This window comes from Acomys russatus, chromosome 28 (genome assembly GCF_903995435.1).
Source record: "Acomys russatus chromosome 28, mAcoRus1.1, whole genome shotgun sequence".
NCBI lineage: Eukaryota > Metazoa > Chordata > Mammalia > Rodentia > Muridae > Acomys > Acomys russatus.
In genome coordinates this window covers 7,346,888-7,418,976 of record NC_067164.1, presented here as the reverse complement: position 1 = coordinate 7,418,976, position 72,089 = coordinate 7,346,888, and the positions used below count along the sequence as shown (strand labels likewise).

At 35.7% G+C, this 72,089-nt stretch overlaps 2 pseudogenes; one reads left to right on the top strand and one right to left on the bottom strand.

Annotated features, from left to right (window-relative positions):
- Positions 1 to 28,103: 28,103 nt before the first annotated feature.
- Positions 28,104 to 34,656, bottom strand: LOC127210478 (uncharacterized; annotated as a pseudogene).
- A 3,518-nt stretch (positions 34,657 to 38,174) lies between these two features.
- On the top strand, positions 38,175 to 39,157 carry LOC127211051 (60S ribosomal protein L18a-like; annotated as a pseudogene).
- The last annotated feature ends 32,932 nt before the right edge of the window (positions 39,158 to 72,089 follow it).

Sequence of the window (72,089 nt, the reverse complement as noted above, 5' to 3'; positions counted from 1 at the left end):
TAAGCCTATGATTCTTATTATTTTAGGTTTGGTGCTATTTATTTGAAAATAGGGCCACATTCTAAGGTTAAGATATCAAGCGTAAAATTTTTCAAAGGACACAATCTAAAATAGGTATAAATAATTGATTAATGGTTAGAAATAAACATTTCCTAAATAATCAAATATACCCTAATGTTAGTTCAAAAAGGATATTATTGCATAAGAATCATTACATTGACATTATGTGTATTAAAATGTTCTCTGCGAACTCTCAACAGAGGAGTATCAAATGGCTGAGAAACACTTAAAGAAATGCTCAACCTCCTTAGTCATCAGGGAAATGCAAATCACAACAACTCTGAGATTCCATCTTACACCCATCAGAATGGCTAAGATCAAAAATTCAAGTGACACCACATGCTGCCGAGTATGTGGGGAGAGAGGAACACTCCTTCATTGCTGGTGGGAATGCAAACTAGTACAGCCACTTTGGAAATCTATCTGGTGCTATCTCAGAAAACTTGGAATAGGGCTTCCTCAAGACCCAGCTATTCCACTCCTTGGAATATACCCAGAAGATGCTCCAGCACACAACAAGAAAATTTGCTCAACCATGTTCATAGCAGCCTTATTCATAATAGCCAGAACATGGAAACAACCTAAGTGTCCCTCAGTAGAAGAATGGATAAAGAAACTGTGGTATATATACACTATGGAATACTACTCAGCTATTAAAAACAAGGAATTCCCGAAATTTGTGGACAAATGGATTGAGCTAGAAATGATCATAATGAGTGAGCTAACCCAGAAGCAGAAAGACTCAAATGTTATATACTCACTTATATCTGCATACTAGCCCAAGGGGCATGTCCCATGAAAGCCTTCACTTACCAGGAAACTGGGAGAGAGGGGAGGACATCCTATTGGGACTTTAGATGAGAGAAGCATGGGAGAATAGAAAAATAGAAGGATCCAGAAGGTCCTAGAAACCTACAAGTAGAACATTATGATAGGCAGATTTGGGCCCAGGGATCCCGCTCAAACTAAGGCACCAGCCAAGGACAATACAGGCGGTAAACTTTAAACCCCTACCCAGATCTAGCCAATTGACAGAACATTCTCCACAGTTGAGTGGAGAGTGGGGTATGACTTTCACACAAACTCTGGTGCCTCATATTTGACCATGTCCCCTGGAGGGGGAGACCTGGTGGCACTCAGAGGAAGGACAGCAGGTTACCAAGAAGAGACTTGGTACCCTATGAGCATATACAGGGGGAGGAAATCCCCCTCAGGAACAATCATAGGGGACGGGAATAAGGGGAAAAAGGGAGGGAGGGAAGAATGGGAGGATACATGGGATGGGATAACCATTGAGATATAACAAGAATAAATTAATAAAAAATTTAAAAAAATGTTCTCTGCTTGGATTTCTTTTTCTACTGCAGTTAAAGGGCCCTTACTGCATGATATAACTTTCTTATACTACAGTTTTAAGAAAATGGTTGCACACCACACAATAAGGACATATGCTCAACCATGTTCATGACAGCTTTATTCATAAAAGCCAGAACCTGAAAACACCCTAAATGTCATTCAGATGAAGAAAAGATAAAGAAGTTGTGCTACATTTACACTATGGAATACTACTCAGTTATTAAAAACAAGGAAATCCCAAAATTTGTGGAAAATGAATGGAACTAGAAATGTTCGTACTGAGTGAGTTAACCCAGAAACAGAAAGACCCACATGGTATATACTCAGTTATAATTGGGCACTAGCCCAAAAGGCATGTCCCACAAAAGGCTTCACTTACCAGGAGATTGGGATAGATGTGAGTACATTCTACTGGGACTCTAGGTAAGAGAAATATAGGAGATGGGGAAATGGAAAGATCCAGAGGGTTAGAAACCTACAAGAAAAACATCGTGATGGGTGGATCGGGGCTTAAACTATTGCACTAACCAAGGACAATACAAGTCATAAACATTGAACCACTACTCTGATCTACCCAATGGACAGGACCTTTTCCATAGTTATGTGGAAAGCAGGTACTGACTCTGACATGAACTCTGGTGCCTCTATTTGACCAACTCCCTTTGGTGGGAAGGCCTGATGGCACTCAAAGAAAAAATAAGCAGGCTACCGAGATGAGACGTGATAGCCTCTGACCATTTAGTGGGGAAGGAGGTCCCCCTTGGTCTTAGACCTAGGGGAGGGGAATAGGGTGAAAGTTGGAGGGAAGGAGGAACAAGTAGTGGGATAACAATAAATTTATTAAATAAAAAAGAGTTAATGAAAAAAGAAAAAACTCATTTTAATCTTGAATGAAGAGGAGTGAGAGGGAGAAAGAGAGAGGAGAGAGAGAGAGGAGAAAGAGAGAGAAAGGAAGATAGCTATATTATTGAAAATCTTTGGATACAACCAACTATTTCCTCTATTTTGCAGTTTTAGACAAGTTGTTGTTTAGTATTGGACATGACTCTATTTCTTTTCTCAGACATCCACTAACAACTGTAAACAGAACTGTCAACTTTCTTTACAGTAAAGACATTTTACCCTCATGGGTGCCCATTAGGTACACTTTCCCCTTATCAATTGTAATCCTGTCAGGATTTTCTCAGACCGCCATGTGTTCTTACATAGACTTCTCTTTGTTATCAATTTCTAATTTTTTAGTAAACATTTTTATTTTAATATAAATTTACATTATTATACACATATATAATAAACTACCTATAGCAAGAAGAACCATGACACAATCAAATATTAAGACAGTTTCAGTATGCCATATGCTAAAGGAAATGAAATATCATGTTGTTGGGTGAACATACTATTAAAATTCTTGAAAAATAAGAAAACTTTATTAAGTATTTTTCCTTATTTTATCTCTACTGTAACAGCACAAAGTATTCACAGAATAAACTTTAAATAAGTGGCTTAAGTCGAGAAAGCTACTGAGTAATTTACTCAAAATTATAAAAATATCTTAATATGGAAACTAGAAATCCTTTAATTCCAAAGGCAATCTCATTTTCATTAGGATTCTATCCATTGTTTTTCTCATTTCAAGTGTGCTCTCCAACTATGATTCAGAGGAGAAATCTGAGAGCCTTCCTTAGCTCTTCTGTACTTTGGTTCCCCATACATATAAAAAGTGCTCACTCTTTGAAATACAAATTTTTACTTATCACCCCTCCTTTACAATTTTCAGTCTTTGACAATTTTCCTAAGAAGAGCTTTCTAAACCATGAAGTATATTGTACTTTCAGACCTTTCTCTCTTCAAGCATATTCTGAAACTCAGTGGTACCTGAGTTATCTTCATCATACTGATTCAAAAATACAGAAATTATTCCGGAATTTGTTATATTCAATAAGATATCCAAATTAAATATACAAAAATTAAATATATTTATATAACATATTATACTATCTTTCATTTTTCTTATTGCCTTTTATTCTATTATCTTGAGTTGTCTGCTAGCTAAAACCAAGCTCTGGATGTTGCAAGTGTTTACAATTTTGAAAATATATACATGATGTAATGATAATCCTATATTGATGTTTACTATGCCCCAAGTACCATTTGTGGCATTTTAATGTGGCAATGAATTTTATTCTGTTAATTGTGTCTTTCAACTAGTTAATACTATTTTTAATTTTTGAAACCTAACATCTATAATTTGCAATTTATAGATACGTAACTCCCAACGACACAGCAAGTCTGAGACCAAAAGCTTATAAATTTTGTGGCTTCCAGAACCTAATCCACCATGCTATAATTCAATATGCTCATAATGTTTAAGTGGCTTTTTAATTCAATTAATTTTTTAACATTCTCTCATTCCCACATAGCTCCCTGGAAACATCCCTTGCAAGTCTTTGAAAACATGAACAAATACATTCAAGACTGTAGTCCAAATTGTTGACATAGGAAAAAATGACCTCTTTGAGCTCTTAAGTTTGTGAAAAAATGTAATGCATAATCGAACTATATTTGAAGGATATTTCAGGTCAGCCACACAGCCACCACAAATATAGAACTATGTAATAACTCTCATCTATTTGTCTACATTGCTATCTACTCATATGCTAATAAGATTGCTGGAAATTAATATTTACATTTTTTACCACACTATTACGAAACTAACACAAGGTAAGTTTTCCAAATTTAGTCTCTTAACAGAGATGAATTTGGATCTCTATTCTATTCTGTTCTATTCTATATGCTATGCTATGCTATTCTGTGTGCTTATGGTGTTTGGGTGTATATGTCCTTTGTCTGTGTGTCTGTGTGAGTATGTACACATAATTGCAAGTGTTTACATGGAATTGAAGAAGCAATCATATCCTTTGTAGCTTGGGTTATGGGAAATCTATTGTCATTCATAATGAGAAGCAAGAAAATGGAGAGTCAATTTATGTGAATGTGGTAAAAAAGTATTCTGCTCATGAGGGCATGCTAGAAATATTCCCAAGTATATTGACATGATGTAGATAATAATGTATTGCATTTTAAAATATTTGACAGAATAAAATGCATTGCCATATTAAAATGGTAATAATGGTACTTGGGGCATAGTAAGCTAATATTTAATTTAGATATATAGTGTACTACTTCTTGATCTATAATATTATAAATTGTCTGATGATTTCTATTCATTGGCCAACTTCTTTAATAATAACAACTACAGTGTTTCCTATTGACCTAACTCCAAACATGGCCGACAGAATGTGTCTGCACTCATTATGAAGACACAGCATGACCTTTTAGGACACATTATGCCAGTCGAAACTAAAATTACTCAGTTGTTCTGGGATTTGAGGGTTTTCCATCTTTGACCTTTGAATTGAAAGTAAAACGAATTCATTTTTCTGCATGTCAACTGTTAACTCCAGATAAAGACAATGCAGCATTGATTTGAGAATTTCTAATCACTTGAAAGATATAAAGTATGTCTCCTATAATAAGCTGGGGTGGACTGTTTCAAAGAAAGCTACCAAACACTGAGTATATAGTCTTTCAAGTTTTTACTATTTACCTAAATAGGTTAATGAGTAAGTACCATGTTTTCTCATTATTTGATTCTCTATTATAAGCTTTGAAGTAATGAAATGTTTATTGGATTCCAATCACTTTATTTTTGTAACCATATTTCAGATATAGAAATGCTATAAATATCCTATTCTGCACTTTTCTCAATACTTAATACTTAAAAGAAGGATGGTTGGAAATAATGGAAGAGCATGTATTAGAAAGAAATTATATCTGCCATCTATCTCTGAAAACATACCATGTGTTTAATAAATTGTTAGCTGTTTATCAAAGTGCACACTATCTTCATATATTTTCTACATATCTATCAGTTGCACATAATTTCCAGCAATAAACTGAGAAAAATATAATGTGTATCAATTGTCAAACTCATCCATGTAAACTGTCTAAGTTTCTTCTTGCTCCCTCTCTCCCCACTGCTTGATTCAAAGGACTCGCTGAAAATTACCTGCCAATGAGCTTAAGAAACCTTGGAACACTCAGTCCTAAATGGGAAGTCTCCACTAAATTCCACCTATTAGGGCTTTAAAAACCCAGAAGAAGAGGAAGTGGAAAGAGTGTAAAGGCCAGAAGAGATGGGCAACATCATGAAAATATGACCCTCTGAATCAAAATGATCAAAGCATTTAAGAATTTAGAAAGGACTGTGATGGCATGCAGGGAACCTGCGTGGGTCTGCACTAGATGGGGTACTGGAGATAAAAGGAAAAGTAGATATATGCCTTCATCCCCAAACAAGAAGCAATCTGTAATTGATAATCACTCTAAGTCAAAATATAGTTTTCTCCAAATGAGTCTTGCTGAGAAAACAAACTATTCTTTAGGGTAGGCTGTGTGGCTTGTAGTATGTGCCCATTAGAAAATGAACTCAATAGCACATTTTTGGATGTTCCTTGATTCATAATGTGCCATGGTGTTTTCCTAATTTTAAGTTTCATACTACTATTATTTTTTAAAATTTTTATTATTAATTTATTCTTGTTACATCTCAATGGTTATCCCATCCCTTGTGTCCTCCCATTCTTCCCTCCCTCCCCTTTTCCCCTTATTCCCCTCCCCTATGACTGTTCCTGAGGGGGATTACCTCCTCCTGTATATGCTCATAGGGTATCAAGTCTCTTCTCCTCGGTAACCTGCTGTCTTTCCTCTAAGTGGCACCAGGTCTTCCCCTCCAGGGGACATGGTCAAATGTGAGTCACCAGAGTACGTGAGAAAGTCATATCCCACTCTCCACTCAACTGTGGAGACTGTTCTGACCATTGGCTAGATCTGGGTAGGGGTTTAAAGTTTACCGCCTGTATTGTCCTTGGCTGGTGCTTTAGTTTGAGCAGTACCCCTGGGCCCAAATCTGCCTATCATAATGTTCTACTTGTAGGTTTCTAGGACCTTCTGGATCCTTCTACATTGCCATTCTCCCATGCTTCTCTCATCTAGAGTCCCAATAGGATGTCCTCCCCTCTGTCCCAGTTTCCTGGTAAGTGAAGGCTTTTGTGGGACATGCCCCTTGGGCTAGTATGCAGCTAAGATAAAAAACTCAAGTGACACCACATGCTGGTGAGAATGTGGGGAGAGAGCAACACTCCTTCATTGCTGGTGGGAATGCAAACTAGTACAGCCACTTTGGAAATCTATCTGGTGCTATCTCAGAAAACTGGGAATAGGGTTTCCTCGAGACACAGCTATTCCACTTCTTGGAATATACCCAGAAGATGCTCCAGCACACAACAAGAAAATTTGCTCAACCATGTTCATAGCAGCCTTATTCATAATAGCCAGATCATGGAAACAGCCTACTATTATTTTTATTTTTATTTTATTTATATAGCTTTTCATGGTTTCCAATTCAGTTTTTTACTGGATTATTGAGTGTGCAAATCAGTGGCTCTGTTTCTTATGCCTACTTTTGTGACATTATCCTTGTTCCTTAATTTTTCCAATTCCAATGTGTGAGTTTTTGCCTTATTTTATTGTATATTGTGTTGAATTTATTATAGTATTAATCTCTTATGTTGTTAATTACTTTCTGATGAGCTACAGAAAGGTGTGGATTAGGATGTCAAGGGAAGAGACAGCAGCCGGGATGAGCAGAGGAAGGGGAAACCATATCAAAATACACTATTTAAGAAAAATAATATATTTTCAGTGAAAGGAAAAAAAGAAAAATATTGATAACAGTTGAGAATTCCAATTGTGATAAATTTCTTAAAGCAGGGGAGATAATATGCATTTGTAAAAACCTGCCTTATTCTAGATATTTCTTCTTCCATATAGAGTACTTTTTATGCTTTCTGAATTTTATCCTGACATTGTAAAAAAAATAAAGTCCAAATAATTTGCTAAATATGTAAAAGAAACATAGTGAGTGCTCATGGGATCTTTATTATTTTAAAATCCCACATATGGAGTTAACCCAGCTCTTCATATTTTACAGTTCATGATTTCGTTGTTCCTTCGATATGGACAACAGCATATCCAACTACACTTGTCTTTCAATTTTAAGGAACTCATATTGGAATTCATCTATTTTCTTATGTAAATGATGTTAACATCTGTTCTTAAGAGTGGAAAACAGCAATCTCATAGAATTACTATATAACCATAATCTGAGCTGGGAAACCACGCAAGATATTCTAAGTCAATTCCATTTTGTAGAAAGGATAATCCTGAATCTCCCTTATTTTGCTGCCTAGATTTTCTGTCTCATTTTACTTAACTCCACAAGTGGTAATATCCACAAAAGTGCAATTCCCGATTTTCATGTTAAGATGGTGAGGTTTCTTATAACTGGATTCTAATATTGCTCCCAAGGACAACTTGGATTTTATCAAATAGAGTTTTATAACTCTATCATTTTAACCAACACTTATCTTATATAGGTATTGTAGATACAGTCTTAATATTGAATAGATATGACTTCATTCTGCTACTAAGTAATAAAATAAATAATAACTTATAGATTTTCATATCCGTATAAGTATTCTACACTTACCTAAGATATAAATTAAACATATTGATTCATTTCAAAGGACCAGTTTTATTCAGAAAATTAACATAGATTATATATATATAAAGCTCCAAAGCATTCTATAAGTTGTATAATATAATTACCTTAACTTTATAAGAGAGAAAACAAGATACTGATGTGCAATAATTTTCTAACTCAAACTGGCAGCAACTATACAAAGCTGTGATATGTGCCAAGAAAGTATTATTGCGCACAAACTTTTCAACTTTCTTCTATCTCAGCCATTTATTAAGTTGTTTTTAGCAACAAGTGTTCATAATATTCTTCAGAGCTAAACACAGAGTCTAATACAACAAGCACAAATGGAGAACAAGCAATAAAAATTTTCATTCTTAAAAATATACAATTTATATGGATAAGAAACATTTGCATACCTGTTGAACATTACTTACTTTTTTATAAAAGTATTTACTTGATAACCACAGTTGTTTTGAATGTTAATTGTATTATAGAAATTGAGCAGATAGACATGATTCTATAGAAAGCTGACGTACGATAGTTAGACAAGGTCTTTAAAAACCTCAGCCACATGCAGAATATGGAATTTAAAAATGTTTTTATTATTTTAAAGGTTCACTGACAATGAGACAGGTTAAATTCTGGCAACACTCAGCCTACCTCAAAGATGATGATTAGCATCAAAAAAACCTCCTTATGGAGGTGGCTTCAAATGTGCCAACAAGCCACTGGGCAAAATGTCCTCACTTCTTCCACAGACAGAATTCTGCCTGAAAAAAAGGGTAGGATTGGATGCATGCAAAGTTGACAATCAAAGTCTGCCAAGACAGAGTAAACAAGTTCTCAATAGTTCCCGTCTCACAAATACGTCTGTCAGATATATTGGGCCAGAAGGCTGAAGAAGATGCTCCAATGTTATACAGAGTGTTGGGTGACTATTCAGGGAGCAAACTGTCTCTGTCATCTTCTCATTTGGAAAACTACTAACCTGCACTCCTGGCAACTCTGGTAATCAAGTTTATTCCTTCTCAAGTCTCTGACGGAGTTGAAGAACAAATAGCTTAGTTTTACAATAAAACTTAATTATTTAGGGGTTAAGACTTTTTTAGGTCTAAATAGATGTTTTAAGTTGATAATCACAAGACATGATGGAGACTAATTTATGTTCAGAAATTTACAGGCACCAAGATAGGAAAGATATTTTCTTCAAAGCTGTCAAATAAATATAGCCAAAACACTAAGAGAAACATTTATATAATTCTTGATTGTGTTATGATTCTTTTTGCTACAGGTAGTCTATTGTATATATGTGTAATAATATAAATGTATATGTAAAAAATAAAAATGTTTAATTAATAAAAATGAAAAAAGAAATTAAGCATTTTAACATCAAATGTTCAAGAATATATGAATTGACTTAATTGTCATAATTTTCTTGAAATTGATTTTGATTTTGAACAATTTTTTCAAAAATACAATTTAAATATTTTAAACCCACAGTCAGGAAATACATGTGAAATATCTTTATATATAGACTGAATGATTTTTTTACATTGTTTAAATATCCCAAGTTATAGATTCAAGAGAAATATTGACAACTCATGTCTTCACATTATTTGAGTTCTTTAACATATTATCTATATTTTAATTATATATCTACTTAATATCCCGTAGAGAATACTTAAAATGTAATGTTAACACACACATATACACACACACACAAAAAAAATTATAATGAATCCTCAAACATTCCAAATTAAAACTTTTTCCATGCAAGTTTCAACAAGTTTTTACAGAGTGAAGTTCCCTTACCAGACTATTTGTGTTTTAAAATGAAACTCGAATTTGTATATTGGTTGTATTAGATTGTATTAAATGTACTTATCAAAGAGATATTAATTTTTAAAAATGTGAACACTTAAGGATCATAACGTTCTGTTAAAAAAAAAAGATATGTTTCCATTGTTGGGTATCTTTTGCAATTCCTTTGTTCAGTGTTTTAAATTTTTTAATGTATAATTTTTTCACTTTGATTTGGCTAGGCTTATTCCAGTATGTATATCTTATAGTTCTTTGAGTAGGATTTTCCCTGACTTCTTTCTCAATACATTTGTGATTCTTATATAAGAAAATTACCAGGTTTATGCATTAGTATTGTATTCTGCTACTTTACTGAATACATTAGCTGTAGCTATTGCTTATATATTAGTGGAATTAATATTGTGAAGATGGCCATTGTACTAAGAACAAATACATCTTAACATATGTAGTGGGAAAAAGAAACTGACTAAATACACGCCTACACGCTTTGCTCAAGGTCTGGAATCAACCGCTAGCTTTTAAAAAATATATGTGTAATTCTACGTCTTCATGAAAACCATGTGGAGCTATAAAAACAATTGATTATTTTAAAGATATATTAAGTAAAATGTAATAAAATATTTTCTATCAAGAATCTAATATATAAATTTTTACATTGCCAATTTTGGTTTCTTTGTTTGTTTTACTGAATATAGATTTACCCTCACACAACAATACACCCCAACCACAGTTTCCCTTTCATCCACCCATCCCAACTTGACCCTACCTCTCCTCTCCCCAAGATCCACTCCCCCTACTATTAATAAAGGAACAAGCTTCCAAGAGAGGAAAGTCAAAGAGGACAAAACAAGAGCCAAGACAAAAGCCCAAATGTATTCAAACATTCCTTGTCTTCATACTGGACAAGATTGAAGGGGTGTAATCTTTATTATAATTTCAAAACTCCGAGACGAGACTCAACATAATAAGCATACACTTGTAACAGGAAAAATCTTGAAAGACATTTTTATTGTAAAGTAAAAGAATACAGCTTGTTCTCATCTAAGAACCTATAACACCTTAGCAGGAGGTTTGGGTCAACAGTTTGGTTTATTTTTGTAGGAAAAGACCAGAAATTTCCTTAAGAAAATTATATCAATATTCGCAAAAACTCTGAAGCATTTTATTGTGGAATTGAAATAGATCAGTCACTCTTTCAAGGATGGAATAATAGGAAATCCAAAAGTAAATATCAAATCAAGAGCTGCAAATACATTGTCACTAGCAAACCACAGGCAAGACAGTCAGCTTTATTTTCTTATGTCAATCAAGCTCATTAGACACCAATTGTAGAGTGCTATTTATTTTCTATTGTAATCAGCAGGTACAGTTCTGAGGACAGACTGGACATCAGGACACAAGGCATTAAATAGTCTTATCTAACACAAATGATATCACCCTATTAACTAATGGTGTATTTCTATGCGTAAATTTAATGTTACAGGTCCAATGTTCACACCACAGTAGCAGTGCAATTAACATAACACTACTGGTAGAAATACAAAAAATACAAATATTCTAGAAGTTAATTCAAACCTTTATGATAGCGATGAAAAAGGATGATTTACACATATTGCTTAATTAACAGAGTAAGGAGTAAATACCCAGCAATTTTGAATAGCTTAATTTATAGTTATATGAATTTATAATTATATATGTGAATCTTATTCTATACATAAAACTATAAGTATAAATGTAACAATATGTAGTCTATATATTCACATGTATCTACACATATATAGGCACATATAATTATATATATATAAGTACAAATATATGTAGTTTGGTTCTCTATATCTGTTTTTCAACATTCACATGCTCCTTTAATTATAGATTTAATAGGCTGTCTGGCAACTTAAATTTGCACTAAGATTATAGAAAAATCATTATAACTTCTAATATAATACATATGATATCTATACTGTACAGTGTAATAAATATTGTTTATTGGAAACAAGTTGTATAAGTAAAATTTAATAGTTCAGTTATTAAAATACATTACAGGTCATTTTATATGGGAACTGACATCAATGCCAAATGTAAGTCTTTTTTTGATTGTATTTGTTTGTTTTATTTTTTAAATTTTTATTTTATTAATTTATTCAGATTACAACTAAATTGTTATCCCATCATTTATATCCTCCCATTCCTCCCTCCCTCCCCACTTTCACCCTATTCTCTTCCCCTAGGTCTATGACTGATGGGGACCTCTTTCCCCACTATATGGTTATAGGCTATCAAGTCTCATCTTGGTAGCTTGCTTATTCTTTCTTTCAGTGCTACCAGGCCTCCCCACCAAGGGGAGGTGGTCAGATATGGGGCACCACCCTTACTCTGATCTAGCCAATGGAAAATACATTCTCCACAGTTATATGGCAAGCGCAGACTGACTTAGACAAATGTAACTCTTATGTAATAGTTTTCATTGGTGTTTTAGCCAGGTTAAGAAATAAACAAAAAGAAACAAATGACTTCAACACATCAGTGTGATTTGCTATCCACCGGTTACGCTCAGGAAAGTTATAGTAATCAAACCTGGTTTCAGATTTCTTCTACTCTAAAAGTGGATATTTTACAGAAGTTTTAAACATAGATTTAAATTGCATAGACATTGTAAATGACAGATCTAATATGCTTTGCCTTAATATAATTTTTGTCTTATTTAAAACTAATTTTTTTCATATAACTTTTTCGGAATATGGATTTCCTTCCCCAGACTCCTAGATGCTATACATTCCATTCACCCATCCAATTGTTCCTTCGTTCTCTGAAAACCACCAAATCGTCGAGCATTCAAATACCAATTAACAACTAGAGCATGGAAAAGAAAAACAAAACTAGGAACATGTTAAGTTTCAGTACTACTTTAAACTAAAAATATGTACATTCTTCAATAAGAAAAAAATAGCATTTTAGTTTCGGTCTCACTCCGAGATATACCCATGATTATATTAGAAAAAATAACATTTATATTTTAGGATTCACAAACATAAATACCCATGATTATTAACTTAAAAGATTTATTTGATAAATATTGATTTACATTCAGACTTTAGATTCAGCAAGATAGGAATGATGTCTTCTTCAAGGCTGCCAAATACAAATAGCCAAAACACTAAGAACGTAACATTTATATAATTCTTGATTGCTTCATGGTTCTTCTTACTACAGGTAGTTTATTGTACATATGTGTAATAATATAAACAGTGTATGTAAAAAAGTGGAAAAGTAGTAGCAAAAAGGTATCACAAATCAACTAGGAAAGTTGTAAATTGTGGCATTATTTTTATAATTTGCATGAATTTTGTTAAATTTTCTTTTGAAGTGAAAAGTGATGGTTTTGGGGCATAGAATAATAGTTCACTGGATTAAAAAATTTCCATGTTTATATTTGCAGTGCATTAAAAGTATCATAATTATAAAAATATGCTATTAAGATTTTGTAAATTTTTGTTGCAATAGAATTAATAGTTCATGGGTATTTAACCAAAAAACTTGCCAGTGTTTGTAGTTCTTGTTAGTACTTCATTTTATGAAATCTATAATAAAGTATAATAAAAATACTTTTCTTCTTCCTCCTTTCCTCCTCCTCCTCCTCCTCCTCCTCCTCCTCCTCCTCCTCCTCCTCCTCCTCCTCTTCTTCTTCTTCTTCTTCTTCTTCTTCTTCTTCTTCTTCTTCTTCTTCTTCTTCTTCTTCTTCTTCTTCTTCTTCTTCTTCTTCTTCTTCTTCTTCTTCTTCTTCTTCTTCTTCTTCTTCTTCTTCTTCTTCTTCTTCTTCTTCTCATCAGTACTACTGACAGGAAAGCTTTGTTTCCCAGAGAGAAACTTGTCTTCAAGATGGTGTTTCTTGTAAATGTGACCTTTTTTCCTGTGTAATTTTCATCCCAGAGGGTTGCTGCCTTTGTCTGTTAAATTAGGCCTAGCATGGAAAGCTTCTAGCCTCTGTACAATCTAATCTAGGCCTGGAATGTTTTCTGCCTCTGTGACTTCCTGCTGAATAACACCACCTTTCTTGTTCTTTCTGGACTCTCACTGGCTGGTTCACCTCATCTGTTCTGGCTCAAACTCCTCTCCAAGCTGACTGATTCCTACTGGCTTCTCTCAGCTTCCAAGGGAATCACTCTGCTTGGCTTTTAACTCTATCAGTCTGTTCTATTCTTCCATCTTCTTCTCATTCTATGTTTTTTCTGTCTTCATCTGTGTCTAGCTTGTTACATCTTCAACCTTTTGTGCAAAACTCTCCTGGTAAAACTTCCTCCTCCTTTCTCTCCTTCTCACTCTGAGCTACTCTTTCCTCGGTCCTCTCTATCTCTTCACTCTTTTCATGAGATTTTGGAATATCCTTTTCAGACAAATCTTTCCCCTATTTCTCTGCCTCTCAATTAGACATAACTTTCAAAGAATCTTCTTGCTACAAACAAACTTAATCTTCATTTTTTTGGGATTTAAGGTGTGTACTAAATCAGATCATACTAAAATCTATGTTACTGAAAAATTCCTCTAGAGTTTCTCAAGCTTTGTCTACACATATAGGTAAAAGAAGATAAAGGTAGCATAAAATTGAGTGATACTGCCTACCTAGACCTAAGAATGTTCTGCTCCTTGCTTGCATTCACTCTATTTCATGTATTATGAAATTTAATTTGCTTTTTTTTACTCAAAATACTATGTTTCTTAACTAGATTTCTATCTGTGATAAAACACAACAACCAAAGCTGTAGGAACCAGTCCCGACTGGGCTGCCTGCCTGTCTTGCTGGTTCATGTCCTGTTTCTAGGAGCTTCCATGTCTGTGTTTATCTTGGTTAGCTAGTCCTCATGTGTGCAATCACCTCTTGAGGGATTTCACCTGGGAGGAGGATTCCTGTTTTGCTGCCTATAAGAAGGTTCTTTGGAACTCTGGAGGAGTTCGAAAATAATAAACCACTGCTGTGGCTGCTGCTGTGGCTGCTGCTCTCTTAGCACAAAGGACTCGCTGTGTTATTGTGCATGTGTGTGTGTGTGTGTGTGTGTGTGTGTGTGTGTGTGTGTGTGTGTGTGCATGAGTTAAATCCGCAGTCCCTTGCCCTCGACTCGGTACCACGGTGGCGCGGGCGCCACACAAAGCAACTTAGAAATTAGTGGACTTGTTCTGTTTCTATATACATACAACAATTCATTATCAAAGGTAGTCTTGTCAGAACTCTAGAGGCAGCAGTTGAAGCAGAAGCCATGAGGGGCAGTGATTAGTGTCTTGTGCCCCATGGCTCATTTGGTCTGTTTTTTTATTGGACATAGGACCAACAGGCAAGGGGCAGCCCCACCCACAATGAGTTTGACCTTCCACCCAGGATACATCAATTAAATAAATGCATCACAGGCTTGCTCATGGCCATCCTGGTTGGAGGCAGTTTCTCTGTTGAGGTCTACTCTTTCAAAATGGCTCCAGCTTGTGTCAAATTGAAATAAACTTAGCCAACTCTATTGACTCCTAGTCAACTTGGCATACAAATGCATCACTGTTAAACCATACATTTCCCACTGTTGTTCATTCAGTATAAAATATGTTTAACTTTAAAATACCTTGCTCCTTAAAAACTAGTCTCTTTAAAATATTCAACATCTCTCTAAAACTCCAAAATCTCCCCAAACTTCCCAAAACTCAAAAATTTCTAAGTCTCTGTAAAGTATCCAGTCTTGCTAATATTCGAAATTCTCACTAAAATTTTAAACTTTCTTATTTGTGTGCTCAAAAATAAAAAATAAGTTAAATGTTTTCTTTCCCCCAGAAATAAAACCAGGACACCATCACAAATCAACAACAACAACAACAACAACAAAAATAAAAATAAAAAAGTTAATTAATTTGTTGTCTAATGTCTGGAAATTGCTCTGAGTGCAATCTTCTAGAAACCAAAGTGTATGGTTATTCACATTTCTCTGGTTCTCTCAGCCATGGTATATACAGCAGATCATTTAGGCTCAGGCTGGGTCCTCCCAACAGTTGTTAAGTCCTTGGTGGTCATCTGACAGTTTCAGATTATCCATTGCACCTGGTGTGCCATCACCAATAGTCTCTCCTAGAACCTCATCTGTATATACCAAAAATTAAAAAGGCTAGCCTTTCTCTGTGACTCATTTAATCTTGAAGTTTTTACTCCTTTTGAGTCTTAACCTTCATCTATGGCCATTCCTGGCCAATTTGGTGGTATATTTTCTCAATTGAGATTCCTTTTTCCAAAATGACTACACATGTATTAAGCTGACAAAAATTAAGCCAGCACACTATTTAATGTCATTTTCTTTATATGTTTTCTTCTATAAATTATATACGATAAATCAAAGTATCAATATCATGGCAATAGTATAAAGCCCTATTATATTTTAAAGAACTCAAATTTCTAGACTATGAAAGTATGCCTTGCACAGCCCACTCTTCCACTTAAGTAAACTATGCCATTGGCTAAGTGATTACTGTATTTGTCAGCAATTGGAAAGTAATTGCTTATTTACTTCTAGGCTGTCTTTAGGTTTGAGGTGATCTAAATTAGCATTGTCAAGGAGTACTAGCATTAGACATGGATAAATTAATTGTTTTTCCCTTTAGTCTAATTTGTGTAACTAATTTTGTACATAAGCAAAAGTGGTTTAAAGTGCTGGAATTAAAGCAATGTGAGAGACAAATTAGCTTCTTCAGATTCAGGACAAAGATTCATAATATTTGGGTTTTGTTGACTAAAATTACACCTCAAATCTGGTTGCAAAATCTCTACAGGTGAAGCTGTAACACCCTGCCAATACTGAAGTCAAATAATAAACAATAAATTTTCCCAAAGGCCAACTATTTAAATGATAGTGAATTGAGGATGATTCTTCGTAAATACAAACTTTGTTTTTGTTTATCTGAGGAGACTCACTTTATAGCTTGTTTTGAAGAGTGAAATGTAATTGTCTTCATTTATCATCATTAGCAAATGTGCATTTGAGCAAAATTTTATTTTTTAGAAAAATACATGTAAAATCATCAAATTTTTTCTTTACAGACTTCTTTTTACAAATGCATTCAATCCCATCCCAGGAAGACAGCTTTGCGAGCTCATTATCTCCTAAAAGCATGCACTCATAATGCTATTGCATTCAAAGTAGGAGATTTCTAGAAGGACACAATGTACAACACACTCTAAGATTATTGTTGTTAAGGCTTTATAAAGTAAATTTGAGAAACATAATTTGGCTCTAACATGACTAATTACACTATACACATATACAGATCTTCCCACCATGTAGGTATTTGGGTTAATTCAGAAGCTACATTGTTTTTTTTTTCCCCCTATAACAAAAAGTACCAAACATACTCTTTATTAGGTATGGGCCTTGTATCCCTGTTATTTTTAAGACTTTTAACATGAACTTGGATTTCGTCAAATGCTTTTTCAGCATCGAAGGAGAGGATCATGTGAGGTTTTCTCTTTTAGTTTGTTCATATGGTGGATTGCAGTGATAGATTTCCATATACTGAACCACCCCTGCAAGCCTAGGATGAAGTGTACTTGGTCATAGTTAATAGTTTTGATGTGTTCTTGGATTCAGTTGGTGAATATTTTATTGAGTATTTTTGGAGCACTGTTCATAAGTGAAATTGGGCTGACATAGTCTTTCTTTTTTAGGTTTTGTGTGGTTTAGGTATCAAGGTGACTGTGGCCTCATAGAATGAGTTGGGTAATGCAGAAACTACATTGTTAAAAAGAACTGCAAAATGCTTTGAAGAAAAGAATTAAATTGAATAGATGAAATATTGATTGACGTTGTTTTGAATAGCTAAAGCTCATTATTCTGCACATGTAAAACTTCTAAAATATTCTATTAAGCAATTGAATTAATGATAATTCTTCTGTCTCATTGCATGTTTATATAACAGCAATGGTGAAAAATGTATGAGGGAAAAATTTACAAGATATTGAGCTGCTGAGGAAATGGATCTGTCCTCACCCTTGCAACATTATGACTTATAATCAAATAAGAAAACAATAACATTATTTACCATGCTTACATTAATCTTTACATGCCATGAAATTCTGCAATTTTCCTTTAACAATAGCATTAAATTATAAAAGAAATTAAATAATCTATGTGGCAGATACAGTGTGTATGCATGTACTATATGAAATGAACATATAACATATTGAAAACTCTAGGTAGTATATTTGTTTCTGCAGCATATTCAATGGTATGCCTGGAGCTATTTTGTGTGCATACAAGCATAAACAAGTATGTAAATGTTTTCAAAATGATTAAAACTATGTTTCTCATTGTTGGAGAAACAAGCTGCAAGTAATGGAGTATGAAGGCTGGAAAACTTTTCTTTGATATTGAATGAAAATCCACAGTAATATCATGATAAAAATAAATGTACCTCTTCTATATATTGCCCATTTATCTGCCTTCTGGATGTTAATTTATAGATTTGTGTGTATGGAGATTATATTTGTGTGCAAGTTATTTGGTGTATAATGTTTTTATTTTTATTTATTTGCTTGTTTCTGTTTTTCCTTAATTATATTCTTTAATTCATCATAGCTGAGGATGATCTTTAATCTCTGAACATGTTACATGTAATTCTTGATATTGAACTTGTAGGCATGCACTTTATCAATAGAAACTCATCCTGAGAGCTGTAGAATAATTTTTGTCCTTTTATGTTTTCTGTTTTGGCATTGAAAACACAATAAATGTCTCAGCTATGAAAGCAGTAACACAGTATTTCCTACGGATGCTATTCAACTAGCTAAACTATTCCCCTTTATTAACTTGTACTTTTAATTTCTTTAATGAAAAAATTTTGTGTCAATATAGTGGTCTCTGATTCATACATACATACACACACATACAGAGAGAGAGGGGAATCCACTTATCTTAAAATCAGGTTTTACCTGTTTCATTAATGAATTATATTGAACAATTCCCTTGTACTCAAAATTATAATAGTTGATATTCTCATATTGATAGTAGAAGAGGAAGAACTTGAGCAAAATATGCAAATAAATGAAAACCATTAGTTGATATACTTAACAAGAAGAGACAAAGGTCTGTGGCATATGTAATGAATGGATGTATTTAGTAATGTTTAATGGAGACAGTTCCCCAAATAATTGATGACTAATGTATGATTTCCAAGAAAAGTCAGAATTACTTGTGTAAAGTGGACTTTGAAGAAGAAAAAAAAAAGCTGGGTTTCAGGGCTGAATGGTGAGGTATGTATAGCATTGTGGAAATTGAATCCAAGCAGATGACAGAGGGTGTGACGACGTGAGCTAGAACCACAAGGCAGACAGTAGCATGTCTTTGAGCACAGTGAGGCTTTTGCTGTTTAACTTTGGAGCAGTGGATTTATGCTGAAGTGTTTCAGGGAAGAGAAACAATTTCTATTATAAAATACATTCTTCAAAATGGAGGAAATATTTTCTTGAAGATAAAGGACATGGCATGGACATTTGCTCTTTTCCTGTATCTGCGGTTTATAGTCAACTCTGAATGGTTTCTTTGATGTCCATGAAGCACTTTTATAATTCTGAAAATTTTACATAAGTTATTTAAAAAATGGCCATGTTTTCATAACACTTTACAGACAATTTGTCTTAACATAGCATATAGAACAAACTTTCTTACATTTCTACACATTAAAAATATTTCACATTTACATAATTTTCCATTTCAAAAAGGTACATAGTAGAACCAAATATGTCTTGAACCAAAAAGGTATTTTTTTAAACTTGTGATATTATAAACTTGAAACAAAATAGTATTTAAATAGAAAATATGTGTGATCATATGCATGGATACATCAATATAAGAATTAAGAAAAATTTGAAGCATCAATGTGAGTGTATATTAGAGACTTTCAATATGATTCACTTATATCTTCAGCTAACTAAACCATATAAATTCCAACAGAGTTTGCTTCTCTGTTAAAATTCAGATATGGTACTAAAAATTTAAAGAAAATCATTTCATTTTTTACTGTAATTATATGACATAATATTTTAGTGAACTTTGTTTTGTAAATAGATAGTCATAAATTTTAATATAAGAGAAATTTTGACATTCTATACATAAAGCAAGAATTATATATTTTAATATTTTTTCCAGAAGAATCTCACAGATATGTATTTTAATTCATGTTATCAGTTAAAATTCAAGCTAAGAGAATGAAAAGGAATGATAAATTTAAGATGTTAAGGGTGAGAGATGGGCTTATGAGAGACATTTGGAAAAGGCTTTAACAGCAAATGTGTGACAGATTCATGTTGTTCTTCTTCAGAAAGCTATTTTCTTCCTCTCTTATAACAGTATATGTTTTCATTATTTTAAATTTTCATTGTTTCTTACATTTTATTCCCATGAGGCTATGTCTTCATGGATGTGTTTAATTATGATTTAGCTGAATGTTTAAAATCCTATAAAAAGTAAATAGAGGAATAACAGCAGATTCAGTGCTCTGGCTTCAATATTAATGACATTTGATCTATTTATTGCAATCAAAACCCATCTCTTGAATTGATTGTAATCACTTTGACTTGGGTAGTCTTGATATCAAATAGGTCTCATCAAATACAGAAAGGCAAATGAAAATGAGTGCATCATACTGAAGATCAAAATAACCTTAGGTATATGCCATCATATGGAATGAGAAGGAAACAAAACTATTTGTGCAGTCAACCAATGGAATAACTTTTCTTTAGTAATGTAGAGTACTGTATGTTATAAAATGATGACTAGTTACTTTAACTTAGAGATTATTTTGTTGATGCTGCAGTATCAAAATGGAGGAACAACTTTATAAAATTATTCTGCTGAAAATGTAAGATATTATATCAGTCTTCCCTGAGGAAGCAACAGGAAGCCTCACAAACCAACCTGAATGACGTTTGATAGACATGAAGAGCCTAAAAAGATAGTCCTTGGGAAAACATGAACATCTTTGAAATGTTACTTTCAAGGCAGATACATATAACAAATCCGTCATGTTATCTAAATCACTTGCTCCTCATCTACTGCTTACCAACTTCCTGCTTATTCACTTTCTGCTTACCCACTTGCTGTCAATAGTTTCTGTATATTGACTTCCTGCTTATCTTATTCATATCCTACTTTCATAATTCTTCTTACTGACTTCCTTCTTCCGCACTTATATTTGTCCTCCAAAAGAGAAGATACTTCTAATTTGATAAACCTATTATGAATATTATATATGACTATTAAATCTAAAGAAAGAACCTTCATATTATTCATTGCTATATTCTAAATGAACAAAAAAGCATTCTGACCTAGTCCCTATTTCTAGAGTAGAATAGTAAAACTAAATCTTGTTTATTACTAATAATTTTATTAGTAATTTAGTATTTATTAATAATAATTTTAATGACTTAGGTTGATTTTTAGAACTTAGGTTCAACTCAGGTTGAATTATAGAATTCCAGTCTCTACTGCTTAGTTTGATTTAAGTTGAGAAGAGTAAATACAACCATTGTGGAAGATGGACTACCTTAGGGATAGTGATCGATAACAAACAAGTAAGTAATCAAAACAGAAATTAGCACATTTAAAGTGCTATTAAATGAAAGAGAGAGAGAAAGAAAAGTTGGCCCAAATTATATAACAGTATTGCACAAAGACTATGTATAAACATTTCATGTCCAATTATTTTACTCATACACAAATACTTGAGTGATGAGACTACTGTTAGATCAAATGACGGTAAAATTTGACAGAACCAGTTCTGATTTTCATACATTGAAATTATCATTGCAGGAAAACCTGTAATTTGACTTTGGAGTTATATTATATTGAAGATAAGTGATAGTAATCACACTATAATGTTCAAACCAAAATAAGGACAACTTTGAAGACTGTTCTGTCAGCACACACTAACACAGTCAGTTCTTTGTGTTGTGCTGATCCCTTTTGGACAATAGATGGAAAGTTGATGGTTTTCACCTGCTTGGGAAATGTTTAGTCAAACATGTGCAAAGGGCAAGATTTCTTCTTATTGACTGTCAGAATGATTGGAAGCAAGCAATGTGGAAAAAATCAGGCTTGTTTTTGGAACAAATTTATAGAACTTTGCCCAAGAAGCCTAGAAAACTGAAGTAAGTAGTTGGGAACTGAAATATGTACACATGACTCTAACATGGCCAATATACAGAGATAATGGTATTGTATTTATGGTGCAGCCACTTGTCAATACTTCAAATGTTATTTTAGTCTCTTAATTTATATATGGAAAACTTCCTTTTTTGTTACCTCCTATGGATAATTTATCAAAATGACACTAAGTTTTAAAAAACTAATGGAATATACATACCTCTAATGTTTTTTTTTTCAGGTAAATGTGCATAAAGCAAAGATGTTTCAGGAGTTTGACTCACACTTATATTTATATCAGCACCTGTACATTTTACTTACATAAGCTTATCACACTTGTGTAAAGGAAGCATTATTTGCTTCCAGTTTGGTGCTAATGTTCATGAATAATGTTCTAATAAATATTGTAAGCCAATCAATTGTTCTTCCTAGCAATAAGGTGAGATGCTAGAACATTTTATGTGAAATCACAAGAGACTGGGTATTAAACCTGAAGAGAGAAGACTCAAACTCTGACATTTCATTATATCTTGAGATTTGTGCATTTCCTTTAATGTACAGTTAACATAATTTGAGGTTGTGGATCTGTTTTTATAGTCTTACAATATGTTCTTAAAGTAGCTGATCTTAAATTGTGTTTCTAGTATTCTTTCACAGAATTCTGACAGGGAAGCAAAATACTTAAAAAGTTCATTCTTCTTCGGAAAGATGCAAAAATCCCATTTATTTTAACAGTTAAATATTTTATGAATAATGGAGGACATATATTTATTTAGAGCAGAAATCTAAATCTCTCCTTCATGCAGTTCAATGTCTATACCAGAGAAGCATGTGTCTAAAATAACAAAAAAATATAAACAATGAATCGTTGATTTCAGCCCCAAATGCAATGTGATTTATGTCACAGGAATCTGTAAACACTATATTGTACATCTAATGCCACTGTCCAATGTGTTAGTACTTTATAAGACCAATGAAGTAACAGTTAAAAATGGGTTCTTAGAAGGGATTTAAAATATATGAGTAATAGGACAATTCTGATTCATATTAATACTAAATAATATGAAAACTTGATCTTAGAAAATCTGCTACCTTTATTCCACCAAAATATCTATATATTTTATCTGCAAAATGCTTGCATACTGTTAGCACAAGACATAACTGTATAATTTATACTTTAAAAACCCTTTAAGTTTCATATTCTAATTATTTATATATACTAATTATCAATGATAAGAAACATTTTCATATACCCAAGATGAGTTTGTTTAGTTTAAAAGCAATGGAGAATTCACACAGTGGAAAGTGGACTGCTTTATCAAGTATAAGGTAGGAAACTTGGATTTTAAGTATCATTTTTCCAGTTTTGGAGGAGCTAGAGAAACAAGACTCAGTTCTTCCTTCACAGGCTGCTAAAAATACAGAAAATGTGATTACCAGTAGTTACTTTTACTTCGAATGAAGGGGACTGAGTTAGAAATAGAGGTGGTAATGACAGCATAAATAATCATTTCTCAGAAAAAAGGTTATTAGTCATGTTTGTAGCCACTTTATGTCCTTGACTACAGGCTGATAGAAGCATGATTTATGTTCTAATAGCCTCATTCTCAAAAGGGATGGTTTTTATTTTCTCATTATGTTGAAAAATATAGAAAATTCATAAGTCTACATTTAATCTTTTTTAGTATGCATTTGTCAAGATTTCAAAACTCTTCAGATAATTAGGTGAGTAGAAAGAATTGTGGGAAAAGCTACAACAGCTGTACATACATACTCACATACTATGTAAGGGAATTTCCATCAAGGCTGGACTGTATGTCAAGTTGTTCCACATTAGGTTATAATGAACCAGAAATTCTATATACCAAGAGACAGTTTACCCCGAGTAATTCTGACATATAATAAACAAATAGTAATTATATATAAATATTAATTTATAAAATGATTTGGATATATTACACTGTGTATGCTTTTATGAATACAATAAATTTAATTATATTGTCAACACAAAAATTACCAAAACAATATTTATTGACTGTGAAATGCATAAGTTCCTTGTTTAAAAGCACTATTGCTAATCCCAGGAGTAGATGTATAAAATTCAGTTCTATGCTTCTATTATATTATATAACCCAAAGAAATATGTGAAACTCCCTAGGAAAAGCAGAACTTGGAGAGTAAACAAGGTTCCAACATGGATTGCCTTACCGGTCCTCAGGGAGTCAGGTAAATATCATGACATCCAAGGCTTTTATTTTCTAAGTTTTTATTTTTATTTCCAACTGCCATATTCCAAATGTATTACTTTCACAAAGGTTAATTACTGCCATTTTATAATCTAAGAGAGACAAAGATACAGATTGAAAGAATTAGATAGAAACAGAGAGATATCCTTGATGATATGATAGTCAATCTATTGATTACATCAAGACCAAGTTGGTGTGAGTATAGAGAGAGAATCATATTTTGGGAGTGCTGAGCTAGCGTCATAGGAAAGATGACAACTTCTATGCTCTTCTGGAGGTTCCTGGGTATGAAAAGTCCCTCTCAAAGTAACCCCTAACCCACTCAATTCTATTCATGAAACTTTATATGACATTAAAAGCATACAAAATAAAAGATTCAGGAATTAGTCTGCAATATTTAAAGAAAAACATAGATTTTTTTTAAATATGTAGAATTTTTGTCTTGTTTTACATGTTAGCATTTTTATGCTTTGGTTTTACTTTGTTGTTGTTTTAAAGATAAAATGTAAATAATGTTTTCCATAGGATTATACTTCTATTTTTAACAAGGTTAAGACAAAGTCCCTGAATTAAATCAAGTATGCAGAGGATTTACTGTTACTGTTTATTTTGTTAGAATATAAACTAGAGCTAAGATATGGATGTCAAATATATGGCTACTTATCCTGTTTCATGTTCTCAAAACAGTAATGATGTCATAATTTTCACTGTTATTATAGTTTTATAATACTTTAGACCAGATTTAGCTTCTCAATGATCAGTACACATGTAGATTTGTCCATAATTTACTGCCTGATGACTCAACAGTAATATTAAAGAAATCATAATGATAAGGCAAAAATGTTAGGCACATATTATTTCCAAAGTCATCATTGGTTTGCATTTAATTCAGCACAAAATACATTGTATTGTACAGTATCTCTTTCCAGACACAACTGGAAGCCCTAGAAAAAGAAGAAGCAGAAACACCCAAAAGGAGTAGACATCTGAAAATAATCAAACTCAGGGCTGAAATTAACAAATTAGAGACTAAGAAAACAGTCCAAAGAATCAACAAAACCAAGAGCTGGTTCTTTGAGAAAATCAACAAGATAGACAGACCGTTAGCAAAACTAACTAAAAGGCAGAGAGACAGTATTGAAATCAACAAAATCAGAAATGAAAAGGGAGACATAACAACAGACACTGAAATACAAAGAATCATAAGATCCTACTTTGAAGGCATATATGCCACAAAATTTGAAAATCTAAGGGAAATGGATGATTTTCTTGATCAATTTCACTTGCCAAAGTTGAATGAAGAACAGATAAACAGCTAAATAGTCCCATTTCCTCTACAGAAATAGAAGCAATCATTGATAGTCTCCCCCCCCCCCAAAAAAAAAGCCCAGGGCCAGTGCAGAATTCTACCAGACCTTCAAAGATGAGCTAATACCCATACTCTTCTGTTGGTCCCTAGAGTCTACTCGGGTAGGGGGTCGTCGCGAGAGACCACTCGAGGACCACAACGTTGATGCAAAAGCACAAGGTTTATTGCTGACCCATGTCAGGGGACCTCAGCACTCGAGAGGCGGATGTACCCCGAGTCACTGTTACAGGCTATTTTTAAAGGCTAAAACCGCAAAGGTTAGGAGGGGCTAGGAGGAGCTGCTTGCCCTGTGTTAGGATTGGCTCTGGTGGTCGCTAGGGGTGCTTGTCTAAATATTATTGGCTATTGCAGGGGTTGTTGGTCTTGGGGTCTGTTCTTGGCAAGGAGTGTTGGTGAGTTTCCAGGGAATTTCCAGATGGTATTTTTCTGAGAATTGTTTACCTCAGTTGGTCACCCTGATCTTAGAAACTGAAACTGGCCTTCATTCTTTCTGGGTCACTTCCCCAAACTTGTCTGGGTCACGTTCCCAGGCTTGGGCTGAGAAAGCCTTACAATCCCCCCTTGAGTTTTTAACTAGCCTTAATCGTAAGGCATGTCCCCATTTTTGAAGGCTTGGTACTGTTGGGTTAGGATCAGGGCCTGAGTTATATTGAGGTGATCTCGAATAAAGGCAAGAAGTCGGTTAAGGATACAGGGCCCAAAAGTTAAAAGAAGAAAAGGATCCAAAGGGGACCAAGAAGGGTGGATACGAGGGTGGTCAACCAGTGGGAGTTATTAAACCATCATTTGAACCATCCCTGTTGAGTCTCTCGGTCTCTTTGTCTCTTGTCTAAGTGCTCTCTGAGTTTTGACATCGAATCTTTGATGACTCCTGAGTGATCAACATAAAAGCAACATTGTTCTTTGAGAGCAGCACCTAGCCCTCCTTCTTTTAGAAATAGTAAGTGAAGCCCCCATCTATTTTGGAGCACTACTTCCGATAATGAGGTAAGAAATTCTTCTAGCCAAGATCTAAGGCCCTAAGATCATCGTTTATTACAACCTGTAATTGTCCATACTGTGGGTTCCCATGTATGAGAGCTGCAGTCCCAGTTCCCGCCCCGGCAACTCCTAACCCTAATAAGACTGCAAGCCTTAGGGAAATGGGTTCTCTACGATGTCGAGTTTCTTCATAATTGGTTTCAAATGCAGGGGAAGGTTGGTAATAAATTCTGAGGATTAGTTGGACTAAAACGCAATAATCAGAGGCTGAGAAAATAGCAGTGGACACACCAGGAGTGAGTCCAGTGTTACAAGCCCACCACAGACTGGGAAGAGGAATTAAGAAATAGTTATTACTAGTAGTAGTTATGGCTAGAGTATGGTTGCAGAGGTGTTGGTGGCTGGGGGGTATGGTACTTAGACAGGTGCCCAGCCCTGAAACTTCAGTCAAAGTAAGTTTCTTGTGTTGATCCCAGTCACAAGAAGAGTGATTGGTCGTATTAGTGAAAGAGGCAGAGGTTGCAACCCCTTCATAGTAAGGTGGGCTTGGGTTTAAACAGAGCCAGCAGGATTGAGTAGCCTGAGGATTGGTGGCATTAAGGGCTAAGAAAGCTCCTTTGACTAGGTTAAAGAGACAGTCCCCTACTTTGGGTAAAGGGAGGTCTCTTGTAGTTAGAGTAACGGATGTTATGGCCGGGGTAGATGTTAGGAGGGGTGGGATAGGTGGCCGTACTCTGGTATCAGCAAGAATAGGGTTATAGCCAATCAGAACCATTGGGGGCTGTGTTATGTTTAACTTAATTTTGAATATCTACCCAGGGTCTTTTCCTGCAGCATATATACGTAACCTCCATATATTTCCTTTTAACCAACTTTGGTGGTCTTGTTTTCCCTTATGTGTGAATTTTATGGCTATAGGGTTACAGTACTTGTTTTTGCAAGGTCACTCAGGGCTGTTGCTAAGGGCACATCCACTGTCAAGATATTTATATCCATTTCTTTCTCCCTGGTTGGGCTGGTCATAACTGCTGTTTCTTTTAACTGTGATCAAGTTCCAGGAGGAGGTTGGGTTCCAGTTAGCCTCCCCGGTAGTCTCACAACCCCATGCAGCACAATAAAAATCAGAGGCCCCCCACATTTTCGCCAAAACTTTCAGCTCTAGCCCTGTCCTGGACAAACGTAAAATGGTGAGGCCCAGAGGTTGGCTCTGTAAAACTGTCCCGAACACCCAAGTGTACTTCCTATCCCACCCGGGACACTTTGGCTTTCAGCTGGTGGTTTAGAGAGATCACTGTGATCAGGAATATCTCAGGTGAGTGGCCCTGCTGCTAATTTACAAATATCTGGTGTTAAATCTGGCCACCAAGCCCAAGGAGGAGATATGGCTGTGGTAGACCAGACGGGGTTCCCTTCTTCATTGATTATTTCCCAAGTTAGTTTCATGGGTTGATGGGGATTTGGGGGAGAATCATAGCCAAAACAGGGTACAAGAGTGAGAAGCAGAATGCTTATAGTCGATTCTGTAATTGGGTAAGTCTTATCTTGAGTGGATCTTGGGAGCGGTGGAGCTGCCATCGTGGTGTTTCCGGGGAGGAGTCAAGCGTCGTCGGGGAAGCTTTGGAGTGAGAGGCATGAACCCAGGCGGCTATTCCGTCGACCTTGAGAGCAGTGGGTGTGGTGAGCAGGATGGTGTAAGGCCCCTTCCAGCGAGGTTCAGTCCTTGAGACCAGTGCCAACAGATGTAATCAGAGTCACCAACGTGGAAGGGAGGTCCCGCTGAGAGTGGCCAGGCTTGTAAAGTTCAGCCAGTGGGGCCCAGACTTGGGCTTGAACCGCATGGAGTCCTTTAAGGCGGGCCTGTATGTCAGTTTTGGAAGCAAAAGGCTGATAAGAATTAAGCATAGTAGACAAAGGGGGTGGTCTCCCATACAGGATTTCATCGGGGGTCAGGTTAAAGCGTGAGGGATTGTTTCTGGCTCGGAATAGAGCAAAGGGTAGGAGGAATCTCCAATCTTTTAAGCCAGTCTCAATGGTCAATTTAGTCAAGGTCTCTTTTAGAGTCCTATTCATTCTTTCTACCTGTCCTGAACTTTGGGGTCTGTAAACACAATGCAAATCCAATTAGTCCCCAAAATCTTGGCCAGTCCCTAACTGACCTGGGAGACGAAGGCCGGCCCGTTATCTGACCCGATTACCTTGGGAAGTCCAAACCGAGGAAAGATCTCTTACAGGATGACCTTGGTCACTGTGCTGTTTCTCGCAGGGTGGGGAAAGCTTCCACCCATCCTGAAAAAGTGTCTATGAAAACTAATAAGTATTGATAACCTGCACCTGGGGGCTTTACCTTGGTAAAGTCCACTTCCCAGTAAGTTCCTGGTCTGTCTCCATGGACCCTGGTCCCTTCTGGGACTTGGTTCCTGCCAGCATTGACTTGTTGACAAGCCTGACAAGTAGTTACAGTTTTATCAACCAGGGCAACAGCTCCAGGGATGATGAATTCTGTCTTGTCCAAGATCTGTAAAAGCTTCTTCGATCCTAGGTGGGTCCAGGCATGCATTTGTTGGACCATGGCAGCCCCGCATCGGGGGTTGGCAGGACAGTTTTACAGTCTTTTGTCCAATTCTTGGAAGCTGGGTCGAATATAGTTCCTAGGGCTTGGGCCTTGGCCTGGTCCTTGGGAGAGTAGTTATAAGCCTCAAGCTGAGTGGGTTTTTAGCCCCAATAGACAACACCAGGAGTCCTGACTTGGCTATTTGTTTTGCCACCTGATCCACCTCCTTGTTACCCATGACGACAGGATTTTGTCCCTTCTGGTGTCCTGGACAATGTATGATGGCCACTTGTTTTGGCAGGAATAGGGCTTTGAGGAGAGCTTTAATTGTGGGTTTATTTTTAATCTCCTTGCCCTCTGAGGTCAGAAGTCCTCTTTGTTCATAAATACTCCCATGGACATGAGCAGTGGCAAATGCACATCGGCTATCAGTGTAAATATTAGCTTTCTTATCTTTGGAAAGTTCTAATGCCTTGGTTAGGGTGACAAGTTCTGCCCTTTGGGCCGAGGTCCCTTGAGGAAGGGCCTGTGCCCAGATGACTTTCTGTCCATCTACCACAGCCACCCCAGCCCTTCTGGTACCTGAATCCAGGAAGCTGCTGCCATCAGTATACCAAGTATGATCAGCCTCTGGGATAGGACGATCTTGCAGGTCTTCTTGTGTACCATGCGTTTCTGCCATCACTTGGTGACAATCATGCGGAGTTTCTTGTGCCTGGTCTGGGGTTGGCAACAAGGTAGCTGGGTTGAAAGTCACTGGGGGGCCAAAGGTGACAAGGTCAGAATCTAAGAGCAAAGCCTGATAGTGGGTGAGACAGGCATTGCTAATCCATCTGTCAGGAGGCTGTCGCACTACAGACTCTAAGGCATGAGGCGTGATGACAGTCAAGGGTTGTCCCAGAGTCAGATTGTTGGCGTCTTTGGTCAACAAGGCCACGGCAGCCATGATGCGCAGGCAAGAAGGCCATCCAGCAGCGACAGTATCTAATTGTTTAGATAAGTAAGCCACTGGCCGTTTCCATGGCCCCAAAGTCTGGGTTATCACACCTTTAGCAATGCCACTCCTTTCATCTATGAATAGAGTGAAAGGCTTGGATGTGTCAGGTATCCCGAGGCCGGGGCAGACAAGAGGGCCTTTTTTATTGCGTCAAAGGCCTGTTGCTGGGGTCTATCCCACTTAAAAGAGTCTTTATTTCAAGTGAGAGGATACAAGGGAGCCGCTAATTCAGCAAAGCCAGGGATCCATAACAGACAGAACCCAGCAGTTCCTAAGAACTCTCTGAGTTGCCGAAGGTTGTGTGGCGGAGGGATCCTGGCCACTGTCTCTGAGCAGCTCTTAGTTAGCCATCTTTCCCCTTCTTTTAGAATATAGCCCAAATATGTTACCTCTTGTCTGCAGAGTTGTGCCTATTTGGCTGAGGCCTGATAGGCCTTGTTACCCAGTTCCTGGAGCAGATGTTGAGTATCTTCAATACAGGTTTCCTGGGTAGGGGCTGCCAATAAAAGGTCATCTACATATTGTAAAAGAGTTACTTCTGGGTGCATGACACAGAAATCAGTCAAATCCTGGTGGAGTGCTTCATCAAAAAGAGTAGGTGAGTTTTTAAAACCTTGGGGAAGGCGTGTCCAGGTAACTTGCCCCAAGAGCCCCAGCTCGGAGTCATTCCATTCAAAGGCAAAGTATGGTTGGCTCTGAGGGGCCACGGGCAAGCAAAAGAAAGCGTCCTTTAAATCTAAGACAGTATACCAAGTAAAATCTGGCCTCAAGGTACTTAGAAGATTATAAGTGTTAGGCATCGTGGGATGGATGTCCACCACCCTTTTGTTTACTTCTTGGAGGTCCTGTACTGGTCTATAGTCCTGTGTTCATGGCTTCTTGACAGTCAAGAGTGGAGTATTCCAGGGGGAGTGACAAGGTCTTAGGACCCCTAATTGTAGGAATCAATTAATATGCTGTTTGATGCCCATTCGGGCCTCTTGGCTCATAGGATATAGTTTTATAGAGACAGCTACAGCCGTAGGTTTGAGAGTCACGATAATAGGAGGCTGTGTATGGGCCAGTCCTAGCCCTCTGGTCTCCGCCCAAGCTTGGGGATTTTCTGGATCCAGGGGCTGTCTTCAGGAAGGAGGTCATTGGGGCTAGTCTGAAATAGCTAGTATTCATCCTGCAATTTGAGGGTGAGGACCTGTATAGGTGCTCCCCAGGAGCCTAATACTGTTGCCCCTTCCTCTGAGAAATGAATTTGAACCCCCAACTTGGTTAGCAGGTCTCTCCCTAATAGAGGATAAGGACACTCTGGTATTACTAAAAAGGAGTGAGTCACAGTATCTGTACCAAGGTCAAGAGTCCGTTTGTTAGTCCATTGGTGTAATTTGCCACCAGTTGCTCCTTGTACCCAGGATGTTTTTGAAGACATAGGTCCCGATGGCTGGATTAGCACAGAATGTTGAGCACCTGTATCTACCAGGAAAATGGTGCGTTGCCCTCCAATGGTAAGGGTTAGCCTGGGCTGGGGGGGGGAGGGGCTTCAGAGCCCCGACTTGCCTAGTTGCTGTCTTCACCCAGGGCCAGGACCAGGACAGGTTTCTTTAGATCCTTGGGACACTTAGGGCAGTCTTTTAACCAGTGTCCACGTTCTTTGCAATAAGCACATTGATCCTTATCCACACGGGGCCGCCTTCATTCTCTCCCCTCTCTCTCCTGTCCTTTATATTTAGTAGGCTCTGTCACTACAGCAGCCAAGATCTTACTCAAATGTCTATCTCGCTTACGATCCCTGTGATCCTCTCGTTCCTTCTGTTCCCTTGCTAGCCTAGCTTCCTTTTCCTCTGGGGTCTCTCTCTTGTTATATACTTTCTCTGCTTCTCTAACCAAATCCTGTAACCCATATGTCTGAATACCATCTAGTCACTGCAGCTTCCATTTTATATCCGGAGCTGATTGATCTATAAAAGACATGGCCACTGTTGTCTTATGTTCTGGAGCCTCAGGATTAAACGGGGTATATATGCAAAACCCTTCCAGCAGCCTTTCCATAAAGGCAGCAGGGTTTTCTTCCTTTCCGTGAGTAATAGTTCTTACCTCGGCCAAATTGGTGGGGCATGTTCCAGCTACCTTAAGACCTGCCAATAGAGCCTGGCGATAGATACGGAGACTCTCCCTACCTGCAGCTCTCTCAAAATCCCAATCTGGGCGTGTCAAGAAAAATCCTTCATCTATCTCATTAGGGAGCTGGGTGGGTGCCCGTTTGGTCTGGGCACATTCTTCCTAGCTTCCAGGAGGACTCTCTGTTTTTCCTCCACAGTGAGGAGAACCTGTAAAAGCTGTTGACAGTCATCCCAGGTGGGTTGGTGAGTCAAGAGGATTGACTCAATAAGAGAAGTTACCAGCAGGTTACCAAGAAGAGACTTGATACCCTATGAGCATATACAGGGGGAGGTAATCCCCCTCAGGAACAGTCATAGGGGAAGGGAATAAGGGGAAAATGGGAGGGAGGGAAGAATGGGAGGATACAAGGGATGGGATAACCATTGAGATGTAACAAGAATAAATTAATTTAAAAAATATGATCGTTAAAGAAACATAAACTGTGGTAGAACTGAAAATTAAATATTTAGAAACTCAACAAAGGCCTTAGAGGTAAGTCTCCCCAGCAGAATACAACACAAGAAATAACCATAGTCATTGAAGAAAAAAGTAGAAGAAATGAGTAATTTACTCAAAGAAAACATTGAATCTCTAAAATGACGTTTAAGATGTACAGTAAATCTCCATAAATAAGAGGAATAGAGGAAGGAGAAGAACCTGTGACAATGACACAGATAATTTTTTTCAACTAATCATACAAAAAGATGTTCCCTAACCTTAAAGCCATACAGAACACCAAATAGATATAATGAGAAAAGAATGATCATAATGAGTGAGTTAACCCAGAAGCAGAAAGAATCAAATGGTATATACTCACTTATATCTGCATACTAGCCCAAGGGGCATGTCCCACAAAAGCCTTCACTTACCAGGAAACTGGGACAGAGGGGAAGGCATCCTATTGGGACTCTAAATGAGAGACGCATGGGAGAACAGCAAAATAAAAGGATCCAGAGGGTCCTAGAAATCTACAAGTAGAACAATATGATAGGCAGATTTGGGCCCAGGGGTCCCGCTCAAACTAAGGCACCAGCCAAGGACAATACAGGAGGTAAACTTTAAACCCCTTCCCAGATCTAGCCAATGATCAGAATATTCTCCACAGTTGAGTGGAGAGTGTGATACGACTTTCTCACGTAGTCTGGTGCCTCACATTTGACCATGTCCCCTGGAGGGGGAGACCTGGTGGCACTCAGAGGAAGGACAGCAAGTAGCCAAGAAGAGACTTGATACCCTATGAGAATATATAGGGGGACATAATCCCCCTCAGAAACAGTCATAGGGGAGGGGAATAATGGGAAAATGGGGGGGGGGAGGAATGGGAGGATACAAGGGATGGGATAAACATTGAGATGTAACAAGAATAAATTAATAAAAAAAAAAAAGAAATAAAAAAAAAGAAAATCTTTATGACATATATAATCAAATCAATAAATGTACAGAAAATAATAAAATCTATAAGTGAAAAATATCAAATAACACTCAACATCCCAACAGCACCTAAAAGCCATTCCTAAGAGACCACAGATGTCATCTCAAACTACATACCAAGTAAAAATATTAATCACAATAGATGGTGATAAAGACTTTATAAATAAACCAAGTTTAAATGCATTGGTCTACCAATCCAATTTTGCAGAAGATTCTAGAAAAAAAAGTTCAATTTAAGAAGGTTACCCATACCCCCCAAAATGAAAGGAATAACTAATCACAGATGGACAAATCAAAAGAGGAAGAAAACACACCATAACAACAAATAATAGGAATCAATAAACACTGCTAGACAATAACTCGTAATATTAATATCCTAAAACCCCAATAAAAAGAAAAAGAGTAGTAGAATAGATTAGAGTATACTATCTATTTTTATGCTGAATCTAAAAAAACACTTTACCATAAAGTATACACATTACCTCAGGATAAAAAGATGGAAAGAGATTTTCCCAGTCAAAAGCAGGAAGGTATAGTATTTACATATCTGATAAAATAAACCTAAAATTAGTCAGAAGAGATAGGGGAGGTTGGAAGTACTCATTAAAGGAGTATTACCATAGTAAACATTATGTATCAAACATGGAGTAACCAAGTTGACACTCACTCTGTGATGGTGAGCAATTTTCATACCCTGTTAAACAATTCTCTTCAACCAAACCAAATAAGAAATGTTGAAGTTAAATAACATCATCGATCAAAACAACCTATTAAATACTTACAAACATTTTCCCCAAACCCAAATAATATACCTTTTGCCAAGAGCTAATAAGACCTCCAAAACTAACCATGTACTAGCACACAAAGCGAAGCTTATAACCCCAGATATAAGAAAATAGATATGATGTTTTGCATCCTCACTTACCATCATTATTTAAGATGGATATCAACAAGAACAGAAACAACAGAAAGTGTACAAAGTCTTGGAAATTAAACAATACAGTGCTGAATAAAATTAGGACAAGACATGAATTAAGAAATTAAATACTTCTTAGAATTTAGTAATAAGAAAAACAATGGTATCAAACCTATAAATTACAGTGAGGGTAGCTCTACAAGGCAACTTCATACCACTACTAGACTATATATTCCTTTGAAAAGTTTGTGATATCAAATATTAGTAACAAAACAGCACACCTAAAAGCTATTTTTTAAAAGAAAAATAATAACATCATTTATTCTTGAGTTATCTAAACTTCCATTTCATTTCTTGAATAAACAATGTCTCAGATATTTTGGAAGACGTTTAACTCAATATCAGCTAAAAGCTCTTAAAAAAAAAAAAAAAAGAAGAAGTGTATAGGAATTTTTATTCAGCAACATGGCTGGCTGTTTTGATCCCAAGTAAAGACCTTATATGTTTATGAAATCTAGCTGGAATGCAGACATGTCCTTAACAAACACGTTTAATCCCAAATAATGAAGGTAAAATTAGTTTGTAGAAAGATACAGCAATGTTTGAAAATAATATATAATTGATAGGCAGTGATAAAGCAAAGAATAACTTGACAGAATAGAATATGCCAAGCTCTTACAAGAGGACAAAGGAAAGAGAGAGGACTTAGGAGAACATCAGCAGAGGGGGGCGATGACAGGGAGAAAGTGGTGAGGAGAAAGAGAGGAGGGGAGAATTTTACAGAGACAAGTTGAAGAGAGGACAAGCTGGACACAGGTGAAGACAGAATGAACCAAAGATTGAGAAAGATGAAAACAGGTTTCTAGAGTTAGTTTGAGCTCAAGAAGATCAATTCATTCAGAAGCTTGGAGAAGCCAATTTGTGTTAGTCAAATTGGAGAAGAGTTTGAGCCCGAACAGCTATGTTGAAGCAGCCAGCCAGATTGCAGAAAGAACTAGAAAGGGTTAGCTTATTCATCAGAAACCAGAAGCTGAAAACATTCTCGGCCCAGCGTATATAGTATGAGGCTAGGAGCTTCCAGAGCTAGACCTAGGTGAGCAGATGAAGGCAGTAAGCCTCCAAGACAACTATGTCTTGTGAATAAAAGACACTTTTGTGAAGAAGAAGAAGAAGAAGAAGAAGAAGAAGAAGAAGAAGAAGAAGAAGAAGAAGAAGAAGAAGAAAAAGCAGTAGAAGAAGAAATAACACGTAACAAAAAGGGTAGGTGGTAAAGAATAATTAAACTAAGGAGTGAAATAAAGGCTAGAAAAACAAATATAACTATACAAAGAATCAATATAAAAATGTTGTTCTTTAAGAAAAAAACAAAACTCTTAGCTAAATTAACTAAAAGACACAGAAAATACAAATTAATAAAATAAGAGCCAAGCAGTAAGATAGCACAGTAGACATGGAAGACATACTCATTTATAAAGATATGGTAAAAGAACCTGTACTACACTAAACTGGATAACTGAAAACAAATGGATAAATTTACTGATCTATAAGACCTACCAAAGTAAAATCAAGAACATGTAAGCAATAAAAATACACTTGTAGGCCCTACTCTAAGAGAATCAGTAATTAAAAGCTTTGTAACCTAAAACACTCAGGTACCGATTTAGTCAGTACAGAATTCTACCAGTCAACACTCCATTGTATGATTCCTTTTATGAGGGCATGGTTATCTTGATATCTAAAACATAGGAAGAAATTACAGAGCAATATCTCATGAATATAAATGCAAAATTCTCAAAAATGACTTCCAACTTTTATCCATAGTACATCAAAATTTATCCACCATGATCAAGAAGGCTTCTTCCAATAGATGTTGGCATTGTTCAAAATACATAAACTGAAAAATGTATTCAATAAATAAGCACACTGAAAGTCAAATATCACATGACCATCTCAAAGCCAACATTCTTTTATTAGTAAAAGACAGAAGTGACTAGAGCTACAGGGACATACCTAAACATAACAAAGGCAACTTACAGTATGGTGATAGTCAACATCAACCAAAAGGAAGATAAATTTGAATTATTTCCACTAAATTCAGGAATAAAACAATGATGTCCAGTTTCTCTAGACACTTTTTATACACTACTTCAGTCTTAGCTAGAGTGATAACACAATCAATGGGATTTAAATAGAAAAATAAAAGGCCAAAATGTCTTGATTTATGTATTAAATGATTTTATACGTAAAGCACCCTAAAATCCTCACCAGCAAGCTTCTACAACTGAAGTTTCTACACTTTCAACAAGTGTGGAACAGTTCAACAAATTCAACAGAACACCAAGTTAACACACAAAAAAGCAGTAGCTTTCTTATATACATCTGACAAATGGAGTAAGAAAGAAATCCAAAAAACAATACATTTCACTAAGCATTAAAAATATCTTGGTATAACTCTAATGAAACAAGATATAGAGTGTATGGTAAAGACTTTAAGACCTTTAAGATAGAATTTAAAGGAGGTACCACAGTACAGATAGATCTCCCATGGTCATGGATCAATAGGATTAATACACTAACATTAGTCACCTTCCAACATCAATATAGGGATTCAACATAATCCCCATAAAAAAATCCACAAAATTTTTCAAAGAGCGTAAAATGGCAATTTTAAGTGTTATATATAAACACAAATATAAAGGATAGGTAAAAAAAAAATGTCTCAGTAATAAAAGAACTGTCGAAGGCATCATCATCCCTAATTTCATGCTGTACTACAAACCTTTCAATAATACAATCTGCTTGGTATTGTCTAAATATAGACACAATGGTCAATAGAATCTAAAGAAAATTTAGACATATGTCTACTCTCCTATAGAAACATGATTTCTGTCAAAGAATCCAAACATGAACACTGGACAAAGATAGCAACTTTAACAAATAGTTCTGGTCAAACAGGATGCAGATAGATTCATCTGTATTATACTGTACAACTACAAATGGATCAAGAACTTCAACATAAGGATGAAGATGGATACTCAGAATCTGAAAGAAGAGAAAGACAAATAACACACACACACACACACACACACACACACACACACACACACACACACACACAGCCTTCTGAATAAGATACTGAGATCAGAGGCACTAGGAGCAGCAATTAATAAGTCAGGCCTCAAGGAATTGAAAGGCACCTGTGTGATAATGACACCATTTAGACTAAGGAGTAGGATACAGAACTGGAAAACGTCTTTATCAATTACAAGTATGTTAGAAAGTTAATATATAACATATATAAAGATCTTTTTAAAAAGGAAAAAAGACATCAAGAAAATATAATTACAGTAAAAATGTGAATAGAACTAAGCAGGACATTTTCAAATAATGAAACACAAATGTCTGTGAATCACTTAAAAATTTTTCCAGCATTGTTTGTCATCAGGGAAATCCAAGTAAAAACTACTTAATATTTCATCTTATGCAAGTCAAAATGGTTAATGTCAATACAAAATGAAGCTTGACCTCCTTTTGTGAGTGGTGGCAAAGCAGGACAGACCGCCATGAAGGTGTCGGGCACGATTCGGGAGTACAAGGTGGTGGGGCACTGCTCACCCACCCTGAAGTGCCATATGCCACTTCTGTACTGAGTGCGCACCTTTGCGCCCAACCATGTGGTGGCCAAGTCCCGCTTCTGATATTTCATGTCACAGATAAAGAAGATGAAGAATATGATAGGCAGATTTGGGCCCAGGGTTCCCGTTCAAACTAAGGCACCAGCCAAGGACAATACAGGAGGTAAACTTTAAACCCCTTCCCAGACCTAGCCAATGGTCAGAATATTCTCCACAGTTGAGTGGAGAGTGTGATATGACTTTCTCACGTACTCTGGTGCCTCACATTTGACCATGTCCCCTGGAGGGGGAGACCTGGTGGCACTCAGAGGAAGGACAGCAAGTAGCCAAGAAGAGACTTGATACCCTATGAGAATATACAGGGGGACGTAATCCCCCTCAGGAACAGTCATATGGGAGGGGAATAATGGGAAAATGTGGGGGGGGGAGGAATGGGAGGATACAAGGGATGGGATAAACATTGAGATGTAACAAGAATAAATTAATAAAAAAAAAAAAGAAAAAAAAGAAGATGAAGAAGTTGTCTGGGGGAGACAGTGTACTGCGGGCAGGCGTTTCAGAAGTCACCGCTTCGTGTAAAGAACGTGAGCTGTGCTACGATTACCACAGTGGCACACACAACGTGTACCGAGAGTGCGGGGACCTAACCACCTCTCGAGCCAGAGCCAGTCACACAGTGCTACCAGAGCATGGGTGCCCAGCACCACGCCCATGGGCACTCCGTACAGATCATGAAGGTTGAAGAGAGTGCATCTAGCAAGGGCCACAGGCTAGCTGTCAAGCAGTTCCATGACTCCAAGATCAAGTTCCCCCTGCCCCACCACATGTTGCAGAGCCAGAAAAAGCTGTGCTTCACCAAGAGGCCCAGCACTTTCTTCTAGACCCAGAGACCCACTGAATAAAACTCTAGAGAGGCCTCATTAAATACAAATGAAGCTCAAGCTGATGAGGACTTGGGGTAAGAACAATCATTCATTACTGGTGGAGGTCAAAAATTTGTACAGCCACTATGAAAATCTTTTTAGTGCTTCCTTAGGAGTGTTGAGTAGATCTATCTCAAGATCCAGCTATACCGCTTGTAGACATATACGCAAATATCCTTACATTCTATTATAAAGGCATTTGCACATATGTGTTCACTGATGCTCTGTTCAAAATAGCAAGAAAATGGAAACATCCTAGATGTCCAACAACAGATAAATTGATAAGGAAAATGTGATACATTTACACAATGGAATACTATTCATCTGACAAAAGAAATAAAGTTATAAAAATCATAAGTAAATGGATAGAACTAGGAAAAATCCTGAAGGAACCCAGATCACTGAAGACAATATTGTTTATTTTCTCTTATATATAGATGTTACCTGTTAAGCTTTAAATATGCGTGCTACAATCTGTATAAGCACAAATATAGGATACAGAGTAATGAGTAACTGTAGAGGGGCCTAAGTCCCAAGGAATATATTGTTTTGGAGAGAGGGAGCAGGGAAACTGATGATGTAGAATTAACAAGGGAGGGGCACAAAAGGGAGTAAGAAAGGGGAATGTGGGAAGGGACAAGTTACACTAGGGCTAGTTGAAAATTTACAGGATCCTTTTTACTGGAGAAGAAGCTTCTTTCTTTTTTTAAATTTTCAATTTGTTCACTTATATCCCATTTGTAGCCTCCTCCATCCATGCCCCTCAGTCCTACCCTCACTCCCTTATTCCCTCTCCCCCATTCCATAGTCCTCAGAAAGAGGAAGCCCTCCTCCCCTATCATCTGATCTTAACCTATCAAGTCTCACTTGGACTCGCTGTATCCTCTTCCTCTGTGGCCTGGCAAGGCTGTACCACCAGAGAGAAGTGATCATAGTGTGGGCACTACACATGTCAGACGGATGTCCTTACCCCTCATATTGTGGGCCCCATGAGGAGACTGTGTTGCCTATCTACTACATCTGAGAAGAGAGTCTATGTCCTTACCATGCATGGTCCTTGGTTGCTGCAGCACCACCCCCCCTCCCTGATCCGCCCAGATTTGTTAAATTCATAGAACTCCTTCTGGAGCTCCTGTCCCCTCCAGGTCCCTCTGCCCCCCAACTTTTCCATAAAAATCCCTGTGTCCCATCCCAAAGTTTGGCTGTGAGTCTCAGCATCTGTTTCAATCCCCTGCTGGGTGGGTTCTTTCAGAGGACCTTTATGGTAGGTTCCCTTCCTATTCTTTCTCTTAAAGCACTTTTGGTGTCTATTCTATTTGCCCTTCTGAATGATAATTAAGCATCCTCCTTAGAGTCCTCCTTGTTATTTAGCTTCCTTAGGTCTATGTATTGTGTGGTTATCCTGTATTATGTGGCTAATATATGCATATACATGAGTGTATACCATCAAGTCTTTAGGGGTTTGGGTTACTTCACTCAGGATGATCTTTCTGGTTCTATCCATTTGCCTGCAAATTTCAAGAATTCCCTGTTTTTAATAGCTGAATAGTAGCCCGTTGTGTAAATGGAACATTGTTTCTTTATCCATTCATCGGCTGAGAGTCATCTAGGTTGTTTCCAGATTCTGTCTGTTATGAATGTAGTTGACCATGTGTGCTTGTTGTGTGGTGGAACAACTTTCAGGTACATTCCCAGTTAGTGGTATACTGGCTCTTGAGGAAGCACCATTCCCAATTGTCTTAGAAAGTGCCAGATTAATTACTAAAGTGATTGTACAAGTTTGCACTCCCACCAGGAATGGAGGAGTGTTTCCCTCTTTCCACATCATTGCCAATGTATGCTTGAGGTTTTTTTTTTTTTTTATCTTAGCCATTCTGATAGGTATAAGATGAAATCTCATAATCCATTTTGATTACATTTCCCTGATGACTACAGACATTGAGCATTTCTTTAAGTGTTGCTTGGCCACTTGATATTCCTTTGTTAGGAATTCTCTGTTTAGTTTTGTGTTGATTCTTTATTATTCTTAAAATAATACATATATAAAAGAAATTGACATAAATTCATGAAATAATGGGAAAGACATGGTCCCAGTAAGCATCTTTCAATATCCTGCGAAACCTCAAGTGTAGAGGAATGACTTGTATGGATGTAGCAGTTGTCAATAAGGAACTGATTGGCCAATCAGCTGGGGAGAAGGACAGGAAGTGGAAGGCGGGGAGAAAGGATCTCTGGGAAGGAAATAGAGAATGACCTTTTGCCAGGAAACAGGAAGAAGACACAGGTGTTTGTGTACCCTGGGAGGATAGCTGTGCACATGGCTGTAGAAACAGACTGGTGTCACAGATGCTGCCCTGGGAGCATCAGAAATGGTTTTTATGTGAATTTTAGGGATATTAGGATTAGGGTAGCTCAGAATCTGCCCAAAACAGTGCTTACAGTCTATAAAAATAAGTCATAGTCTTTCTGTGTCAGTTATTGAGGAACTACCGGGCTAAAGGAAAATACTCCGTTAATAATTTTGTATTGATGTAATTAATGTATTGATTAATATAGAAAGAAAAATACAAACTTCTTTCTACACTCCTTTCCAAAGAATTGATTACATTTAGTATAGTAAGTGGTTGCCCAAAGAAGCCCTATGAAATCCTCCAATCATGCAAGCTAGTCCTAAGGCTTTTTCTTGCTCTTCACAAACTGATAGTTATGTTCTATTGCTGAAAGCAATACTTACATATAACATTTAAAATGGAATAGCCCAGCTGGTGACTGACTAGAGCTTTCCCTACTGACTAGTGTTCATAATTCTAGAATATAGCCACCAGCCTTGCTATAAAACCTGCTACCTACAATTGTCACTACTCTGGATTATACGTTGGTGCAATAGAAGCACACTGTGAGAGAAGTAAATAACCGTTCTCTGACAGGATTCAAGTCCACCACATGAGGCGAGACTAATGATTGGCCCTGCTCTGGTGGCCAAGGACCTGACACAAGATAGACCATTGGTCTAGGAGAAAATCAAATTCTATTTTAATTCTAAAGGAATATTGCAAGAAAAATGTATCCTAATGACATTCTGCTATATCCTTAAAGCAGAACCTTGCTCAGTAAACATCCGACCGAGAGGGATCTTATTCCAATAGATGGGAATTAACACAGAGGTCCACAACTGAATAATGTGCAGTGTGAAAGACTTTTGAACACCCAGTCCTAAGTGGAATGTCTACATCAACCATCTCCTATCAGGGAGAAGGGAGTTATATTGAAGATGAAGTGGAAAGTTTATAAAAACCATAAAATTAAAGGGCAGCAAATAAACAGTGTCTTTCAAAGCCACAAGGGCTAATGCAAAAATGAACTCTCAAAGACTGTAGCAACATGAACAGGGCCTTCAAAGTTTTAAGCAAGGGAGGGACTCAGGGCTCAGACTAGAGAATGGAAACCTGTTCCCATTCTTAAACAAGAAAATATCTCAAAATGACATTTACTTGAAAAAGAAAATCAATATTCTCCAATGGAGTCTGTGGGTATATTAATCACACTTAAGCATAACTTGCATGCCCAGCTGTAGATGCCCATAACAAAATTAACTCAATGCTATTTCTGTTGATTTTTTTTTTATCTCATTTTATTGGGCTTTAAAAAATTTTTATTTTGCTTTTGTGTTGTAGTTTACTATTTTGTATTCTTATTTTTATTTACTTTGTGTATGTATTGCGGGGTTGTGTGGTTATGCTATTTTATTCTTTTTTTCATTTTCTTCTTTGTTTTCTAAATACAAAGAGGAATTGTCAAGGCAGGGAAATGGGAGGATTTGAAAGATATTAGGAATGAGGAAACAGTTATTAGAATGTATTGTATAATAAACCATTTATTTTCAAATTCAAAAAGATTGTTTTTCATTGGTTGCCATTATTATGCTCTATTCTGCATAGATTGCCCATTGTCTTAGTTTGCACAGCATATGCAACGATACTTTGATGAGATGACTAAGCCTTCTATTTGTTGTTTTCTCCTTCTTAAAATATACCAGGGTTCCACAAAATAGCAAGTCTCATATATGCCATTCATGTATATATCAAGCTTCTCCTTTTCTGCATCATTGTTTTTCTCAAATTCTATGTTTTTAATCTATAGAAATGCATCTAGCTCTGTTTTGTAAAAACAACGCTCCTGGTCTGTCATCTGTTAGTCGGCTTCACCAAGTAATAGATATAAGTGAGTATAATTTCTCTTGGAGAAGTCATGGAATGGTATTTATAGGTGCACATGAACACATTTCTAAAATCCTTGTGATTGTTCTTCTACAGGAAACACGGAAATCCAATCAATGTGAAATAATATTTTTGTAAGCTCTCTGTGTTTAGTAATTCTCTTTCCTCATCTTTCTATCACTGTGAGGATATTTACATGAAAATGGTTTTCTGTTGGTAAGAGTTCATCTGTTCCTGCTGCTTACTTCTCACCTGAAGTCACAATTCTCTGAATATACATTATAATCATCTCTCCATAAGCCAATTTCAGTGTCACACTCAGAGGATTATGCCTTCAGCTGAGAAATAAACAGCAGGGGCTGAAAAAATTTAAAAACCAAATGCCTCATTTTATGGAAATGTCCCAATTAATAAAGATGCAATTGAATAGAAACATTTTAAGAGAAATATTTTAAGTTATATATCAGCAGAATTATCTCTAAACAATTTTTTTCATGATGCTTCAGTGTCTTTGTATTCAGGCTAGTTAAACCTGGTTTATTCACTGTTAATTATGCCAGATGTCTCTTTATCCTTCTGTTTGTGTTTAGCATTCTGTCCCAGTTCTATCATTTTTAATTATGTAAAGCTTTCATGCTAAGATTCATATAGAAGTAGTAACTCCTAGCTGTAATCTATTGATAGCCTAGGAATAAAGTGAGAAATGAACAGATGGCCATACACTGTATTGTGGACTCACATAGAGCCCCAGATAGACTTTAAATATCTCAGTCTATTAAAAATCATGATCCATATTTATTTGCAATTCCACTTAACTTTATATATTGGCTTTTCCATGATGTCATCATTTATGACACTTCAGAGATTATCTCATAACTCTGCATTCATTTCAGTCCAATTTCTTTATAATTTTAGTACTAAATATTCACAAAAATATTGATTCATTATCTCTTTTCTTCATTACTGCTATGAGATGCAAATCAAACAAAATGTTTTATAAAATTATAAAGTTTTAGTATTCATTACTAAGTTAAACAACATTGACCCACTGTCTAATATTCATATTCTAGACTCAGCATAATGAGGTGATATCCTTATGGAATTTAAAGGTGAAATACTCGTATAATGTTTAGAATTTTATAAAACACGTGCTTTGGTAGAGACACATAAATGTGCAGCTGACAAGAAGAATTACCCAGTGTGTGGTCTGAATATCTGATTTTGGGTTTGTTCATTTGTTTGTTTTTGTAAGATCAGGAGGCAATACTTAGAGGAGATATTTGGAGAATAAGAGAAGAAATATGTAAGGGAGGAAAGATGTTCAGTGTGAATTAAATATACACTCATATGATGTAACATGAGTACTGAGAAAAATGAAATTAATAATTTTTCCCTCCCTTTTTTATTTATTTAAACACTTTACATATCAATCTGAGCTCCCTCCCTCCTCTCCTCCCAGTCCCACCCCTTCACCCCACTACTCAAATTCCCTCTTCTCCTTCTTCCAGAGAACAGAAGGTCCTCAATTGGTACCAATCCACCCTGGTATCTCAAGTAACTGCAGGACTAAGTATAGCCTCTCCCATCTGAGAGTGACAAGGCATCCCAGTTAGGAGAATGTGACCCAGTGGTAGTTGGCAGACTCAAAGACAGCTCTAACCAATCAAGGGAATGACCTTTATGATAAAAATTTCAAGTCTCTGAAGAAAGAAATTGAAGAAGATATCAGAAGATGGAAAGATCCTCTATGCTCATGGATCAGTAGGATTAACATAGTAAATATGGCCATCTTACCAAAGCCATCTATTGATTCAATGCAAAATGCCCACATAATTGTTGACAGACCTTGAAAGAGCAATTCTCAACTTCATATGAAAAAAAAAACAAAAACAAAAACAAAAAACAAACAAACAGAAGAGCTAAAAACAATCTCTCTCTCTCTCTCTCTCTTTTTTTTTTTTTCATGCAAGAGGAAAAAGCAGACTCATTTATTGCAGAAATAGGATATGCCTTTATATGCCCCTCCCAGTGTCCCATTTGCTTCCAAACTGCAAACTGCAGCTGTGGCTTCTCCTCCTTTGTTCCCAATGTGACATCACCAGACTCTGGTGAATTAGTCTCTGGGCATGCCCAAGCATGTCCAGGTAGGTCTCAGGCCGCTCTACATGAAGGATGACTGAAAGAGGACTATAAAATGACAAAAGTAAAGACGTAAACAATATTCTAAGTTTTTGATCTGTGGCTCTAAGCAGAAAAAAAAGTAATGAATCATGAATGCAGTACTGTAACATTTCAGTTGGATTGTTTCTGTAACACAAAAGAACATGACCTGATTTTCATATGTGATGATATTGTGTATAATCCCTTCCATTCCTTTTCAACTTGTGTTTTCTTCATTGTAAGGAGGGGGTAAATAAAAGATTTTACATTTATCTGCAGAAAGACCAGCTATATAGCTTACAGAAGTTTCTAATACAATGATGATTGAAATGATTTTCTCAATTACATTGTGGTGTTAAATTTGAAACAGTACAAACATTTGCCTCTCATGTAAGCCATGTCAAGACTAATAGGTACAACATTAAAGTATAGCTGGGCATAGTAGCACACACTTGAAATTCCAGCACTCAGGGAGGCAGAAGCAGGTGGCTCTATGTGAGTTTGACGTTAGCCTAGTCTACAAAGCCTGTCAAGGACAGCCAAGGCTACACAGAGAAATCTAATCTTGAAAAATCTAACCTAACAAACAAGCAAAAAAAGTCAAATGTAAATAGGAAATGTAGGACAGAGCAGAAGCGTGCATTTGACTTGAGGGAAGATACAGGCATTTAAATATTTGTTTACATTTATTGTTTTTATACAAAAACCTTTTTTTGTTGTTGTTGTTGTTAAATTACACTCAACTTCCTGTAACTTTTTCCAGGTTACAAGAATTAATAATATTTCCAAAACAGTATTCATATTTTAACAAAATTAAAGCAATTATAAAATACCTAGACATTAATTTTTTCAGTAAAACAACAATCACCTGAAAAAAAGAAATACACATATTTAAATGAGACCTGAATAAATGTAATCAATACAAGTAAGTTCAAGGTATATAAGTTAAATTTTGTACACACTGATATACATTTATCTATACTCATGCACTTATCTATATCTGTTTCCTATTCTAATATATATATATATATATATATATATATGTATATATATATATCCCCAGCATACCAATATATTATGTGAAAAAGAAGACAAATTTATAGAAATAGATATTATCAATATTTGTTTTCAGTAACTGAATGTTTTATGTTTATGAAACAGACATACAGGAGTATATTCCAAATACTAAAGAAAGAATGTTTTACTGAATGCTACCGGAATTCAAATTTTTTATTTTTATTTTTACATTTTGGTCTTTAATTATGAGCAAATCTTCCTTCTGTTGCAGAATATTTTATACCATTGTGTACCCTGAGACTGTGAATTAAAAAACAAACAAACATACATACATACACACAAACCCCAAAATAAAAACTCTTTCTTGTTTGGTTGATTCAGTCCTAACACACAACATTAACAGAAGGGCTTTCTGTTAATTGTAAATAAATACTTGTGGTATGCTTTAGCCCTATTACATACCTTTAATCCAAGAGCTTTCTGTAAACAGGATTAAATAGGGTGAAAGCTGGAGGGAGGGAGGAACAGGATGATACAAGTGATGGGATAACAATTAAGATGTAATCTGAGTAAATTAATAAACTAAATAAAAAATAGATAATAAAAAAAATGAAAAAATAAATAAATAAAAGGATAAAGTTAACCCTAGGTCAAGAGGCAGAGCAAGCAAACAGCTCACTGAAATTAAGCAGATAGGGACATTGACCTGAAGGGTATTTAAAAGTGTGGAGAAGGAGAAGGGCTATTTTTCCTTCTGAGATGTCAGTGGAGTAGGAAGGGCAGCTGTGTGCTTTCTTTGCATTTCTGAGCTAGTAGGCTTTTACCTCAGCACCCGGTTCCAGAACCATTATTGGTAAAATGAAATGTTTGGGATTTTCACTTTTTTATAACAACATTTTGTGATTCCAATACATGGCAAGACCCCATGAACAGAGAGATCCCTCCAGCTGCAGACCACCTGTGAAACCACCAAATTTGGTAAGTCATGCGGAAACTCTTCAAGGAGAGCATTACAGATCTACAGGTCAGAAGTACCATACTAGAAGATACTAGAAACCTGTATAGTGATGCTTTAGATGACTGGAAACTAGAAACAGAACATGAAAAGTTAAATGGCTTAACTATAATTGTCTCAATAATGATTATGATAATACTATTTTGGCATTTTATATTTTATCCTTAATAGGCATAGTTGCTTTCTGTACCCACTCAAAGCAAAATGCTTCAGAAGTACAGGAAAAAGAAAAACGTAAAGTCTATTAATGAATTGCAAGCCTTAGACAGAGCTTACAGAGGAATTAAGACAAGCCTTAAAAAGACCTTACACAGGAGCCTATAACGCCACCAAATAATGAAGTTGAAAGGAGGCTGCCCAAGGTTATTAGAAAACCAATCTTAGTTTACCCAGTTACTATACAAGACATACCAGGAAAAAAATAAGTACCCCTAAGATTATGGGGAACTTAAACGGAGTCCCATTAACATGTTAGATTTGAGAAGATTTAAGGAAGCAATCACATGATGAATGCACACCATAGGAAATAATTCACAAAGTGGGTCCCAGCCTTCTGGAACATACAAAAGGTATGGTAAAGGCTGGCATCTGACTAATGAATATCAACAAGGAATAGGCCAGGTAATCCTTTGTAGTCTGCATATGCTGCCTGGCAGCTCCTGCAGCCCCCATTTCAATTTTTATTCAATTGTTCCATTGGTATCAGGAAAAAAATCATCCACAGAGCAATTAAAAATTCAATGCCTATGGTTAAAAACATGCTCTGGATGTAATCAAGAAAAGAATAGCTTCAGTAAATAGTACAAAAAATTCAGAAGGAATCTTAAAACGACTATTTTGGTAAACTGCTATGAATGATCATAGACTGAAGCTGAGACTACACATAAATGACATTGAAATTTCAGGTTTAAAGTCAGACCCCACTCTCCACTCAACTGTGGAGAATGTCCTGGCCATTGGCTAGATCTTATTGGGGTTTGAAGTTTACTGCATGTGTCGTCCTTGGCTGGTGCCATAGTTTGAGCAGAACCCCTGGGCCCAGATCCGCCCATCATAAGCTCTTCTTGTAGATTTCTAGGACCCCTCTGGTGCCCCATATTTGACCACGTCCCCTGGATGGGGAGGCCTGGTGGCACTCAGAGGAAGGATAGCAGGCTACCAAGAAAAGACTTGATACCCTATGAGCATATACAGGGGGAGGAGGTCCCCCTCAGTCACAGTCATAGGGGAGGGGAGTAAGAGGAAAATGGGAAGGAGGGAGGAATGGGATGATACAAGGGAAGGGATAACAATTTAGATATAATATGAATAAATTAATAAAATATATTTAAAAATAAAAATTAAAGGAAAGAAATTTCAAGTTTAGTAAACAGAGGAGCAGATGTAACAATTTTACCTAAATATTGACATCTAAATTGGCCTCTTCAGGAGGTAAATATTCATCTTCTAGAGATTGAAACTTTTTTGTAGTGACTGTAAACAGGTTTTTGTTTTTATCCCAAGTATAGGATGTGGAACATACTTGTGAGAGAACAGGTGATGTTTATCCACTGAGAAGGTGAACCACTTCATGGCGGGGGGCTTGGTTTTTGCCAGCTGAAACACATCCTAGTACAGACTCTGAGAGGATTTTGGGTATGTATGCCCAAAACAGGATGATGGGGGCTTTTTGAGTCTCGGTATTGTTTGACTGTTCATTGCTCCAACTTCAGGACTCTCCTAGAGAGAACTGCCTCAGTGAAGGCTTCAAGGCTCCAGGCTCTGACTGCTGTTCCAGGTTTCAGAAGCAACTTTGGAGGAACTGCAAGTCAGCTGAAATCCTGCTGACTAGGCCAGGAGAATTGCTCCAAGGAACTGAATTCAACTCAATTCAAGTAGTTCAAGGAACTACATCTGTTTGCATTAACCCATTCCTCTCCCATCTAGGGTAGGTGGGTTGGAAGTGAGGTATATGCATTAAAGAACCTCAAGTAAAGTAGGTTTAGAAAAAGGAGAAGAGTACACCTTTTCTCCGATAAAACAAAATGCAAGATAGGTTGAGTGTATAGGGCCACAAGGCCAAATAGGAAAATTAAAGCTATATATGGCTATTTTTAGCCATGAAATTATAGGTGTGTGATTTGTTCTGGCAATGGAAAACAGAGATTACCATTCCTCTAATCTCAGAAAAAAACATAAAATAAAAAATGCTTCTGAAAAAAATATTAAAAGATATTATCAAGAACAGTCACATACTGTTCAGGTTATCTATAAACAATAAATAAAATATGTTGATCTTTCAAAGGTAGCAACTGCCCTACATTTAATAAGTTCAACTAAGCATAAAAATTAATATTGTCTAATGATAATTTATCAATGGCACACTGGCCTTCCTGGTGTGAAATGAAAAATGGAAATTCATAAACCATGTGTCTTAATTCCTTTTTGGAATGTTAAATTATAGATTGCCATGTAAACCACACAATTTTGGACAAAAGGATTTGAGTTTTCTTCCAAAATAAAAAGGATATTTTTGTTGTTTGGCATAAAAAAAAAAAAAAAAAAAAAAAAACAAAGTTAAAAGACTTAAAATGTTGTAAGTAAATTCAAAGGGTATTTGTAGTTCAAACTTGTTTTGTAAATCTCTTAAGAGTTAGAATAGTCTGGAGCTAAGATAAAATATTTGAGCAGGGCTGTGGTAGTCCATGACTTTATTCTGAGCAGAGACAGGCAGATCTCTATAAATCAGTTGTTTTCTAAATTTAGAGTTACATTGAACTGGGTGGGAGTGGCTCACATTTTTAATCCCTGCACTTGGAAGCCACATGCCTTTTATCCCAATACTTGAAAGGAAAAGACAGGCACTTAAGAACTATTATGATTTAAATTTTAAAGTCACTTGCAAAAGCCAAGCTGAAATTCAAAGTCAGTGTTCTTTATAATCTAAAAATAAATATACTTAATGTATAATTAATTTCAAATATTCAAAATGTGTTTTTCTGTTTCAATTGAGAGATAATAGTTTTTCTACTGCCCTAGGTAAGATATAACCTGCCAAGAAAAAGAAAGCCCCTCCCCCTTAGGGCTGGCACACAGTTTTGTTTTTATCTTTCCAGGAGAATAAAGCATCCACTTAAGGAATGGACACATGAAACATCTGAAGAGAAAAGACCAGACACCAAAGAAGACAACATGAGTCGATCAGGGATTTAGACTCACAGACTGTCTCAATAATTGTTTCCTCAAAAATCTGCATCGAGAACAACTTCAAAATGGCTAGCTAAGATGGTCTAGCTTCACAGACTGTTCCAATCAGGATGCCATTTAAGCCTCCACGTTCACAGTATATAGAGACTGGACAGCAAATGTTACAGTGAGCTTTCTTAAGATTTGACCCTTTTTCAATTTCTTGGGCCCCCAAAAAGAAACTGTGTCCCAAAAAAACCAGCAAGATTCAATTTTCAGAGAATAACTCTCATTCTAAAGATGTGGAGTGATTTGCAGACATTCAGTGGTTGATGGATGTTTATCTTTGTTTTAGGTATGTTGGTTGCACGTTATTAATGGTCTCGGTCAGAAAGGAAACAAAGTATAGGAGGTTAGATTCATGGATTTCTTCCCTCTTTTTCTTTCCTCTATCCTGCTCTCTCTTCTCCTCTCTCTCCTATGTAGTTCTAGGGGAAAAGAGTGGAGGAGGGATGACAATAAAAAAAGGGGCATATAGAAATGATATAGGAATAATATAAAATGGTAAAATTTTGAATCTACTCTTATAAATCTTTGTATATTGATCCAAAATTATAGTTATATTTTGATTACAATATACTATGTATCAACACTTTTAAGGTATTGTACTTATGTGATCCTTAAAAATGCAGTGTGAGGTTCTAGTTCTTTTGAAAGTTACTATCGTAAACTGTTTAGGATAATAAATGCAAATTAATAGTAATTCAATCAAACTTATGGTTTTATTGGGTACTAGTCTAGTAATTATAGGTGTTTTCTAAGTTAGTCAGACAGTGAGTAGCTAGAGACAAGCAACCTTTGATTGTTCAAATATACTGTGACAAATAAATGGTCTCCAAAAACCTCAGAGATACATAGAATATGGCATTTAAGCATGTTTGTAAAAGTAATTTTATTCTTCTGTATCAATTGTCGTCTGGGAGACTTACTCCCTCCTTCTGCTGGCATAGGCGTAGTCCCAGAATCTCTAGTCTTTGTAAAAATCTAACCTAGGCTTAGAAAATTTTCAGCCTCTGAGACTTACTGATTAATCCACTCACCCTTACTTGTCCTTTCTGAGCTCTGGGCTGGCTTGTTCAACTCAACTGTTCTGGCTCAAACTTTTCTCCTAGCTGATTTATTTAATCTGACTTTCTCTCAGCCTGGAATTGCTCTGCTTGGCCTCAAACTAAGTCATCAATCTGCTCTAAACTTCCGGCCTCTTCTCAGTTCTTTGATGATTCCGTCTTCACCTGAGTTTTCTCTACACATCATATCCCTCCATCACTGTCCTAGTAAAACTGCCTTCTCTCTGTAAAAATGTTTTTTTTATGCAGTTTGCATTTCCTCTCTCTTATCATAAGAGTTGTGCATATACTATTCTGTCAAATCTTCTCTGCCAATTAACTAGATATCACTTTCAAACATGGATACTTCCTTTACAAACTAACTTTACCTTCATTTGGGATTAAATGTATGTACCACCATGCCTGGATCTAAAGTTTTCTTTACCTGATACTTGCTCTATACCAGGCTGGCCTTGAATTTAGATCTATTTGCTTCTGGCTCCGGCATTAAAGGTGTGTTTGTATTCCAGCTGGATCACAGAAACCTAGAAGATCTTTGGATGTGATCTCTTGCCAGAACAGCCATGTTCTCAGTTAGCATTCCATCTACAGTTGTTTTAATAACAAAAGGCTTTTTAACAATGACACAAATGAGCTTGTGGTAGCACCCTGATACTACTTCAAGGAAAGCATCAAAGAACCTCTCTATGGAGTTTGCTTCAAATGTGGCAAGCTGCCTGCCACAGGGCAAGAAACTACCCTTGATTCAACTACTGATATGCTTGCCAAGCTGTGGCCAACCAGGACACAAAAAATGTCAATTGTCAAGCTCTGTCCTTCATAATTCCTGCTTTACAAAAAAATCTGACAGATATTCTGGGCCAGTAGGCTGAAGAGATGGATGCTCCAACATTATAGCAGAATCTTCGGTGACTGTCAAGGTGACCAGTTGTTTCTGTCATTTCCATAGTTTTGGAGGCTGCTTGCTCTGCACTTCCTGGTAATTTATATACTATGTATCATTCTCAATTCTCTGATGGGGTTAAATGCTAGGTAGTTATACTCTTGCGGTTATTCTTAATTTGTTTAGGATTTAAGAAAATTGATTTAAGGTATAAAAAGATAATTTTATGTTGATAAATGTACGTTATGATAGAAAGTAATTTAGGGTCAGAACTTTGTATTCACCAAGGTAGGATAGATAATAGAGTTCATTTTTCAAGGTTGCCAAATAGTAGTGGGATGTTTTTCAGATCCTTCAACTTTCACTAAAATCGTTATATGTCAGAAATATTTCATAGTTTCAAAACTGGAAATGGCTTCTTACTGAATTTTACAGCTTCTTCTATCACCTTTCCTTTTATTTACTTATCCTTTGTTAATTTCATAGCTATATGTCATAATTATAATCATGTGGATTACCTACCTCCTCCTCCAATCCTCTTGAACACTTTCTCCAATATGTTTCCATGTCTTTATGTGTTTTGTAATACATGAGGCCATTTAGTGCTGCTCCAATGTCTGTGAGTACAAGGTCATTCACTGGAAACCCTAGAAGAGTCTGTGTCCCTGAGGAAAACAGATTATTTCTAGCAGCCGTAGACTGCGAATATTTCCTTATCTGAGGTGGAGCTTTGGAAGACTGCACCATTGAAATGTTTTATCTTGTATATGTCTTGCGCAGACAACCACAGCTACATCTCTCATTTTGTATAAAATTAACCATCTATTTGCTTATATATTTACAATGTCACGATCTTTTTTCATGTAATACAACTGCTTTTCTAGAGGATATCTTTCATTTGCACTTTGATATAAAGTTTCATTGTTATAAGTTATAAATTATATAGTTTGCAACTCTTTCAGAATGAACAATATTTGGTTCCATGAGATGGCTCATTCAAAAGGCATTTGCTGAACTTGAAAAATTAAGTTACATGCCTAAGACCTCTATGACACACATAAAATACTGTTTCCTACAAGTTGTCTTCTAAACAGCACATGGCTTGCGCATATATGTGTGTGTGCACATGCAAGTTCACACACAAACACCCGTAAATGAGTACAATGTAATAAAAAGTAAATTTGCAATATGATAAATATGTTAAAGCAGCAATTTTTTCTACTTTATCACTTGCCCATAGATATATTTAGGTCATATTATATATTAATAGTTTAATACTGAAGAAATATCCTGGCTACTATTCATACAAAAATATCCCTTAGATATTACAGGCCAGTTGGAAGATTTCAGGAATGTTGGATAGAAGTACAATATGCAATCCAACATAAATTTATGTTTTCTCATTGGCCTTGTGTATTAAATATCACATTATAAGCGGCACGCTAAAATTACTTTTGCCATGGCAAATCATGTAGGAGCAGAGTTGTATGATTATCTTAATTTTTGGCTTAAATTTTACAAAATAATTTAAGTGTTAAGATGGACAAATCTGTCTTGGAGGCAATATTTTAGTATAATGCTTCCCCTAGATTATTTTAAATACTTACATGGATATGCTATACATACCGTAAGGCATATATTCAGACACACCTTTTTTTGTTTGTTTGGTTTTGGTTTTTCGAGACAAGACAGACACCTTTTTTTAAAGCACAAAATAATCCATTGTCAGAATAGATTTAATTTAATCAATATAAGTATAATAAAAGTAGAAAAATGGCATGAAAATATGTAAAAAATAACAAAGTATATATCATCATAAGAAGCAAATAGATTTTGTTCTCTGGAATGAAATATTGAATACAATTGTCATGCACCCTAGGAGAAAGTGACTGATGTTTATAGATATTTACAGGTCATGTCTCATATAGTCTCAGATTTGAGCTTTAGATCTTTTGGAAAATGTCTCACATGTACAATGCTACTCTTCATTTAACAGCTATGATTTAAGCAAATACCACACAATAACATTGTGTTAAGAACTAAAATATTCAGCCATATAACAAAACAAACAAAAAACAAGGCCTCTATAAATTTTTCAAAATGATAGGAAAATGAGCTGGGCAATGGTGGTTCATGCCTTTAATGGCAGCACTCAGGAGCCAAGGCAGGTAGATCTCTGTGAGTTTGAGGCCAATCTGGTCTACAGAGTGAGTTCCAGGACAGCTTGCGCAATGCAGAGAATCCATGTCTCAAAATTAAATAAATAGATAAATGGTAGATGGAAATATATATATATATATATATATATATATATATATATATATATATATATATAGAGAGAGAGAGAGAGAGAGAGAGAGAGAGTAATAGGTGTAAAACTGAGTTATACAATTAAGCAGACAACTAAAACCTGTGAAAAAAATATAGTAGCTACTTAGTAATAAGGATGATTTTAAATCTTGATTATTTTTAGCCTTTTTCCCTGCAGGATTCTATTGGTATAATTTTGATCTTATTTTTTCTCCATTCACTCTCCATCTTCCACCCTATTTCTTGGCCTTTTAAATGACTGAAGTGATAAAACAGGTCTCTTTCTTTCTTTCTTTCTTTCTTTTTTCTTTTTTGGTTTTTCAAGATAAGTTTTCTCTGTGTGGCCTTGACTATTCTGGACTCACTTTGTAGACCAGGCTGGCCTCGAACTCACAGCGATCCACCTGCCTCTGCCTCCAGAGTCCTGGGATTAAAGGCATGAGCCACCATGCCCAGCTACAGGATTCTTTCTTAATGAGATCAGTGGAGTTTTGTGTCTTCCTATGAGATTCCAACAAAGTTTCTGGACTCAGACTAGGAATGGATTGAAATATTCTCAGGCACAGAGGCAGGGCCTTATTTTTTCATGCTATTAAGGACAAGGGAGAGTACGGAAGGGTGTAGCATAGAGAAAGACAGCTGAAGGGGAAAAGGTGCAATTATAGTATATTCTTAATGATAAAATAGATAACTACTTTTACAAAAATAAGGGAAACTCTACAATAGTTTGTTGTTGTTGTTGTTGTTGTTGTTAGTGGAATGATTGTGTATATCATAAAGCATACAATGGAAGACTGAAAGTGGACCATTAACAATAGTGATGGGGAACAGGTAAGAACTCTCAAGACTGTTCCAGAAAAAATATATAAAATTAACAATAGTTCTAATATTGTGTGTATGTAACAATTTGGTGAATTGTTCCAAAAGTCAGAGTGTACAAATGTGAAAAAAATGCTTTCTCAATTTCAACATTTAGCAGTCTATTTGAAAGGCTGAGCCTCTCAAGGGACCTGTGGTAGAGCAAATCAACATTGCAAGTATTAGCAGGATTCACTGCCCTATTTTGCCCTGTGAGAGAAATAAACAGGCCAACAATTTTAGAAGCTAACATGTAACTTTGCACCAGATACATCTGGTAGAGGTCAGAGTACTACCAGGTGGACTCCAGTTCAGAATGCTTGAGTGGAAAATTCCATCCTACAATATATGATATTAATAACACCAGGCTGGTGTCATTACATGGATGACTTCTTTTAAATTTCATGGAACTTTGAGTACCATAAGGTCTCAGAGTATCAGGAGTGACATGTAATCTTGAAATCTTGATTTGTAGAGGATGCCACCAGGCATTGCAAGCATGACACCTTAACCAACATTGTCCCTCACCATCTGCTGTTGTGAGCCATTCAAGGACTGTCACTGAACACAGAAATAAACAGTACAGAAATACTGAGGAATTAGTTTATATTCTTTTAGGTATAACTCTTCAATAATAAGTAAGGCAATTCATAAATTTCAGACATATAAAATATTAGGATAAAAATTAGGATGTATAGACTGAGATAAAAATTGTGTTATATTTCATAGGTGGTCTCTGAACAGAGATTAAGATTAAAGACACATGATGACTCTTTATCTACCAACATTTTTGAATCATTAGTAATTTTCTCACTAGTCTGATGATCATTTCTCATGACAATGATTTTGATGTTGTCTATTCTAAGTCCAAAAATGCAAAATAACAGATCACCCAAACAGTACTCTTATTTTGATATGAAAAATAGTTCCATTGTAAAATTACTTTAACTCAGTTTTTAATGTAATTGACTTTGTAATTTGTGCTACAGCGTTGTCTGGAGTAAATATGGTCAAATAGCCAGCTTTATAAAGCATTTTAAGTTCAAATATTAAGTTTTCCTATGACAGATTTATTTTCATTCTGTGTGTATATTGTAATGTATGTGGGTATGAATGTGGATATATGCATTCCGTGGTGCATGTGTGAAGTTTAGACAACCTCAGGTACTCTTCCTCACTATCCACATTGTTTGGGATAAAGGTTTTGTTGTTTGCTATAACTTTTGTTCCTCTCTCTTTAGTTTATTATAACTTATTTATATTACATCCCGATTGGTCTTATCTTCCCATATCCACCCCCTTCCCTCTTCTACCCTACTCCCCTCACCTAGACCTGTGACTGAGGGGCAGGGGAATCTCTCTTGACCCTCTGACCACAGTCTATCAGGTCTTATAAGGACAGCCTGTGCCCCTTCCTCTCTGTGCCCTCAGGGTCACCCCTCAAAGGGGAAATGTGATCAAATCACAGGCACTGGAGTTCATGTCAGAGCCAATCCCATCTCCCACCCTCTACCCTCCAAATCCTTAGCCTGGAGAATGAGCTGACCTTTGGGTATATCTGAACAGGCAGTATAGGTGCTCTGCATGCCTTGTCCTTGGTTGGTGCATCAATTTGTGTAGCCCCCCTGGGTTGAAATCCACAGGCCTTGATGGTCTCTCTATGGGGCTGCTGACCCCTCCTCCAGGTCCCTCTCCTTAGGAGAACTGGAGTTGAGATGAATGTTAGCATGTCCAGTCCAGCTTTGTATAGACCCTGATGGTCACAATGCATGTTTTCATGCTTGTAAGGCAAGCACTGTAAACACTGAGTTATCTATCAGGCTCTTGTAAAATAAGCAAAGACCTTCATGGACTCAAATTTACTATGATTTAAAAAATGTATTTCATTATGAAAAATAATAAAAAAATGTATGGTTATATATCATATAATTTGTTTTTCTTACTATGATTTTTTAAAAAAATCTGTAACTTAATAATGAAGACATTATATGAATTATGTCAAGTAAAAAATGTCAAATATTTGCGTGGACATTTCTAATATAGAAATATATTTGTGGTTTGCTACCTCAGTGCAGAATTTTTGTTAAATTTTATTTTTCCAAGAAAAAAATCGTTTTGCACAAGGCCATTGTAAGCCACAAAAATGTGCACTGGAAGATTTACAAAATTATATTGTATGTAATTTAAAACAGTATGTAACAGCTGATATTGTTTTTTGCCTCTTTCTTTCTTAGAATGGATAGATTAGACAGAATGCCTCATCTGAACAATACCATAGAAAGAAAGTTTAATAGAGAAGTTAAATAACAGAAACACCTCTTGCACTAAGAATAATATGCAAATAAATTATTTATCATATGAAGTCATTATAATTCTGGATGTAAAAACGATATCAATATAGATAATATTACCCAAAGCCTAGCAGACCACCAATGGTTAGATGAACCATATATTATGGAACAATTTGTAATTTAGTTTAAACATTTTTGAGTGGACCACTTTTTAAATTAATTATAATTTATTCATATTACATCCTGATTGTTATCTGCACACCCCTATCTTCCAGTTCCCACCTTCCCATTCTCTTCTGCCTCATTCCCTTCCCCTAACCCTCTTACTCCTAGCCCACTGTTTGGCCATAGCCTATTAGGACTCTTCAGGATAGCCTGTATCCCCTTCCTCTGTATGCCCTCAAGGCCATCTTGCCTAGATGAAATGACCACATCATGGTGACCAAAATGAATGTCAGAGGTTCAGCAAGAGTCACCCCACCTCTGACCCAACGTGGAGAATCAGCTGTCCATTGGCTGAATCTGAACAGGAGTCTTGGTTCTTTGCATGTATTGTCCTTTGCTCCTGCTTCCTCTTGGACCTTCCATCCACAAACTCTTCCCTACAATTCTCATCACTCTGCACAGAGTCCATCTTTGAGTCCCACTATCTGACCACTCCCTGATGAGTTGAGTCTTTCAGAGGTGATCTATTTTAGGCTAATATCAACTTATAAGTGAGTATATACCATGCTTGTTTTTCTGAGTCTGGGTTACTTAACTCAGGATAATCATTTCTAGTCCATAAATTTGCTTGCATAAATGTACTGCACTTCCTTTATCCATTCTTCGATTGAGGGACATCTAGGTTGTTTCCAGGATCTGGCTATTGTGACAAAAACTTCTATGAACATAGTTGAGCAAATAACATCATCTAAATATGAAACAATCTACATGAAGATAAAGGAATTCAACAAATATATCTTCTTAACAAAATACATTTGCTGTTTTTCCATAGTATACAGAGAACAAAAAATATATAGAAACAGTAACATATTCTTTATTCACTTCTTCAAGTTCTAACTTTAGCACATTATATTCATGTAACTCTTTCATATTATACATGTGGATACAAATATTGTTATAATTATCTATATATGAGGAATTTCTTCTGAAAGACGACAGTATTATAAATCACATTTGAAGATATACCAGAGAGTGTGCAAAAAAAACAATTTAGGCACTGGGGAAATGGAGTCCTAAGTCTTGATCTTTGATTGGTGTGTGTGTGTGTGTGTGTGTGTGTGTGTGTGTGTGTGTGTGTGTGTGTTTGTGTGTTTGTGTGTGTGTGTGTGTGTGCGTGTATAATTCTATTCAAGCACCTATAAATTCAAGGGCTATTATACTTATTGAATCTAACATACATTCATCTTAAATTATTTTGGCGTTTTCTCTACTGACTAACTTCTTAGAGAAAGTTCTGAGAAACTGTCATTACCTTAGCTGGGGAAATTTACTCAGGAAAACAATTTATCAAGTATTAGAATTCAAAATCTGCCTGTGGCATGACCTTCTTCAAGAACATTACTTTTGATATCTTATCCAAGGCATATGTTCCTACTTAAAAGATATTTAAGGTTAGAACATTATAAATTATTTAAAAGAATAAATAATTTTTAAAAATCAGGGCTTATTTTCTCATACAGAGGCTCCTAATTGTGGTTTTTTAAAAGGGGAAACTTCTTAGAGTAAACCTTAAGAAATCTTGTGTATATGAGTTGCTGTTGGCATGGTTTACTTACAAAGAGATCTTTTAGGGAATAGAAGGACATCATAACGATAGACAAAAGGGGAATGTAGTATCAGTGGATTTTATAGTATTAAAAGATTCCTTGTCTAGCATTTTTATAGACTTATATATGTAAATGATTTAGTCATTTTAGATGCAACAATTATTTCATAACATTTTTACATTAATGGCCACCTTGCACTATTGATCTGATGATTAAAAATTGCATAGATAAAGCCCAATATGTTTAAATACACAGTGATCCATATTGGTAAGTATTTTATTTACAATTTGTTTTTAATTTTCAAAAATGTAACATCATGGCATTTGAGGTTAACTCTTTAAAAGATAAGTTTTACTAATAAATATCCACAAGTGAGTATTTTTGTAAGCTATATATGTTATACTATTTTCATTTGACTTAAAAAACAATTGAGCCAAAGACATTAAGGGAAGTCCCCCATTAACAAAAAACAGGGAGCATTTAGACCAAGCACACTGGGAAGCTGTGCCTAGTCCAGTTCCCTAAAGGTTCTCTGAGCTTTGGTCATGTGAATACTGGGATTCATTCCTGGTACCAGATCTATCTCCTGCTCTGTAAATCCTGTAGGCACATTTCTATTTAGGCGTTTATTTGAAAAGTAAAAGGTTTTTGTTTCGTTTGAAGCCATAATTGTTACTTTAAAATACTAGCAGCAAAAAAGTTCCTGAATGAAGGGTTTTTTTTTCCCAATGCCAGGGCATAAATGAGTTTCCACGTTTAATTGACTGCTTGGCTTGGGTTTTGTAAATACCAACAAGGGATAACTTTTGCAAACCATTCATAGTATATTTGACAAAACAGGTGATGGTAAGAAATATTGACCTACCTAAAACAAACCTTCATATTCATATATGTCACTGTCTCAGAAAGTAAAGGAAATGCTTAAGGAAACCTACGATTCTAGCGATTTCTACTTCAGGGACTCCTGGCTTTTGAAATGAAACTATCTCACTTTCAATAGCACCATGGTCTATTGTGACACATTTGCTCTATTTACTAAAGTTCCAACATTTTATCACGGCATTCACTTTTCATATTTAGAGAGCAGAACCACAGCCAGAACTCCTTGATATTATGGAAAAATTATCTTATCTTCTATGTTTTTAATTTGTCCTCTTCCTCTCTCTATTTTGAATATTGAAAACAGTTTTTACTTTCCTATAGCACATCCCAATCATAGTTTGCCCCGCCTCCCTTCCTCCAATATGCCATCTTGTCTGCTATAATGGCACATTTTTTTCAATTATATATCTAATCTCCAGGGCTCACTAAAGCTAGTGAATACATGAGTATAACCATCATAATAAACTGAAAATGAAATATAGAGTTAAAATTATGCCAACTGCTATTTCCTTGTCTCGATTTTTTGTTGGTTTAATAAAATAAAAGGCAATAAATTAAAAAATAACCTCTAGTTATATACTAATATGGATATTCTTAGAAAGTAAGGCATTCTTTCTGTTTAGAATATATAAATAAAACCACAGGCAGTGTTGAAGTTTCTGACACAGTGTAGTTAAGTAGTAGAAAAATAGAAGACTTTCAGTTTGGAAGGAATTTATTATTAATATTTATTTAGAATCAATGTCTTTACTTGACATATTTTAACCATCGTTTTCATGCTAATGTAGTTACAAATTGAAAGTCTAATGGTGTTAAAAATTAAAGGAATGTTTAAATTGTCAATATTTATTTTTAAATTATCTTGATTGTTCTTCTCCATGAAAACTAGAGATACTGTACAAATTTCCAAGACAGTTCTGCTGTGTAGGAGTGAACAATTCTTGCTGAGCATGCAGAAAACAGATAACATGCGCACTTTTTTCTCTCTGCTCTTGACTCTAGAGGATGTAAATGTTTTTGTCTTGAACCCAAATGTGGGATGTGAAACAGACTTATGTGAGTGTATGTGACATCTTCCCACTGGAAACAGAGTTGTGACACAGTACATGATGTTCGTCCTCTGGAAAGGGAACTGACTCATGTGGGGACATAGTCTTTGCCAGTTATAAACATTCTGGCATAGATTCTGAAAGGAGATAAATATGAAGCCAAAACTGAAGACTGTGGTTTTGCATCACTTTTCCTTGCTGGTCTGTTCATTGATCCACATTGAAAACCTCCTAGAGAGGGAGACACTTCGAAGAAGTTACTGTCTCTGTGGTTGCTCCTTCTGCTGCTGTTCCTGTTGCTATGTTTCATGTTGAAATCCTGATGACAAAGAGTGGAAGCACCCTAAGGAACTGGGTCCAAAATGGCCTGTATCCACTGTCTCTGTTTACCCCGTTTTTCTTCTATTTAGGGTAGGTGGATGAAAGGAAGGTAGCGGCATTAAAGCAACCCCAAATAAAGTAGGCTTTAACATGATCCAACCCCACACTTGACTGTAGATGTGATGTGATAGCCGCTTAAGATTATGCCTTGATTTCCTCAAAATGATGGAAATCTAATCCAAATGAACCTTTTCTTCCTTGATTTGTTGTTTCCTTTATATATACAGCAACAAACAGCAAGCATCAGGGATTCTAGATCTTTCCCTGATTCACCTTTCGTATTGCCAAATATGTTCCCATACTCTTATATCCAGGCTAATGAGCGGTGTTGCCACATAAAGACTCATGACGAGATCCCAGCAGGAGTTGCTTACACATATCTGTCATACATGATCTAGATAGTATTTGAATATCTTATTATGATCATACACCAAAATATGTATGCCTGTTTAAACTTGTATCTTTAGGCATGATGTTGTACGACTCACGATGGTTACAGATGATGCCATTATTAATGGCTGATTATTTTCAGTGAAATATTCACAGAGAAAGAATTATAGTTCTTGATTAAAAATATTACCTTGTTTGGACAATTTTGGGATCTATGAATAGACATACATTCCACACTGTCATTGTTTTCTATGGACATTTGTAAAAAAAAAAAAAAAGAATGTACTGTGGCTTATGTCCAAATAGAAGAGAAACTTTCCAAAGTCTATTCATTTCTTCAAACAAAATATATTTTCTTTCTGCTTTGTTTTATTTTATTCTTTTTGTAATGGACATGTGACAGTCATTTGTCTTGCTCCTTGTGGAAATTATCACCTCTCAAAATAACTGAAAAAAATGAGGTGGAAGAAAGTGACAGCATCACAACTGCTGAGCCTGGTTCGTAGTGGAGGAGATGAAGGTATGTATCTGGGACCTTAGAAGCAAGAGCAGATGAGATATCAAGCTACAGGCTTCCTCACAGTTCATCGGATCTCTCATCTTCTGAGAGTTCTGTGTCTTGTTATACAACCCAAGTAATCGGCTCTTTCTGTTCAAAGGATTTAAGTATCACTTTTAGTATAGCTTATTTTTATATTGTATTGAGAGAGTAGAAGTTCTTGACTCTAGTCACAGGCAGCATAAGTTAACACATATTCTTATTCTGTTTTCCTTGCTGTGTGCAGTCACTTGCTCTCATTAAAACTCACACTGCTGTTAGTTAGTCTTTTTTTGGGGGGGAGAGGTATTTGTGAGATGAATGGGCCTGTTGAGGGATGATTTGGTCATTTGGAGGCACTGATGACTTGTGTGCAAGATGAATTCTCAGGATGCTAACTGTCACAGAGCACTTTGTTCCCTCTAATCTCCACTTACCTCTACTTAGAATTCTTTTACTATGTGGTGGTGCAGAAATTGGTCCTCTGTACTGTCCCGTGGAGTTTCCTGCCACTGAAGCCAAGCTGATATCACTGTCCTTACCTTGTCCTTTCAGTCTCCTAAAGCATTCATGAACCAAAGTAAGATTGTTCATTTCACACGAAATTAGTTCTTCACTCATATAGTAACAGAAAAGGCCATTAAAACAGCATTTCAGGAAAAATGGCTTTTGATTATCTTTGATAACATATCTCCAGTACATAAATACCCTCATGCTAAGTGCCAGTGATATATAGATAACAGTTATAAGAATATACTCCTGAAATAGGACATAATGAGAACTAAATTGAAATTTTTATCTCTTATTAGCTGTGATTCATCTCTGTGACATTATTTTTTCCTTTATTTTTTTGTGATATTTTCTTAGGACAATCCATGGAGAAAATTGAATGCCAGCATTGCAATGATCATCTTCTGCATGTTCAAATTTTTGTTCATGCTAATTGTCAAACACACACATTTGCATGACTTTTAGATACTGGGGAAAAGAGAAGGTTTTTATAGATCCTAAGGCTCAGAGGTGAAGCTTCTTTTCTCCTTTTTACTTAATCTCACAGCAGGAAAATATAGGTGAATGCTTTAGCAAATGAAATGCCATGCATGTCAGGGTTTTTTTTCTCTCCTCAGTTAACAAGAGCTTTGCGTCTAGCTAGATGCTCCACAGAAAACCTATTTCCATTTATAGCAGAGTTCTAATGCCCCAAAATTTTGTATGCTGATGCACTATTTTCTTACTAGAATATTTTTCCATAGGTAGAGGAGTCAGAAAGAGTAAGAATATATAAAGACATAAATCTCTAAATTTAAAAAATCACCTGAAGCCTTTGGTTTTACACACTTTTAGAAAACACATGTTTTTAGTCCTTTGAGAATTGTATGCCACATATATGTTTTGATCATATCCACTGTTTTCTTGTAGAAAACCATTCAAAACTATACAACAATGGAAAAAGGAACAGCCAGGCTCTCATAGGTCCTAACAAACTTTAAGACTAACTGGCTTCAGCCCAAAGAGTTTTCTTGTTTTTAATTAAATTTTTACACTAATCTGGTCTTTTTAGTTATCCTTTTTAAGAGAAATGCTGTCTCATATCTAGATATCTATGAACTCTTGATGGAGAAGCAGGATAGCCTCAACGGAACCATGGGCCTCCTTTCCATGTCTTTAACCTGCCTCTCTCCTACCTGCAGCACTTGATTTCACCAGGGTTTTTATATCACACAGGAATAAAATTTCTAATATCCCACGTATTTAGTGTTCAAAAAATAGTTATCAGTATTCTATGCAGTCATTTTTATATGTTTCCTTAAGCAAATGGCACCAGTTACTGTTAAAATAGAAATTACTTGTGTTTTCTTGACTTCTTCTATTTTAGGGAAGATGTTGGTGCTATGGATATTGTATCAGGGAAACTGTATACTTAGTCTATCTTACAGCCTTTTAATAGTCCATAGTCATCCGGGGAATATATAACACCAAATTTTATAACTTCTTTATACCTCCAAATAATTGTCTGACAGGTTTTTATACTAGAAAATTTTAGTAAGCCAGTAACATTGACACCACATACAGTATACATTTTATTATAATCTAGATTTTAGCACATTTGGTTTGGGAAGACATAACTAAATTGGGAAAGAAAGCCACAAAATAAAGGTGATATTCATATTCTCTTTCATACAGGATACACATTTGCATAATCATAGGCTCTTTTGTAACAGCTGTGCACAAAATGTCTATGATATCAAAAAAAAATGAGAATAATGTTCATTCAAATACACAAGATGGGCAGAACAGTTTAGGTAGCCCACTGAATTACCAATGAAGTGAGAAAGAAGTGTTGAGTTTAGATAGGGAAGTAAGCAAATACCCCTTAAACTAATAAAAGATAAGGAGAATTGAATGCTCTGAGGAACAAATTGCAATGTCAGTAGTAGGACTTTTGAATATTCACATTCTTTTTATCAAAAGATATGCCCAACATCATAGTAAAACAACAACAACAACAAACAAACAAATAACTAAGCTTCAATTAATATGGTTCTGTGTCAGGTAATTTCTTTTTTGTCTTTAAAAGTTCTCTTCCAAAGTGTGCTCTAACATTTTAGAGAGTTTTGGGTGACTCTCTAGACAGCAAACTGTCTCTATCATTTTCTCATTTTGGAAACTGTTAACCTGTACTTCCTGTTTACTTGGATAATTAATTTTATTTTTTCTCAAGTCTCTGATGGAGTTGAAGAACAGAAAGTTTAGATTTACAATTAAGCTCAGTTGTTTAGGGGTTAAGATGTTTTTAGGTCTAGATAGAAGCATTTGGGTTGATAGAGATGAGATATGATAGAGATTGATCTACATTCAGAGTTGTAGACTCACCAAGACAAGGAAGATGTTTTCTTCACGGCTGCCAAATACGATTAGACAAGATGAAATGAATGTAACGTGTATATAATTCCTGATTGTTTCCTGGTTCTTCTTGCTGTAGGTAGTTTATTGTATATATGTGTAATAATATATGTATATTATATGTAAAAAATCATGGGTCTCTTATTCATTCACTATGACTAATAAAATATGTATTTTCATCAGTCCTAATAACTTCACAAAATGGAATAATTCATAAGCAATGTTTATCATACAGTCTATTGGATAAAAACACATATATCTTCAATATATTAGAATAGATAATTTAGGATAAGTTTTATTGGACTTAAGCTTCATTGTCCTCAACATTTTGTAACTGAGTAATTTTGTATTTTTAGTAAATTACCTAACCCACTAAATTTCAAATTCTCCTACACCAAAATACTATCAACTATTACATTTATTTTTATTATACTCTCCAAAACTATTATATAAACACTTTAAATTGTAAGAACGTATAGTTACTGAATTAATCACAAAAACTATATAACATTGATTATAAGAGGTATGATATCACTAAAAAGTCACATTTGTCATGAGCATAACTAACAATATAGGTGTGTAGTAGTTAAAAATGAACACTTTCTACAAGATTGCCACCCTTTATTTGAAAAAAATATAGTTATTTGACTCTATTCAGCTATGTGAGTATATTTTTCCCCTGTGCAAACACTGAGATTCGAAGTCCTAACAGGATACAAATTTAGCAGGTATGAGACTGTAGAAAGTTAGGTTGTCTAATGAGCAATTTGTATGGGAGAAAGAGAAATTGAAAAACTTTCTAATGAGCAAAGTGAACAGGAGAGAAGAAAATTTCTATTCAACCTTGAGCATAAACCTAGCAATTCCATCCACTATTACTCCAGAATTACACCAAATATGGCATGAGATAAAAAACAAGCTTCTTTTATGCTTCCATTCCTCTTTTCCCACCTGAAAACTTGGAGCAGAAATCAGAAACCTTAGTTCTCAAGGGAAATTAAAATGTTCTTGTACGGATAAGGAAGCAGAACAGAGAATACAAGGTTCAAGGCAAATTCAGGAGTTTACTATATAAAGCAGATCAGCAAGCACACAGGCATCGATAGGAAAGATCCCAGGTCCATCCTGTTGTGGCTGGAGGTTTCAGCATGAAAGGATTTCATCCCAACCTTCCTGAAATTCAGGATTTATTTATTATTACTCTCTATGAAGGTGACATTTCCTACACTGTCTTTCTCATAGAATTTGATGTCAGAACCTATGTTATAAACAGGGCCAAAATTGGAATGTTAGGTTTGCTGCAACTAAAAGTTAAATTATAATAGAAGTGTTTAAAATATAGATAGTATATATATTTTAAATTATCATAAAAATGTGGACTAAAACTGGCCATGCTAGATATAAAAAACCAAGTTTACTGTATACATATGACCAAAATATTAAATTGAAAATTGCTCTGTCCCATTATTAGCTGTATCATATTGGGGATACTATTTGAAATGCCCATTCCTTCTATTACTCATGTAATTAAACTTCATTTTGGGGGTCAATATGGAAATAGTTGCAGTCAGTACTCTGCAAACATTGTATCAGTCATAGAAATAAAAAATACCATATTAATTCAAATTTCTTATAGCCCAAAAAACCATTTTAATTTTTTATAATTCTTTTGGGTTTTGCTTGTTTCTAGAATTTTCATAGAACTTCAATCTAAATAATTTTTAAAATTTTATTAATTTATTCATATTACATCTCAATGGTTATCCCCTCCCTTGTATCCTCCCATTCCTCCCTCCCTCCCATTTTCCCTTTACTCCCCTCCCCTATGACTGTGATTGAGGGGGACTTCCTCCCCCTTTATAGGTTCATAGGGTATCAAGTCTCTTCTTGGTAGCCTGCTTTCCTTCCTCTGAGTTCCACCAGGTCTCCCCATCCAGGGGACGTGGTCAAATGTGAGGCACCAGAGTACATGAGAAAGTCATACCCCACTCTCCACTCAACTGTGGAGAATGTCCTGTCCATTAGCTAGATCTGGGTAGGAGCTTAAAGTTTATGGCCTGTATTGGCCTTGGCTAGTGCCATAGTTTGAGCGGGACCCCTGGCCCAAATCTGCCTATCATAATGTTCTTCTTGTAGGTTTCTAGGATCCTCTGGATCCTTCTACTTTGCTATTCTCCCATGCTTCTCTCATCTAGAGTCCCAATAGGATGTCCTCTCCTCTGTCCCAGTTTCCTGGTAAGTGAAGGCTTTCGTGGGACATGCCCCTTGGGCTAGTATGCAGATATAAGTGAGTATATAGCATTTGAGTCTTTCTGCTTCTGGGTTAACTCACTCATTATGATCATTTCTAGCTGAAGCCATTTGTCCACAAATTACGAGAATCCCTTGTTTTTAATAGCTGATTAGTATTCCATAGTGTAAATGTACCACAGTTTCTTTATCCATTCTTCTACTGATGGACACTTAGGCTGTTTCCATGATCTGGCTATTATGAATAAGGCTGCTATGGACATGGTTGAGCAAATTTTCTTGTTGTGTGCTGGAGCATCTTCTGGGTATATTCCGAGGAGTGGAATAGCTGGGTCTTGCGGAAGCCCTACACTTCAATCTAAATATTTTCAATTTTTTATAAGTAAATATATTTTATAAGTAAATATATTACAAGTATGTTTTCATGAGTTCTATGCTCAATGGTTACAGAATTATGTAATCTTGTAACCAAGTCATTTAATCATTGAAATATTACTTGAGAGTAAATTTATTTATATGAAATTACCATAATGATGAAAAGAGAATGATAAATGTTAATTATTTTAACTTATTATGAGCTCATGTACTTCTTAAGATGCTAAACATTTTATTTCTTTATATTATTATTATTAGTTTATATGTGATTAATGTTAAATATTCAGAGAATTTAATAGAAGCTTGAATAGCTTTATAACAAACATAATAAATATTACTGTTTTAGTTTCAAAATATTAATAACAATTCCCTGTACAAATTGATGGGTTTTACAGTACTGTTACTGTTCTTTATGCTTTCCTAGCCATCCTCATATCTTGATCTAGATTTCTATATCTTCACAATTTTTTGCCATTTTATTTTTGTATCTCAAATGTGGTGTGTCTAACATGTAACTATGTACATTTAAATGTATATATGCATATATATTGCCACATTATATTTAAAAGATCATTATTCATTAAATATCAGCCATTTATACATATGCAAGGGCTAATTTATATCTGGGGGAATTTAGTCACCCACTCTACCTACCCCGTAAATGACAGAGAGACTTATTGTATTTATTAATAAGGTTTAAGTTCAATAACTAGCAGATATACTTTATATTAATGTTCTACTTACAGCCACAAGCCCCAAGTTCTTTGCCATATTGATCCTGTGAGGGCTGTTTCTGGTCGGTCAGGTCAACTCCTCAGGTTGAAGTACTCTGTCAAATCTTCTCCTTTCTTCTCTCCTCCATGGTCCCTACCTTAGCCCCCAAGCTTGAGTATAAAAGCTCTAGCTACAGGCTGTCAGGCTTTTTTATTAACCACTTAGATATAAGTGGGGAGCAAAAGTCTACACAACAATGATCAGAGTATGTGACAACACATTCTTCTAGGATGCAAGCAGATCTTGGGGCCCAGAATTTAGCAGTGGGTATAGAGAGTACCAGACCAACCCCCAATATACATATCAATATTTTGGTATAATAAATTTTAATTGGTTTACAATTTTGATAATAAAATACAACAAAATATAAAGATGCTATTTTATTGCTCATATATTCAGAAAAAATTTTTAGTATGGTTCTAAAAATAATGATACCTTAGAAGCTGGAGCCAAAGTCTGCAGGGTTGAGAAGCACATACCGAAACACAATGAAGTCAACATACAGCAAGCCTATATCCAACATCAAGTCAAATAGAGAGAAACTTAGAGCAATTCCACTAAAATCAGAAAAATAGACAAAGCTGTCCACCCTCTCCATATATCTTCAATATAGTACTCAAAGTACTAGCCAGAACAATAAGAAAGCTAAAGGAGATCAGGGGATAAAATTCTAGAAAAGAAGAAATCAAAGTATTGCTATTTTAGATGATGATAGTATACATGTGACCCCAGAATTCTACTAGAGAACTCCTACATCTGATAAACACTTTATCAAAATGGCTAGATACAAAATTAACTAAAAAAATCAGATGTCATCCTGTATACAAATGACAAACAGGCTAAGAAAGAAATTAGGAAACAATACCCACAATAGCTACAAATAATATAAAGTATGTTGGTGTAACTCTAACCAAGCAAATGAATTGCCTGGATTGAAAAAAACTTCAAGTCTCTGAAAAAAGAAATTGAAGATGATATCAGAAGATGGAGAGATGCCCCATGCTCAAGGATAGGGAGGATCAACACAGTAAAAATGATATTATTGAATTACTTCAACAATTTAGAAGTTTTATTAGTTTCATAGATCTCTAAGGAAATAATCTCAGTTGTTGAATTAATTTCTGAGTCACAGAGTAATATTTGCCAGTTTTAATAAATATTACTGATAATCATTTGATATTTAAATTATAGAAAAATGGAGGGTTACTGATGCTATGGGTGTGTGAATTATACTTGGCAGTAACAAATACTTGGTAATAATCAAAGTTTACTGTTCTATTTTAATTAAAAGGTAAATATCTGATTAAATATTTCAAAACATGTAGACTTGTTACCTTTAATTCAAAAGTGAAATTTTATTTTCCCTGTGACTGTTATTTGAATTACTACATACCCATGGGTGTATCTTACTAGTCAAGGGCCTGTGGATTATACCACCTGTGTATGCTTTCTTTGAGGAAATATAAATTGTCACTGCATTGAGAATGCCTATGGCAGCTTCTGAACTGTTTCTGTCACATGTCTGCACAACAAACTGGTGCAGATTTACCTGTTATTGTACCAATTTTCAATATACTTGCACCTGAGACATTACTTGAGTGGACTCTGTCTACCCAGAAAACAAAATAAAGCACGTAGAAGTAAATGTTCCTTAAGATATAAGACACATTTGATATTATAGTCCTCATAAGCTCATGGGCTGAAGCTCTCAGCTCTAGCTGATGGTGCTGTTCTGGGAGGTGATAAAAATCTCTGGAAGTAATATTTACTACTTTGAACAAATATAACTGATAGTTATTGATATGTGATTTATGACGACTACTTATCCAACTGTTTTCCAAAGAATATATGTGTATGCCAGCTGGCAGTGAAAAAAATATTTGCTAATAGTTTACTATAGTCTCAATGAAGGACTTAATGTAAGAATTAGGTTACTTTTGGTAACCTATGATTAAGTTTGCCCTTGCATAGTGTACTTTGATGAATCATGTCAACCCTTTCTTGAACTTTCATTGCAAACAAAGAATTCTTATTCAAACTTTCTTACTTTTGCTTATGTATTTCAGTCATGCAATGGTTTATTCACCTACATTGGTTATCTCCAATAAACCTATTTTTAATATACATTTTTGGTAGGATGTTTGCATCTTTTTCAGAGGGATGCTGAAAATATAAATATTATGGTACCGGTTTGGGAACCCAGCTAATTTAGCCGCCATTTAGCTACCCTCATCTGGTACTTTTACATTTCTATAAGATTAAATTGCCAGAAAGCTGTGGAAATGTAACAGTAGAATAAAGGTCTCCTGTGTGTATAACAACTACAGATATGGAAGATGTGAGAATGATAGCAACTAGGACAGCATAGTGAGCATATTGTGGTTAGGTAGATCAGACACACTGAAGAAGACCAATGAGAGCTGGTGGTGACTAGTAAGCAGTTTGATGAAGTTAGCCATCTTAGTTACTTACATAAAGACAATGCCATCTGAGGCCACACTGGAGCTTCAAAATGAACATCAGATGAGAGTT